The sequence below is a fragment of the Sminthopsis crassicaudata genome, chromosome 1, assembly GCF_048593235.1.
Source record: "Sminthopsis crassicaudata isolate SCR6 chromosome 1, ASM4859323v1, whole genome shotgun sequence".
Lineage (NCBI taxonomy): Eukaryota > Metazoa > Chordata > Mammalia > Dasyuromorphia > Dasyuridae > Sminthopsis > Sminthopsis crassicaudata.
This window is the reverse complement of record NC_133617.1, coordinates 459,388,925-459,461,013: the sequence shown is the minus strand read 5'-3', so window position 1 is coordinate 459,461,013 and position 72,089 is coordinate 459,388,925. Positions and strand designations below refer to the sequence as shown.

General features: G+C 34.7%; 1 pseudogene; it reads left to right on the top strand.

The window, feature by feature from the left end:
• Nucleotides 1-28,275: 28,275 nt before the first annotated feature.
• On the top strand, nucleotides 28,276-28,930 carry LOC141550449 (nuclear transcription factor Y subunit gamma pseudogene; annotated as a pseudogene).
• The last annotated feature ends 43,159 nt before the right edge of the window (nucleotides 28,931-72,089 follow it).

Here is a 72,089-nt window from a genome sequence, read left to right as displayed (position 1 = left end):
GTTAGAAGCCGCTGTCCAGGGGAACTTTTCCAATATTCCCCTGCAAAAAACAAACAAATAAACAAATTAATGAAAAAAAAAACTTTTAAATAACTCCACAAATCCAATCTTCAAACACTAACACCAATAAAAGTTCAGTTTTTTTCCAGTTTAAAACAGCTTAAGAAATCAAAAAGAGATATCTATAATACTAGAGGGGCATTGATTTAGATTAGGACATCAATTAGGTCATAATGATGAGCATCAAATCTGTACAATACAGGCAGCTATGACAGTTATAGTAGAAGCAGCTGCTTCAGAGATGGTTCAGTTTAGAAATGATAATGGGGTTAGAAAACTGAACAGAAACATTTCAGAGATCATTTTACTGCCACTAGGTGCTGTTAATATAGTCTATACTCTCTCTCTCTCTCTCTCTCTCTCTCTCTCTCTCTCTCTCTCTCTCTCTCTCTCTCTCTCTCTCTCTGTATAGAGAGAGTCATATACATATAGTCTATTGACTATACTTAGTTCTGAGGAGGAAAAAAATTCTGTTGTCCATTACCCCACAGTAGGACCATTGGTTGCAGTTCCAAAACACAGAGGAGTATTACTGTTTGTAACTAAAGATAATCAGGACAGTGATCACACACATTTCAAGAGAAGTACTAACACTTTCAGCTTCCAGAAAAAAATTTAGCCTGATCTGGGGGAGCAGGCCAGCATAGGTGGGGAGGCAGAATCAGAGATTATCAAACTGAACAAACTAGGGTGGGGTAGTGTCTGGGGCTGGAAAATTCGCAGGAAAGATTCTACTATAGGTTGGAAGCTTTGCTTTAGTTGCAAAGCAGTATATCAGCAGAGAAATTAAAGCCAAAAGTAGAGTACACTCCAAAAAATGTCAGAATCTAACAGGATCTGGCTACATCCAAGCAACACTGGAAGTGATTCAGCACAGACCATAGCACAGCCATGCAGACCCATTCTGCAACACAGGGCTTTTGCCCAGGGCAGTTACACTTTTGATTATCAGGGGAGCTCTGTCTGGATTAGCCACAAATCTGCACATCAGGAGGACTCTGCCAGGCCAATAGATGTTCCGTAGGTTGGCTGGGCTTCCTAGGGCAGAGACACTTTCAGTGCAGGACTTTTCTCAGGGCACTTCCACAGCTCAACCACTCTTAGCAGTCTGGTTGCAGGATAGCTACTGTCCATACATCAATTCCTGCTCTGCAGAGGAAGCTGGTAATCTGCTTGCCCTGAAAGCAGAACCAAAAAGCTTTTAAAAATGAATAAAAAAGTCAAGTGTATGCTAACCATTGATAGCTTTTATACAGAAAGAGAGGTTTAAACTACAAGAAGAATAGCAGATATTCTCAAGACAAAATCCCAAAGGGGGATGTAACCTGGTCTGCTTCACACAAGGCTCTCCTACAAGAAATTATAAAAGATCTTAAAAGAGAGGTAGAAGAAAAATGGGGAAAGAGAAGTTCTTTAAGAGAGTATGGAAAAGGCTTATAATTCACTGGGAGTAAAAATTTGATAAAGTACAAAAAGAAAAAAACTTCCTGAAATGTGAATTGGAAAAGGTAAGAACAAAACAAAACAAAAAACTCCCAGGAAAGTAGGATTCGTGAATTGGAAAAAGAAAATAGCTCAGTTTAAAAAAATTAGTAAAGTAGAAAATAATTCCATAGAGTGAAGCAACTCATTTAAAATTCAATTGGATATTAAAGAACTTAAAAAAAAAGCTGATGAAGAAAGTAACTCATTAAAAACCAAAACTGATGATAAAGGCCTCATTTCCAAAATATATATAGAACTGACTCTAATTTATAAGAAAATCAAAACCATTCTCCAATTGATAAATGGTCAAAGGATATGAACAGACAATTTTTAGATGATGAAATTGAAACTATATCCATTCATATGAAAGAATGTTCCAAATCACTACTGATCAGAGAAATGCAAATTAAGACAACTCTGAGATACCACTACACTCCCTGTCAGATTGGCTAAGATGACAGGAAAAGATAATGATGAATGTTGGAGGGGATGTGGGAAAACTGGGACACTGATGCATTGTTGGTGGAGTTGTGAAAGAATCCGGCCATTCTGGAAAGCAATTTGGAACTATGCCATTTTGATATGATGTCTCATTATTGTCATTTTCTTGGGTGAAGTTATTAATTATGTCTATGATTTCCTGTTTAACCCAATCATTCTTTAGTGTAAGATTATTTAGTTTCCAATTTTTTTGGTCTGTTTTCCCATGGCTTTTTATTAAATGTAATTTTGATTGCATTGTGGTCTGAAAAGATGCATTTTCTATTTCTGCCTTACTGCATTTGATTTTGAAGTTTTTATGTCCTAGTATTTGATGAATTTTTGTATAGGTTCCATGAACTGCTGAGAAGGAAGTGTACTCCTTTCTGTCTCCATTTAGCTTTCGCCAAAGATCTATCATATCAAACTTTTCAAGAATTGTATTAACCTCTTTTATTTCTTTCTTATTTATTTTGTGGTTTGGTTTATCTAATTCTGACATCTCAAAGTTGAGATCTCCCTCTACTAGAGTTTTGCTGTCTATTTCTTTTTGCAGCTCTCTTAATTTCTCTTTTAAGAATTTAGATGCTTGGATTGCCTATGTCGGCCACACCCACAGTGGCAAGATCTGCTGAGTCACCCCCAGGATCCAGGAAGATCCAATCTGGTTTTAAACTTTTAAAGTGGCTTTGATTTCTCTTCTGAACTGCTGTATTATAAGCAGAGAAGAGCTAACAGCCTGTGCCAGATTCCTCTATCTCAGTGGCTTCCCTGATCCCAGGGCCCTCCCCTGCGCGATTGGAGCAGGATACCAGCACCCAGCCTTCTGTGCTGGCCTTTCTTCTTCCTCCCCTTGGGACTGACCTTTCCTGTTGAAACTCCAGATTCTCTTCAGCTGGTAAGTCATATTTCCAGTCCTTGTGGGTTCTATCAGTCCAGTGCTATTTCTGAGGCTGATTATATCTAGTTGGTGGTGAGGGAAGAAAGGAGCTTAAAGAATCGCGTGTATCTTCTTCGCCATCTTTCACCTGGGGGTAGTTAAGAGATTGAAAAGTGGTCGGGGCGGTAACTCATAGTGCCTGGCTCTGCTTGAGGCTGTGGAACTCAGCCCCTGGAAGTCCCAGAGAAGCGGAACCTTTGAACTAGGGACCGCGGTTTCTGGCAGACACTTCCAGTTTGAGTGCAGGGCTTTTCACAACACCTGCTGCTGACATCCACGCCCCACTGGGACGCATAGGCTGGGCTTTGTGTCACCTTTACTGTTCAGTCTCAAACCTCAGGCAAGCCGCTAGAACACAGAGCCCTCAAAGCACAGCAATGCTGATCACCTGTGAGGCACTTCCAGGGAGGGGTTGGAGAACTCTCTCCCAGAGCTCTCTCTTAGCTCAGGCTCCGGGGCCACTGCATTCATCCAGTGTTAGGATTACTAAGTGAGAACTCAGGTTGTCTGGATGGTGACAAGGTGAGAATTCAGGTTTTCTGGACAATTACAAGGTGAGAAACAGGTTGACTTGATAGAGGGGGCAAGCTCATTGGCTGGGGTGGTTCTTCCCAGAAGCCCTTGCATTATCCCACGCCCATTCTCTGGGAGGATAAAAAGAGACAGCACTGGGCGCAGAGAGCAGATCGGCCTGGAGAAGGATAAGAGCTGGAGGAGATTCAGAGCCAGGATTCAAGAAGGAAGACTCTCTGCATTACATCAGGCCTGATGGGGCTCTCTGCAGGAAGGGAAGTCACTTCTAAGGACAAGAGTTAACAGCAATTGCCTGGAGACAACGGTTCACTACAGGAAGAAGAATCTGTCTTAAAGATTTGAGTAGACAAAGCAGATCTCTTCCCAGAGAGCGATCCGGCAGCTTCTGGAGACGACAGCTCGCTACAATTGGCGCCCAACGTGGGGCAAGGACTTTTGCTTATCCTGACAAGAGGAGCTAGACCAGACCTTCGCAATTCAGTCTCGGAGGAAACTGGTAAAGAAGTAAACAAATAATTTCCAACCCCAGGGACAAAACCCAAAAGATTTGTTAAGTATGAATAAAAAGCCAAGAAAAACTATAGATTCCTTCTACAAAGAGAAAGAGCGGGTATCCAACCCCGAGGAAGTTAACAGCAGAGAGTCAGCAGATAACAACCTAAAGGGGAACGATTCCTACCCCCCATCACATAACTCTCTCCTTGAAGAGACTATTAAAAAGTTAAGAAAGTTTGAAGAAAAATGGGGAAAGGAAAGAGAAGCAATGATAGAGAATAACAATGTCCTGAAATTGGAGTTGGAAAAAATAAAGAATTCACAGGAGATGCAGGGAAACAAAATTAGTGAATTAGAAAAGGTAAAAAAATCACAAGAAAGTAGGATTTCTGAATTGGAGAAGATAAAAAAAGTCTCAAGAAAATAGGATTTCTGAATTGGAGAAGATAAAAATGTCTCAAGAAAATAGGATTTCTGAATTGGAAAAAGAAAATAATTCTCAAAAAAAATTAGGGAAATGGAAAAAAAAATCAATAGAGCAAAAAAACTCATTTAAAACGAAATTGGACATTTACAAAAAAGAAATAAAAACTGTGAATGAAGAAAATAACTCCTTAAAATTCAGGATGGAACAAATAGAAATGAATGATTCATTGAGAACCCAAGAATCAGTCAAACAAAACAAAAAAAAAAAAAAAAGAAAGAAAGAAAAGCTGGAGAATAACGTCAAATACTTACTGGGAAAATCTATAGAACTGGAAAATAGATCTAGGAGAGATAATCTGCGGATCATTGGACTTCCAGAAAACTATGACCAAAAAAAGAGCCTAGATTCTATTTTACAGGAAATTATCAAAGAGAATTGTCCAGAGATAATAGAAACAGAAGGGAAAGTAGATGTCGAAAGAATTCATCGAACTCCTTCTGAAATAGACCCTAAAAAAAGAACACCACGGAATATTGTGGCTAAGCTGCAGAATTACCACACAAAGGAGAAAATCCTGCAAGCAGCTAGAAAAAAAAAATTTAAATACCACGGTGCCACAATAAGGGTCACACAAGATCTGGCTGCCTCCACAATAAAGGATAGAAGGATCTGGAACCTGATATTCCGAAAGGCAAAAGATCCAAGGATTGCAACCAAGAATAAACTACCCAGCTAAGTTTAGCATCTTTTTCCATGGAAGAAGATGGTCATTCAATGAAATAGAGGAATTCCATATGTTTCTAAGAAAAAAACCAGACTTAAAGAAAAAATTTGATCTACATCCACAAGACCGAAGAGAAACAGAAAAAGGTACACATAACCCTTGAGAACTGTATCTCTATTGTGGTTATATAGAAAGTACGCATGGATAATTTGATTTCACTAACATAAAAGAAAAAAAAAAAGGAGGGGTGTAGTAAAGGGAAGGGGGTAGTATCAGAAAAAGGGGAGGGGAGTGATAAAAAGAGGGAAACTACATCCCAGGAAGAGGCATAGAAAATACACCATATCTGAGGGAATTTAGAGAGGGGAGTAAATAATTGACATATTTGTTTTTCAGAGAATTCTCTATCACCTCATTAAAAGGGGGGAGAGGAAAAGGGAAAAGGAAAAGGAGAATAAGGGAAGGGACGTGGAGGGAAGGGGGAAGGATACTAAAAAAAAACAAAAAAAATACGGAGGGCTGTGCGAATTTTAGCAAAGTGGCAGGATACAAAATATATCCACATAAATCCTCAGCATTCTTATATATCACCAACAAAATGCAACAGCAAGAGATACAAAGAGAAATTCCATTCCAAACAAATGTTGAGAGTATAAAGTATTTGGGAATCCATCCACCAAAGAATAGTCAGGAATTATATGAGAAAAATTACAAAACACTTGCCACAAAAATAAAGTCAGATTTAAATAATTGGAAAGACATTCAGTGCTCTTGGATAGGCTGAGTGAATATAATAAAGATGACAATACTCCCCAAACTAATCTATTTATTTAGTGCTATACCAATCAGACTCCCAAGAAACTATTTCAATGACCTAGAAAAAATAACCACAAAATTCATATGGAAGAATAAAAGGTCAAGAATTGCAAGGGAACTAATGAAAAAAAAAGTCAGAGGAAGGTGGTCTATGTGTACCTGATCTAAAGCTGTATTATATAGCAGCAGTCACCAAAACCATTTGGTACTGGCTAAGAAATAGACCGGTAGATCAGTGGAACAGATTAGATACAAAGGACAAAAAAGGATACATCTATAGCAATCTAATCTTTGACAAACCCAAAGATACCAACATTGGGGACAAAAATTCATTATTCGGAATAAACTGTTGGGAAAACTGGAAATTAGTATGGCAGAAATTAGATATGGATCCACACTTAACACCAACACCAAGATAAGATCAAAATGGATCCATAATTTAGGCATAAAGAATGAGATAATAAATAGATTAGAGGAACAGAGAATAGTCTACCTCTCAGACCTGTGGAGGAGGAAGGAATTTATGACCAGAGGAGAACTAGAGATCATTATTGATCACAAAATGGAAGATTTTATTTACATCAAACTAAAAAGTTTCTGTACAAACAATACTAATGCAAACAAGATTAGATGGGAAGTAACAAATTGGGAAAACATTTTTAAAAGTAAAGATTCTGACAAAGGTCTCATTTCCATATAATATAGAGAACTGACCCTAATTTATAAGAAATCAAACCATTCTCCAATTGATAAATGGTCAAAGGATATGAACAGACAATTCTCATATGATGAAATTGAAACTATTTCCACTCATATGAAAGAGTGTTCCAAATCACTAATGATTAGAGAAATGCAAATTAAGACAACTCTGAGATACCACTATACACCTGTCAGTTTGGCTAAGATGAAAGGAACAAATAATGATGAATGTTGGAGGGGATATGGGAAAACTGGGCGACTAATACATTGTTGGTGGCGTTGTGGAAGAATCCAGCCATTCTGGAGAGCAATTTGGAAGTATGCCCAAAAAGTTATCAAACTGTGCATACCCTTTGACCCAGCCGTACTACTACCGGGCTTATATCCCAAAGAATTACTAAAGAAGGAAAAGGGACCTGTATGTGCCAAAATGTTTGTGGCAGCTCTTTTTGTTGTAGCTAGAAACTGGAAGTTGAATGTATGTCCATCAGTTGGAGAATGGTTGGGTAAATTATGGTATATGAAGGTTATGGAATATTATTGCTCTGTAAGAAATGACCAGCAGGAGGAATACAGAGAGGCTTGGAGAGACTTACATCAACTGATGCTGAGTGAAAAGTACAGAACCAGAAGATTGCTGTACACTTCAATGCTGTATGAAGATATATTCTGATGGAAGTGGATATCTTCAACATAAAGAAGATCCAACTCCCAGTTGATCAATGATGGACAGAAATAACTACAGCCAGAGATGGTAGACTGGGAAGTGAATGGAAATTGTTAGCACTACTGTCTATCTACCCAGGTTACTTATACCTATGGATGCTAATACTTAATGTGCAACAAGAAAATGGTATTTACACACATATATTGTATGTAGGTTATATTGTAACACATGTAAAATGTATGGGATTACCTGTCATCGGGGGGCGGGAGTGGAGGGAGGGAGGGGATAATTTGGAAAAATGAAAAAAAAATAAATTATATATAGTGTAAAAAATAATTAAATAAATAAACAAACAAACAAATAAATAAAAAAGAATTTAGATGCTGTACTACTTGGTGAGTATATGTTTAATATTGATACTGCTTAATTATTTATGCTACCCTTTAACAGGATATAATGCCCGCCCTTTTCTCTTTTAATTAGATAATTTTTTGTTTTTGCTTGATCTAAGATAAGGATGGCTACCCCTGCTTTTTTGGCTTCCCCTGAAGCATAGTAGATTCTGCTCCACCTTTTTACTTTTATTTTGAATGTATCACACTGTATCAGGTGTGTTTCCTGTAAACAACATATAGTAGGATTCCGACTTTTAATCCTGTCTGCTAACTGCTTCCTCTTTATGAGGGAGTGTACCCCATTCACATTTATGGTTAGAATCCCTAATTCTATATTACTTGCCATCCTATTAACCCCTGCTTATGCTTTTCCCCTTTCCTTCCCTCTTACCCCCCTACCCAGTATTAAACTTGTGAACACCACTTGCTTTTCACAGCCCTCCCTTTTTAGTATCCCTCCCCCACCTTAAAGTTCCTCCCCTTATTTTACCCCTTTTCCTCACAATTTCTGTATTCCCTTCCCCTTAGCTTACTCCTTCCCTCTCACTTTTCAATGAAGTGGAAGAAGTTTCACCATAAATCAAATATGTCTATTGATACACACTATGTTCATCTCCCTCCTTTCTTTCTCTCAGATATAATAGGTTACCTTTGCCTCTTCATGAGATGTAGTACCACCACTTTACCCTTTTTTTATGATATAATTTCCTTTCCACCTCTAGTTTCTAGGACAAATTATACATATGTTCTTTACATATTTTTTTTGGCAAAAGTATAGTTTTCAAGATTTCTTTTTACCTTTTTAGAAATCTCTTGAGTTGTATTTGAAGATCAAACATTTTATGTAGGTCTGTTTTTTTCATCAAAAATATATGGAATTCATTTATTTCGTTAAATGTCCATCTTCTTCCCTGGAAAACGATGCTCATTTTTGCTGGATAAGTTATTCTTGGCTGCATACCAAGTTCCTTAGCCTTTCGGAGTATCATGTTCCAGGTCCTTTGTTCTTTTAATGTGGATGCTGCTGGATCCTGGGTTATCCTTATTGTGGATCCTCCATATCTGAATTGCTTTTTTCTAGCAGCTTCCAATATCTTTTCCTTTGTCTGATGGTTCTTGAAGTTGACCACTATATTTCTTGGCATTTTGATTTTAAGGGTCCCTTTCAGTAGATGATCGATGAATTTTTTCAATGTCTATTTTACCCTCTGTTTCCAAAATGTATGGGCAGTTCTCTTTCATAATTTCCTCGAAAATAGTGTCCAACCTCTTTTTTTCCTCATATTTTTCAGGGAGTCTGAGTATTCTCAAATTGTCTCTCCTGGATCTGTTTCCCAGGTCTGTTGTCTTTCTAATAAGGTACTTGACATTCTTTTAATTGTTTCATTTCTCTGGTTTTGCTTGACTGCTTCTTGGTTTCTCCTTGAGGCATTCATTTCTACTTGTTCCAGTCTAATTTTCAATGATGTATTTTCTTCACTCACTTTTTTTTATATCTTTTTGTAATTGTCCAATTGTGTTTTTATCTTTGATGGAATTTTTTCCATTTTATTCATTTTATTTTTTAGAGAGCTGATTTCTTTATCCAGCTAAAAATCCTGTTTTCCTTGGAGTTGTTTACCTTTTACAGCTCACTAATCCTGTTTTCCTTGGAGTTGTTTGCCTTTTCTAATTCACTAATTTTGTTTCTCAATGATTTGATCTCTTTATCCACTCTGGATGACTTCTTCATGCTCTCGTTTCAAGCTTCCCTTTCCTTTTCCCATTTCTCTTCTAGCTCTCTTGTGAGAGCCTTTTTGATTTCCTCTATCAGGTTCTTTTGTATTGAGGAGCAGCTCATATCCCCCTTAACGGAGTCCTCTGGGGACAGTCTGTTTTTAGTCTCCTCAGTATTTGAAGTCTGCTCTCTCTCCATACAGAAGCTGTCAATGATTAGAGACCTTTTGAATTTTTTGTTCATTTTTTCAAGAGAGAAATGGAAGAAAACAAATTGACAAGAGAAACAATTGGTCTGTTTTGGGGGGGCTGGGGCTGGATGGTGTTAATGGGCTTCCTCTACAGACTGGGGGTAGGGCTGCAGAGAGCCACTAACAGGACAGTGATGGCTGCACTGCATCTGAGCTCTGAGGCTCTGAGAACAAGCTGAGTCAGTCCAGGTGGGGTTTGGGGGTGGCCGGATTCCGAGAGATGCTAGCTTTCTGGGGTTTTAATCCTCACCTCCGGTGTTTATACCCTCTCTGCTGCTCCTGGCTTGCTGCCAAGAGGGAGTATCCACACTGGGGTAAAAGTCTTTTTGCAGAAACGGCAGAGATCGTACCCTTCGCCCCTCTGGTCTGAGCTGTGTGAGCTGCCTGTCTCTCTCTTGCTGCCTGCCCTCAGTCTGCGCCCAGTCTGATTGACCCTCCCCTGAGCAAACACAGACCTTTTCTGGCGACTTTCAAGGATGTCCTCTCTTGGTGATTATTTGTGGGTTTCTTTTCTGGTCAAGCATTAACTCTGAGGTTTGTCATGAAGTAAGTTCTGAGCGAAAACGCGGAGCTCAAGCCGCTGTCTGCCTCCACGCCGTCATCTTGGCCAGAAATGACTCAATTCTAATTTATAAGCAATCAAGCCATTCTCCAATTGATAAAAAGATATGAACAGACAATTTTTAGGTGATAAAATTGAAACTATTTCTAATCATATGAAGAATTGTTCCAAATCACTATTGATCATAAAAATGCAAATTAATACAACTCTGAGATACCACTAAACACCTGTCAGATTGGCCAAGATGACAGGAAAAAATAATGATGAATGTTGGAGGGGATGTCGGGAAACTGGGACATTCATGCATTGTTGGTGGAGTTGCAAATGAATCCAACCATTCTGGAGAGCAATCTGGGATTACACCCAAAAAGTTATCAAACTGTGCATACCCTTTGATCCAGCAGTGCTACTACTGGGGTTATATCCCAAGGAAATACTAAATAAGGGAAAGGGACGTGTATGTACCAAAATGTTTATGGCAGGCCTTTTTGTAGTGTCTAGAAACTGGAAATTGAATGGGTGCTCATCAATTGGAGAATGGTTGGGTACATTTTGGTATATGAATGTTATGGAAAATTATTATTGTGTAAGAAATGTCCAGCAGGATAAATACAGAGAGGCTTGGAGAGACTTACATGAACTGATGCTAAGTGAAATGAGCAGAACTAGAATATCATTATATACTTCAACAACAATTCTGTATGAGGATATATTCTGATAGCAGTGGATATCTTCGACAAAGATAAGATCTAAATAATTCTAATTGATCAATGATGGATAGAATCAGCTACACCCAGAGAAGGAATACTGGGAAAGGAATATGAACTACTTGCAGGTTTTTTTTTTTCTCCCCAGGTTAGTTTTATCTTCCAAATCCAATTTTCCTTGTGCAACAAGAGAACTATATGGATCTGCTCACATATATTGTATCTAAGATATATTTTAATATGTATAACATGTATGAGACTACTTGCCATCCAGGGGAGGAGGTGGAGTGAGGGAAGGCAAAAGTTGGAATATAAGTGCAAGGGACAATGTTGTAAAATTTACCCATATATAGAATTGACTTAAATTTATAAGATTTCAAGCCATTTGCCAATTGATAAATAGTCAAAGAATATGAATAGACAATTTTCAAATGAAAAAATTGAAACTATTTCTAGTCATATGAAAAGATGCTCTAAATCACTACTGATCAGAGAAATGCAATTTAAGACAACTCTGAGATCCAACTACACACATATCTTTCAGTTTGGCTAAGATGACAGGAAAAGATAATGATATATGTTGAATAGGATGTGGGAAAATTGAGACACAATTACATTGTTGGTGGAATTGCGAACAAGTCCAGCCATTCTGGAGAGCAATTTGTAATTATAGTCAAGAAGTCATGAAATTGTGAATGCCATTTGTTCTAGCAGTGTTTTTACTGGGCTTATATCCCAGATAGATCTTAAAGAAGGGAAAGGTGCATGTGAAAAATGTTTTAACTACCCTTTTTGTAGCCAGAAGAAACTGGAAACTGAATGCATGCCCACCAGTATGATAATGTCTGAATAAGTTATGATATATGAATTTTATGGAATATTACTGTTCTATAAAAACAAGCAGCAGGATGATTTTAGAGAAGCCTGGAGACACTCATATGAATTGATACCAGGTGAAATGAGCCAAAGCAGGTGATCATTGTTCATGGCAAAAACAAGATCAAATGGTGATCAATTCTGATGGATGTAGCTCTTCCCAGCAATGAGATCATTGAGGCTAGTCTCAATGATTTTATAGTGAAGAGAGCCATTTACACCCAGAGAGATAACTGAATATCAACCACCACAATATAATATTTTCAATCTTTATACTGTTTTTTAGCTGCATTTTGTTTTCTTTTTCAGTTTTTTATTTTCTTTTGATCTGATTTTTCTTGTGTAGCAATATATATATATATACATATAATATATATATATATATATATATATATATATATATAAAACATAGATTTTAACATGTTTAACATGTTTTGGATTACCTGCTGTCTAATGGAGAGGTTGGGGGGAAGGAGGGGAAATTTTTGAAACAAAGTTTTGTAAGTGTCAATATTGAAAAATTAACCACCCATACATTTTGTAAATAAAAAGCTTTAATAAAAATAAATAATTATCACTTCCTATTTTATCCTTTCAAAAGAAAAAAAAAAGAAATAAGGTCTTTATCAGAGCCCTAGAATGTAAAAACATATTTCCCAGTTTAATGATTCCTTCTAATCTTGTTTGCATTGGTTTTGTTTGTATAATAACTTTTTAGCAATATAATCAAGATTATCTATTTGATGTTCAGTAATGTATTTCAATTCTTTGGTCACAACTTCCTTTCTTCTCCACAGAGCTGAGAAGTAAACTATCCTCTGTTCTTCTAATTTGTTTATGATATAACTCTTTATGTTTAAAGCATAAACCCATTGCCTCATATCTTGGTATTGAGTTTTAGGTGTGTATAAATGTCTAGTTTCTGCCACTTTAATTTCTGATTTTCCCAGCAATTTTTGTCACATAGTGAGGTTCTTCTCCAAAGCTGGAGGCTTTGTGTTTGTCAATCAGGACATTACTATAGTTAATGACTATTTTGCCCTGTGAACATAACATATTCCACTTATCGGCTACTCTGTTTCCTGGCCAGTAGAAAATGTTTTTGATGACCACTGTTTTATAACAAAATTTTAGGTGTGGTACAGCTAATCTATCTTCATTTTTTAAAGTAATTTCTTGAAAGTCTTGACTTGATCTTCTAGATGAACATTGTTATTATTTTTTTCTAAATGTGTAAAATATTTGCTTGAAGTTTGATTTGTATGGCACTGAACAACTAGATTAATTTACGTAGTATTGTCATTTATATCATGTTAGCTCATTCTACCCATAAGCACTTGATATTTTTACAGTTGATTAGACTGGAGTTTATTTGTGTGGAAAGTATTTTGTACTTGTGTTCCTGACTTTGCTTTGGAGGACCAAGACTCCCAAATGTTTTCTATTAACAACAGTAACTTGAAATGAAATTTCCCTTTGTATCTCTCACTGCTGAACTTTCTTGGTATTATAGAAAAATGCTGATGATTTATGTGGATTCATTTTGTATCCTGCTTAAGTTGTAAATTGTTTCTAGTAATATGGCCAAAGAGTGATAATTTGGTTTCTTCATTATCTATTTCAATTCCTTTAATCTCTTTTTTTTTCTTTTCTTACTGCCAAAGCCGACATTTCTAATACAATATTGACTAGTAATGATGATAGTGAGCAAACTAGTTGGACTCCAGATCTTATTGGGACCATAATAATTCTAGTTATTCCCATTACATATGATGCTAACTGATGGCATTAAAGACATGCTACTAATCATTTTAAGGAAAAGTCCATTCATTCCTATACTCTCTAGTTTTGTTAATATTAATGGGTGTTGGATTTAATAAAATCTGTTTTTTTAATCTATTGAGATAATGATAAGATTTTTATTAGTTTGGTTATTGATATCGTCAATTATGCTAGTTCTTTTCCTAATTTTAAACTAGTTCTTCATTACTGGTAAAATCTTACTTACTCAAGGTGTATTATTCAGGGGATGACTCTGCAAATATTTTATTATTTAAAAGTTTTATGTCATATTAGGAATTTCGTAGAACTCCTTTTCCTATTTTATCAAATAGTTTGCATTTTATTGGATTTAATTGTTCTTTAAATGTTTGGTAAAATTTACATGGAAATCCATCTGGCTCTGGAGATTTTTCCTTAGGGAGATGATTAATAGGTGGTTCCATTTCTTATTCTAAATTAGGACTATTTATGTAATTTATTTCTCTTTCTGTTCATCTGGGTAATCTATATTTACTTAAGTGTACTTCAATTTCATTTAAATTATTATTTTATTGCTTAATATTTGGGCAATATACTACCTAATTATTTCTCTAATTTCCTCTTCATTGCTGGAAATTTTATTTTTGAGAGTAACAATTTGATTTTATTCTTTTCTTTTTCTAATCAAATTAACTAAATTTATTTCATTTGTTCATAATCTATATAGTTAGTTTCATAAAATCAACTCTTATTTTTATTTTAAACACAGTTTGATAACTTTTTGGGCATAATTCCAGATTGCTCTACAGAATGGTTGGATTCATTCACAACACCATCACCAATGCATCAATGTCCCAGTTTTCCTGTATCCCCTCCAACATTCATCATTATTTGTTCCTGTCATCTTAGCCAATCTGACAGGTGTATAGTGGTATCTCAGAGTTGTCTTCATGTGCATTTCTCTGATCAATAGTGATTTGGAACACTTTCATGTGAGTAGAAATATTTTCAATTTCATCATCTGAAAATTATTCATAGCCTTTGACCATTTATCAAGTGCAGAATGGCTTGATTTCTTATAAATTAGAGTCAATTTTCTATATATTTTGGAAATGAAGCCTTTATCAGAACCTTTAACTTTAAAAATGTTTTCCCAGTTGGTTGTTTCCCTTCTAATCTTTTTTGCATTAGTTTTGTTTGAACAAAGGTTTTTTAATTGAATGTAAGCAAAATTTTCTACTTTGTGATCAGTAATGATCTCTAGTTCTTTGGTCACAAATTCTTTCCTCTTCCACAAGTCTGAGAGGTAAAGAATAATTTATTTAAGATCTCATTCTTTATGCATAAATCATAGACCCATTTTGATCTTATCTTGGTATATGGTGTTAAGTGTGTGTCTATACCTAATTTACCACCATACTAATTTCCAGTTTTTCCAATAGTTTTTGTCAAATAAGGAATTTTTTTATTAATTTTATAATTATATATTTTTTGACATTATATATGCATGAGTAATGTTTATAACATTATTCCTTGTATTTATTTTTCCAGATTTTCCCCTCCCTCCCTTTACTCTCTTCCCTAGATGAAAAGCAATCCCATACATTTTACATGTGTTACAGTATAACCTAGATATAATATATGTGTGCAAATCCAATTTTCTTAATGCAAGTATTGGATTCCGAAAATATAACTAACCTGGGTAGATAGACAATAGTGCTAATATTATACATTCAATTCCCAGTGTTCCTTCTCTGGATGTAGTTGTTTCTATCTATCACTGATCAGCTGGAAGTGAGTTGGATCTTCTATATGTTGAGGATATCCACTTCCATCAGAATACATCTTCATACAGTATTGTTGTTGAAGTGTATAGTGATCTTATGGTTCTGCTCATTTAACTCAGCATCAGTTCATGCAAGTCTCTCCAACCTTTCTGAATTCATCCTGCTGGTCATTTCTTACGAACAATAATATTGCATAGCCTTCATATACCACAATTTACCCAACCATTCTCCAATTGATGGGCATCCATTCATTTTCCAGTTAATAGCCAATATGAAAAGAGCTGCCAGAAACATTTTGGCACATACAAGTCCCTTTCCCTTCTTTAGTATTTCTTTGGGATATAAGCCCAGTAGCAGCACTGCTGGATCAAAGGGTATGAACAGTTTGATAAAGTTTTGGCCATAGTTCCAGATTGCTCTCCAAAATGGACGGATTCTTTCACAACTCCACCAACAATGTATTAGTGTCCCAGTTTTCCCAAATCCCCTCCAACAATAATCATTATTTGTTCCTGTCATCTTAGCGAATCTGAATGTGTAGTGATATCACAGAATTGTCTTAATGTGCATTTCTCTGATCAGTAGTGATTTGGAACACTCTTTCATATGAATGGATATAGTTTCAATTTCATCATCTGAGAATTGTCTGTTCATATCCTTTGACCATTTATCAATTGGAGAATGGTTTGATTTCTTATAAATTAGGATCAATTCTCTATATATTTTGGAAAGGAGGCCTTTATCAGAACCTTTAACTGTAAAAATATTTTCCCAATTTGTTACTTCCCTTCTAATCTTGTTTGCATTAGTATTGTTTGTACAGAAACTTTTTAGTTTGATGTAATCAAAATCTTCTATTTTGTGATCAATAAGGATCTCTATTTCTCCTCTGGTCATAAATTTCTTCCTCCCCCACAGGTCTGAGAGGTAGACTATATTCTGTTCCTCTAATCTATTTATGATCTCATTCTTTATGCCTAAATCATGGACCCATTTTAATCTTATCTTGGTATATGGTGTTAATTTCTGCCATACTATTTTCCAGTTTTCCCAACAGTTTTTTTCAAATAATGAATTTTTATCCCTAATGTTGGTATCTTTGGGTTTATCAAACACTAGATTGCTATAGTTGTACCCTTTTTTGTCATTTGTACCTAATCTGTTCTACTGATTAATATTTCTTAGCCAATACCAAATGGTTTTGGTGACTGCTGCTTTATAATATAGCTTTAGATCAGGTATTACTAGACCACCTTCATCTGACTTTTTTTTTTATTAATTCCCTTGAAATTCTTGACCTTTTATTCTTCCATATAAACTTTGTTGTTATTTTTTCTAGGTCACTAAAATAGTTTCTTGGGAGTCTGATTGGTATAGCACTAAATAAATAGATTAGTTTGGGGAGTGTTGTCATCTTTATTTCATTCGCTCAGCCTATCCACAAGCACTGAATGTCTTATCAATTATTTAAATCTGATTTTATTTTTGTGGCAAGTACCTTGTAATTTTGTTCATATAATTCCTGACTTTTCTTTGGTAGATGGATTCCCAAATATTTTATGCTCTCGACATTTGTTTGGAATGGAATTTCTCTTTGTATCTCTTGCAATTTGTTGGTGATGTATAAAATGCTGAGGATTTATGTGGATTTATTTTGTACCCAGCAACTTTGCTAAAGTTCTGAATTATTTCTAATAACTTTTTATTAGAATCTCTGGAGTTCTCTAAGTATACCATCATATTATCTGCAAAGAGTGATAGTTTGATTTCCTCATTAACAACTCTCATTCCTTTAATCTCTTTCTCGACTCTTATTGCCGAAGCTAGCATTTCTAATACAATATTGAATAGTAATGGTGATAGAAGGCTAACTTGTTTCACTCCTGCTCTTACTGGGAAAGGTTCCAGTCTATTTCCATTAAATATTATGTTTAGTGACAGCCGTAAATATATACTCCTGCCTATTTTAAGGAATAGTACATTTATTCTTATACTCTCAAGAGTTTTTAGTAGGAATGGATGTTGGATTTTATCAAATGTTTTTCTATATCTATTGAGATGATCTCATGGTTTTTATTAATTTGATTACTAATATGGTGTATTATACTCATAGTTTTCCTAATATTACACCAGCCCTGCATTCCTGGTATAAATCCTACTTGTTCATAGTGTATTATCCTGGGGATGATTTTCTGAAGTCTTTTTGCTAATATCTTATTTAAGATTCTAGGATCAATATTCATTAAGGAAATTGGTCTATAGTTTTTTGGTCTCAGTTTTCGATCAACCTGGTTTAGGTATCAGTACCATGTCTGTGTCATAAATGGAGTTGGCAGGACTCCTTCATCCCCTATATTTTCAAATAAATTATATAACATTGGGGCTAGTTGTTCTTTAAATGTTTGGTAGAATTCACATGTAAATCTATCTGGTGCTGGTGATTTTTTCATGGGCAGTTGATTAATAGCTTGTTCTATTTCTTTTTCTGAAATGGGACTATTTAAGTAATTTATCTCCTCTTCTGTTAATTTAGGAAGCCTATATTTTTGGAGGAAGTCAACCATTTCACTTAAGTTATCTAATTTATTGGCATAAAGTTGGGCAAAGTAACATTTTATTATTTCTCCAATTTCCTCTTCATTGGTGGAAAGATCCCCCTTTTCATTTGTAAGACTAACAATTTGATTTTCCTCTTTCCTTTTTCTGATCAGATTTACTAAAGGTTTATCTATTTTATTGGCTTTTTCATAAAGCCAACTCTTGGTTTTATTTATTAATTCAATGTTTTTTTTAATTTCAATATTATTGATTTCTCCTTTTAATTTTAGTATTTCAAGTTTGATTTTTGGTTGGGGGTTTTTAATTTGGTCTTTTTCTAGCTTTTTAAGTTGCAGGCCCAATTCATTAATCTTCCCTTTCTCTATTTTGTTCACATAAGCCTCTAAAGATATAAAATTTCCCCTTATTACTGCTTTAGCTGCATCCCACAGATTCTGGTATGATGTCTCATCATTGTCATTATCTTGGGTGAAATTATTAATTGTTTCTATAATTTGCTGTTTCACCCAGTCATTCTTTTTTTTTTTTAAATTTTTTATTATATATATTTTTTTTATAATATTATCCCTTGTATTCATTTTTCCAAATTATCCCCACCTCCCTCTATTCCCTCCCCCCGATGACAGGCAATCCCATACATTTTACATGTGTTACAATATAGTCTAGGTACAATACATGTGTGTGAATATCATTTTCTTGTTGCACAATAAACATTAGATTCCGAAGGTACATGCAACCTGGGCAGACAGATATTAGTGCTAACGATTTACATTCACTTCCCAGTGTTTCTTCTCTGGGTGTAGCTACCTCTGTCCATCATTGATCAACTGGAAGTGAGTTGGCTCTTCTTTATGTTGAACATTTCCACTTCCATCCGAATACATCCTCATACAGTATTGTTGTTGAAGTGTACAGTGATCTTCTGGTGATGCTCATTTCACTCAGCATCAGTTGATTTAAGTCTCTCCAGGCCTCTCTGTATTCCTCCTGCTGGTCATTTCTTACAGAGCAATAATATTCCATAACCTTCATATACCACAATTTACCCAACCATTCTCCAACTGATGGACATCCATTCATCTTCCAGTTTCTAGCTACAACAAAAAGAGCTGCCACAAACATTTTGGCACATATAGGTCTCTTTCCGCTCTTTAGTATTTCTTTGGGATATAATCCCAGTAGTAGCGCTGCTGGGTCAAAGGGTATGCACAGTTTGATAACTTTTTGGGCATAATTCCAGATTGCTCTCCAGAATGGCTGGATTCTTTGGCAACTCCACCAGCAATGTATTAGTGTCCCAGTTTCCCCACATCCCCTCCAACATTCATCATTATTTGTTCCTGTCATCTTAGCCAATCTGACAGGTGTGTAATGGTATCTCAGAGTGGTCTTAATTTGCATTTCTCTGATCAGTAGCGATTTGGAACACTCTTTCATGTGAGTGGATATAGTTTCAATTTCTTCCTCTGAGAATTGTCTGTTCATATCCTTTGACCATTTATCAATTGGAGAATGGTTCGGTTTCTTATAAATTAGGGTCAGTTCTCTATATATTTTGGAAATGAGACCTTTGTCAGAACCTTTGCTTTTAAAAATATTTTCCCAATTTGTTACTTCCCTTCTAATCTTGTTTGCATTAGTATTATTTGTACAGAAACTTTTTTGTTTGATGTAATCAAAATCTTCTATTTTGTGATCGATAATGATCTCTAGTTCTCCTCTGGTCATAAATTCCTTCCTCTTCCACAAGTCTGAGAGGTAGATTATCCTCTGTTCCTCTAATCTATTTATGATCTCATTCTTTATGCCTAAATCATGGACCCATTTTGATCTTATCTTGGTATATGGTGTTAAGTGTGGATCCATATCTAATTTCTGCCATACTAATTTCCAGTTTTCCCAACAGTTTTTTTCCGAATAATGAATTTTTATCCCTAATGTTGGTATCTTTGGGTTTGTCAAAGATAAGGTTGCTATATATGTATCCTTTTTTGTCCTTTGTATCTAATCTGTTCCACTGATCTACCGGCCTATTTCTTAGCCAGTACCAAATGGTTTTGGTGACTGCTGCTATATAATATAGCTTTAGATCAGGTACACTTAGACCACCTTCCTCTGAGTTTTTTTTCATTAGTTCCCTTACAATTCTCGACCTTTTATTCTTCCATATGAATTTTGTTGTTATTTTTTCTAGGTCATTGAAATAGTTTCTTGGGAGTCTGATTGGTATAGCACTAAATAAATAGATTAGTTTGGGGAGTATTGTCATCTTTATTATATTCGCTCGGCCTATCCAAGAGCACTGAATGTCTTTCCAATTATTTAAATCTGATTTTATTTTTGTGGCAAGTGTTTTGTAATTTTTCTCATATAATTCCTGACTTTTCTTTGGTAGATGGATTCCCAAATATTTTATACTCTCAACATTTGTTTGGAATGGAATTTCTCTTTGTATCTCTTGCTGTTGCATTTTGTTAGTGATATATAAAAATGCCGAGGATTTATGTGGATTTATTTTGTATCCTGCCACTTTGCTGAAATTTTGAATTATTTCTAGTAGCTTTTAGCAGAGTCTTTGGGGTTCTCTAAGTATACCATCATGTCATCTACAAAAAGTGATAGTTTAATTTCCTCATTTCCTACTCTAATTCCTTGAATCTCTTTCTCGGCTCTTATTGCCGAGGCTACCATTTCTAGTACTATATTGAATAGTAATGGTGATAGTGGGCAACCTTGTTTCACTCCTGATCTTACTGGCAAAGGTTCCAGTTTATCTCCATTACATTTTATGCTTACTGAAGGTCTTAAATATATGCTCCTGATTATTCTAAGGAATAGTCCATTTATTCCTATACTCTCAAGAGTTTTTAGTAGGAATGGATGTTGGATTTTTGTCAAATGCTTTTTCTGCATCTATTGAGATGATCATATGGTTCTTATTAATTTGATTATTAATATGGTCAATTATATTAATAGTTTTCCTAATATTAAACCAGCCCTGCATTCCTGGAATAAATCCTACTTGATCATAGTGTATTATCCTGGAGATGATTTTTCTGAAGTCTTTTTGCTAATATCTTATTTAAGATTTTAGCATCAATATTCATTAAGGAGATTGGTCTATAATTTTCTTTCTCAGTTTTCGATCTACCTGGTTTAGGTATCAGTACCATGTCTGTGTCATAAAAGGAATTTGGTAGGACTCCTTCATCCCCTATTTTTTCAAATAATTTATATAACATTGGGGCTAATTGTTCTTTAAATGTTTGGTAGAATTCACATGTGAATCCACCTGGCCCTGGGGATTTTTTCCTGGGGAGTTGATTAATAGCTTGTTCTATTTCTTTTTCTGAAATGGGACTATTTAAGCAATTTATCTCCTCCTCTGTTAATCTAGGGAGCCTATATTTTTGGAGGAAGTCATCCATTTCACTTAAGTTATCAAATTTATTGGCATAAAGTTGGGCAAAGTAACTCCTTATTATTTCTCTAATTTCCTCTTCATTGGTGGTAAGATCCCCCTTTTCATTTGTAAGACTATCAATTTGATTTTCCTCTTTCTTTTTTTTTGATCAAATTTACCAAAGGTTTATCTATTTTATTGGCTTTTTCATAAAACCAACTCTTGGTTTTATTTATTAATTCAATAGTTTTTTTACTTTCAATATTATTGATTTCTCCTTTTAATTTTTGTATTTCAAGTTTAATTTTTGGTTTTGGGTTCACCCAGTCATTCTTTAAGGTGATATTATTCAGTTTCCAATTACTTTTTGGTCTATTTACCCCTAACTTTTTACTGAATGTAGTTTTTATTGCATTGTGATCTGAGAAGAAGGCATTTATTATTTCTGCCTTCCTACATTTAATTTTTAGATCTTTATGTCCTACTATATATGGTCAATTTTTGTATAGGTTCCATGAACGGCTTAGAAGAAAGTATATTCCTTTCTATCACCATTCAGTTTTCCCCAAAGTTCTATCATACCTAGTTTTTCTAATGTTCTGTTTACTTTTTTAATTTCTTTCTTATTTGTTTTGTGGTTTGATTTGTCTAAATCTGAAAGTGCAAGGTTGAGATCTTCCACTATTATAGTTTTACTGTCTATTTCTTCTTGCAACTCTCTTAACTTTTCCTTTAGAAAGTTAGATGCTATACCACTTGGTACATATATGTATAGTATTGATATGCCTTCATTGTTTATGCTACATTTTAGCAGGATATAGTTTCCTATCTTATCTCTTTTAATTAGATCAATTTCTGCTTTTGCTTGATCTGAGATAAGGATGGCTACCCCTGCTTTTTTGGCTTTACATGAAGCATAATAGATTCTGCTCCAGCCTTTTACCTTTACTCTGTATGTATCTTCCTGCTTTAAGTGTGTTTCCTGTAAACAACATATTGTAGGGTTCTGAATTATGATCTAGTCTGGTATCTGTCTCCATTTGATGGGAGAGTTGATCCCATGCATATTTACAGTTAAAATTACTAATTCTGTATTTCCTGCCATCATATTATCCCCAGATTATGCTTTTTTCCCTTGAACCCCCTGAACTCCTTCCCCAGTATTTAATATATAGACCCCACTTGTGACACACAGCCCTACCTTTTTAGTATCCCTTCACCTCCTTCCAAGTCCCTTCCCTTTTCTTGTAATTTTCCCTTATTCCCCTTTTCCTTTTCCCTTTTCCTCTCCCCCCCCTTTTAATGAAATGAGAGAGAATTCTATGAAAAACAAATCTATCAATTATTTATTCTTTGAGCTTACTCTGATGAGAGTAAGATTAACACAATGTTTCTCCCACTCTCTAAATTCCCTCAGATGTGGTAGATTTTCTATTCCTTTTCCTCAGATGTAGTTTCCCTCTTTTGATCACTCCTTCCCCTTTTTCTGATACTACCCCCTTCCCTTTACTACAACCCCCACTTTTTTTTTTATTTATCAGTAAAATCAAATTGTCCGTGCGGACTTTCTGTATATTCACAACAGAGATACAGTTCTCAAGAGTTCTTTTTACCTTTTTCTGTTTTTCTTCAGTCTTGTGGATGTAGATCAAATTTTTTTGTTTAAGTCTGGTTTTTTTCTTAGAAACAAATGGAATTCCTCTGTTTCATTAAATGACTATCTTCTTCCATGGAAGAAAATGCTAAACTTAGCTGGGCAGTTTATTTTTGGTTGCAATACTTGATCTTTTGCCTTTTGGAATATCAGCACCTAGCTGGCCTTTTTTCTTCATCCCTTTGGAAGTTACCTTTTCTGTTGAAATTCCAGATTCTCTTCAGCTAGTAAATTGTGCTTTTAATCCTTGTGGTTTCTATCAGTCCAGCATTATTTTTGAGGCTGATTTAACTAATTAGTAATGAGGGAATAAGGGAGCTTACAAATTCACATGTATCTTCTCTGCCATCCTGGCTCCACCCCCCAAATAAGGAATTCTTATCCCAAAAGTTGGAATCTTTGATTTTGTCAAACACTAGATTGCTATAGTTATTGACAATTTTGTTTTTTTTTAACTTAACCTTTTCCACTGATCAAGTAATCTATTTCTTAGCCAATACCAAATGGTTTTGATGACTGCTGCTTTATAATATAATTTTAGATCAGATATAGCTAGGCAACATTCATTTCATTTTTTTCCCATTAATTCTCTTGAAATTCTCGACCTTTTTTTCTTCCATATGAATTTTGTTGTTATTTTTTCTAGGTCATTAAACTAGTTTCTTGGGAGTCTGATTGGTATGGCACTAAATAAATAGATTAGTTTAGGGAGTATTGTCATCTTTATTTCATTTGCTTGGACTATCCATGAGCACATAAAATTTTTCCAATTATTTAAATCTGACTTTATTTTTGTGTCAAGTGTTTTGTAATTTTGCTCATATAATTCCTGACTTTCGTTTGGTAGATAGATTCCCAAGTATTTTATGCTATCGACAGTTATTTGGAATGGGATATCTCTTTGTATCTCTTTCTGTTGGATTTTGTTGGTGATATTATAAAAATACTGTGGATTTATGTTGGTTTATTTTGCATCCTGGAAATTTGTTAAAGGTATGGATTATTTCTAGTAGCTTTTTAGTAGAATTTCTGTGGCTGTCCAAGTATACCATCATATGATCTTCAAAGAGTGATACTATGGTTTCCTCATTACCTACTCTAACTGCTTTAATCTCCTTCTTGACTCTAATTCAATACAATTTCTAATACAATATTGAATAATAATGGTGATAGTGGGCAAACTTGTTTCAGTACTAATCTTACTGGAAAAGGTTCTAGTTTATCCTCATTACATATGTTGCTTACTGATGGTTTTAAATATATGCCCCTGACTATTTAAAGGAAAAGTCAATTTATTCCTATCCTCTCAAGTGTTTTTTATTAGGAATGGATGTTGGATTTTATGAAATTTTTCTTCATCTATATTCTGATCATATGATTTTTTGTTAATTGATTATTAATATAGTCAATTATGCTTATAGTTTTCCTAATATTGAACCAACACTGCATTCCTGTTATAAATCCTACTTGGTCATAGTGTATTATCCTGGGGTTGATTTTCTGTAATCTTTTTGCTAATATTTTATTTGAGATTTTAGCATCAATATCCATTAGGGAGATTGGTCTATAATTTTCTTTCTTTGTTTTCAATCTACCTGGCTTAGATATCAATACCATGTCTGTGTCATAAAAGAAATTTGGTAGGACTCTTTCTATCCCTATTTTTTCAAATAGTTTACATAACATTGGAGTTAATTGTTCTTTAAATGTTTGGTAAAATTCACTTGTAAATCCATCTGGTCTTTGGGATTTTTTCTTAGGGAGTTGGTTAACAGATTGTTCTATTTCTTTTTCTAAAATGGGCCTGTTTAGACTATTTACTACGTCCTCTATTAATCTGGGCAAGCGACATTTTTGAAAGTATTCTTCCATTTCATTTAAGCTATCTAATTTATTGGCATAAAGTTGGACAAAGTAACTTCTAATTATTGATGTAATTTCCTTTTTATTAGTGGTGAATTCTCCCTTTTCATTTTTAAGACTAACAATTTGATTTTCCTCTTTCCTTTTTTTAATCTGATTTACTAAGGTTTTTCATTGAACCAATGGTTAGTTTTATTAATTACTTCAGTATTTTTTTTTTTACTTTCAATTTTATTTATCTGCGCTTTTATTTTTAGAATTTCAAGTTTAGTGTTTGACTGGGAGTTTTTAATTTGTTCTTTTTCTAGCATTTTTAGTTGCAAACCCAATTCATTAACCTTCCCTTTCTCTATTTCATGCAAGTAGGCCTCTAAAGATATGAAATTTTCCCTTATTACTGCTTTGGCTACATATCACACATTTTGGAATGACATCTCATTATTGTCATTTTCTTGGATGAAGTTATTAATTATGTCTATGATTTGCTGTTTCATCAAATCATTCTTTAGTATGAGATTATTTAGTTTCCAATTATTTTTGGTCTACTTTCCCCTGGCTTTTTATTTAATGTAATTTTCATTGCATTGTGATTTGAAAATGATGCATTTGCTATTTCTGCCTTACTACATTTGAATTTGAGGTTTTTATGTTCTAATATATAGGGTCAACTTTTGTATAGGTTCCATCAACTAATGTGAAGAAAGTGTACTCCTTTCTGTCTCCATTTAGTTTTCTCCAAACATCTATCACATCTAGTTTTTCTAGTATTCTATGAACTTCTTTGATTTCTTTTTTATTTATTTTGTGGTTTGATTTATCTAATTCTGAGAGTGCAAGGTTGAGATCTCCCACTATTATAGTTTTGCTGTCTATTTCTTCTTGTAGCTCTCTTAATTTCTCTTTTAAGAATTTAAATGCTACACCACTTGGTGCATATATTTTTAATATTGATATTTTTTCATTATCTATGTTACACTTTAGCAAGATATAATGCCCTTCCTTATTTCTTTTAATTAGATCAATTTTTGTTTTTGCTTGATCTGAGATGAGGACGGCTACCCCTGCTTTTTTTGGTTCACTTGAAGCATAGTAGATTTTTTTACTTTTACTCTGAATGTAACACCCTTCTTTAGGTCTATTTTCTGTAAACAACATATTGTAGGATTATGACTTTTAATCCAGTCTGCTAACCACTTCTTCTTTATGGGGGAGTTTTCCCCATTCACATTTATGGTTAAAATGATCAATTCTGTATTACTTTCTATCTTGTTAACCCGTGCTTATTATTTTCTCCTTTCCCCCTTAAACCTCTCCCCAATATTAAACCTTTGATAATCACTTGCTTCTCACAGCCATCCTTGTTTAGTATCCCTCCCCCAACATTAGAGTTCCTCCCCCATCTTACCCGTTTTTCTCACAATTTCTGTATTCCTTTCTGTTTAGCTTACTCCTTCTCTTTTCACTTTTCCCCTCCCACTCTTCAATGAAGTAGGAGAAGTTTCACTATAAATCTAATATTTCTAATATTTTTCTCTTTAATCCAGTTATGATGGCAGTAAGATACACACTATGTTCATCCCCCTCCATTCTTTTTCTCAAATATAATAGGTTCCCTTTGCTTCTTCTTGAGATGTAGTACCCCCACCTTACCCTTTTCTGGGCACAATTTCCTTTCCACCTCTAGTTTGTAGAAAAAATGTATAATGTGTTCTTTATATATCTTTATGGCTGAAATATAGTTCTCAAGATTTCTTTTTACCCATTTAGGAGTCTCTTTAGTTCTATATTTGGAGATCAAACTTTTTGTTTAGACCATGTTTTTTTTTTCATCAAGAATAGATGAAATTCACTTATTTAATTTAATGTTCTCTTCCCTGGAAAAAGATGCTCCTTTTGGAATATCAATTCCAGGCCCTTTGATCCTTTAATGTGGACGCTGTTATATTCTGGGAAATCCTTATTGTGGCTTCTTCATATTTGGACTGATTTTTTTTAGCAGCTTGCAATATTTTTTTTTTCCATCATCTGATAGTTCTGGAATTTGGCCACTATATTTCTTGGTATTTTGATTTTAGGGTCCCTTTCAGTAGGAGATCAATGAATTCTTTCAATTTCTACTTTACCCTCTTTTTCTATAACTTCTGGCCAGTTCTCTTTGATAATTTCCTGGAAAATAGTGTCCAAGCTCTTTTTTTCATCATATTTTTCAGGGAGTCCAATAATTCTCAAATTGGCTCTCCTAGATCTATTTTCCAGGTCTGTTGTTTTCACAAGGAGGTATTTGACATTTTTTCCATTGTTTCATTTTTTTGGCTTTGCTTGACTGATTCTTGGTGTCTCCTTGAGTCATTAATTTCCATTTGTTTGATTCTGATTTTCAACGAAGTATTTTATATATATAATCTTTTTCTAATTTTCCAATTGAGTTTTTTAATGAGTTTTTTTTCCTCTGGAATTTTTTTTCCATTTCACCAATTTTATTTTTAGAGAGCTGTTTTCTTTTTCCAGCTCACTAATTCTGTTTTTCAAGGTTTTGATTTCTTTATCCACTCTATCTTTAAATGAATGTAATGACTTATCCAGACTCTCTTGCCAAGCTTCCCTTTTCTCTTTCCATTTTTCTCCTAGCTCTCTTGTGAGAGATTTTTTAAATTCTTCTATGAGAGACTTGTGCATTGAGGACCAGATGATATACCTCTTTGGGAATTCATCTGGAGACAGTCTGTTTTTAGTCTCTGCAGAGTTTGAAGTCTGCTCTCAATCCATATAGAAGCTATTACTAGTTATAGTGTGCTTTGATTTTCTGATCATTTTGTCAGAGAAGGGTCAAAGAGAACAAATGAGCAAGAAAAATGAATGGTCTGCTTTTTTGGGGGTGGGGGGTGGGGCTAGATGGTATTACCAAACTTCCTGTACAGACTGCAGGGGACAGCAATGAGGCACTAGCAGGACAGCAATGGCTGTGCTGTGTCTATTCTCTAAGACTCTGAGAGCGTGCTGAGTCACTCTTTTTGGGTGTGGCCAGGCCCTGAGAGACCCTAGTTTTTCGGGTTTATAGTCTTCACCCCCTATGTTTTTAGCTTCTCTTCTTGTCCACTGGCTTGCTGCCCAAGGCAAAGTAGCCAACACTGTGTTAAAGCTCTCTCCACAGAAATGGCTGAGATCACACCCCACCCCCCTCAGGTCTGCTCAGCTGTGAGCTTCCTGCCTTACTCTGTTGTGCTGCAGCTGCCTGTGTTCAGTCTGCACCTGATCCAAAACCACCCCCACCCTTGAGCAAAAACATACCTTTTCTGGCAAATTTTTAATATGTCTTCCCTTGGTAATTATTTGTGTTTTTTTTTTAGTCAAGCACTAATTCTGAGCCTTGTTGTGAAATTAATTATTCTGAGAGAAAATGCAGAACTTAAATAAATGTGTGTGTCTTCTCCACCATCTTGGCTGGAAGTCCAGCTGTGCCAATTTGTGACTCCTGCAGAGTCAGTCCATTATTACTTCACCTTAGCCCAGTAGCCCACAGCAGCCTTCCCATTCTAAGGCCAGCAGACTGCCCAGCAGACCACCACCTCCACCACTACCATTCAGTCAGAACAGATCATCATTGCCCAGCCTCTGCAGGGCCAGACAGCCCCAGTGACAATAGAGGTTGGAGAAGGCCAGCAGGTGCAGATAAACTAGGCCCAACCCCAGGGCCAAACACAGAAGGCACCAAACAATGTAGGGCAGATCATGCAAGTGATGCAACAGATCATCACCATCATGGGAAATCCAACAAATTCTGGTGCAGTTAAACGCTGACCAGCTGCAGTATATTCACATAGCATGGCCTGTCTCAGGTACTGAGGTTGTTCAGGGACAGATCCAGACTCTTGGGGCTACTGCACAGTAGATTATATGGACTGAGATCCAGCAAGCACAGCAGCAATTTGGGCAGTTCATAGATGGCAAGCAGCTGCACCAGATCCAGCATGTCACCATGCCAGCTAGCCAGGACCTCACACAGCCCATGTTCATCTAGTCGGCTAACCAGACCTCTGATGGGCAGACTCCGAAAGTGATGGGTGACTAAACCCAGCTGGGGCCTTGCCCAGCACAGTCAGTTCATGGGGCTGTACAGATTCCATTTCTGCCACTGTGGCCTGCTTGAGTGTCCCACAAATCCAAAGCCTCTTGCAGGCTGACACTAGTGCACATGGCCCTCACTGCCAGCTAGGAAATCACAAACTGAAAGATGCAATATATTTTTTTTCATTTCCTTTTTTTCTTTTTGGTTTTTGTTTTTCAAAGGAATCAATATTTCAGTATGTTGAGCTGTCTGTCCAATGCTATTGAAATGGGAAATATTCAGTGATAAAATATTTATAGTCTTTTTTTTTGAGGTGTGGTTACAAAAGTCTGCCCTTCTCACACCCCTTTCTCTCAAGGGCAGCTCTCTGGGCATGGGTAAAGCTCCTAGAACAGCTGTCTTAACCTTTCTTGCACCCTCTGGCGAATGCACCACTCCTCTAGGTCGCTGAGTAGTCCATTAGTCGCTTCTCCCCTGCCTCTGCCAGAGCAAAGCACCTGCCTCTGAAAGCTGCTTTGTGTTCAAGGATGAACTTGATTCCTGACACAGTGTCTTGTTTCTTCCGGTCCTCCCTTTATTCCAGGAAACTGGGGCTTTCCTCTGCACTTCCTACACTTGCCCACCTCCCATTTTTCCCCCTCAAGAAGCAAATGAATAATTGTTCTTGTCTCCTCTGCTGAATGGTTTTCAAACTACATGAATTAAATGCAAAGAAAAAAAAAAACTATATTATAAAGCTGCATTCATCCAAACCATTTGATACTTGCTAAGAAGAGAGTAGTTGGATAACAGAATAGGTTAGTTACACAGGACAAAATTGTCAAGAACTATAGCAATGTAATATTTGACAAACCCAAAGACCCCAGGTTTTGGGATAATCACTCAATATTTGGCAAAACCTGCTGGGATAATTGGAAACTAGTATGGCAGAAACTAGACATGGATCTACACTTTATACCAAGATAAGGTCAAAATGTTTTTGTTTTTTTTTTAAGACATTACAACCCAATTAGAAGAACATACGATAGTTTACCTCTCCGATCTGTGAAGAAGAAAGGAATTATGACCAAAGAAGAACTGGAACTCATTATTGAACACCAAATAGATAATTTTGATGATATTAAGTTAAAAACATTTTGTACAAACAAAACTAATGCAGACAAGATTAGAAGGGAAGCCATAAACTGGGAAAACTTTTATATTCAAAGGTTCTGATAAGGGTGTCATTTCTAAAATACATAGAGAATTTATTCAAATTTATATTAATTAAAGCCATTTTCCAATTGATAAATAGTCAAAGTATATGAACAGACAATTTTTCAGATGGAGAAATTGAAACCATTTCTAGTCATATGAAAATGTGTTCTAAATCACTTTTGATCAGAGAAATGCAAGTTAGACAACTCTGAGGTACTATTACATACCTGTCAGATTGTCTAAGATGATAGAAAAACATAATGACGATTGTTAAAGGGCATGTGTGGAAACTGGGACACATACATCGTTGGTGGAATTGTGAATGGATCCAATCATTCTGGAGAACAATTTGTAACTATACCCAAAGGGCTATCAAAATGTGCAAATCCTTTGATTCAACAGTGTTTCTACTGGGTTTATATCCCAATGACATCTTAAGGGACAGAAAGGGAGCCACATATGTGGTACCCCTTTTTGTAGTGCAAGAACAGTTTGTTTGGATGCTCAAGTGATTGGAGGCTCATCAATTGCAGAGTGCCTGAACAAGTTATCACATGAATGTTATGGAATATTATTGTTATATAAGAAATGATCAGTAAGATGATTTCAGAGAGGCCTAGAGAGACTTACATGTACTGATGCTAAGTGAAATTGATAGAACAAGGAGACCAATATACATGTCAATAGTGAGATTATACAATAATTAATTGTGATAGACATGACTCTCTTCAACAATGAGGTGATTCAAACCAGTTCCAGTGGTCTTGTGAGGAAATAAGCCATCTGTACTCAGAGAGAGGACAGTGGGAAATGAATGTTGACTTCAGCTTAGTAGTTTCACTCTTTTGTTGTTTATATTTTATTTTCTTTTTCAGTTTTTCCTATTTAATTTGATTTTTCTTGTGCAGCAAGATAATTGTATAATTATGTATGCATATGTTGGAATTAGCATATATTTCATTCATGTTTAACATAAATTGCATTACTTGTCATCTAGTGCAGGGGTGGGGGAAGGAAAGGGGAAATTGAAACACAAAGTTTTGCAAAAGTTAATGTTGAAAACATATCCATGCAGATGTTTTGAAAATAAATAGTTTAAATAAAAAAACAAACTTCATCCAATACAGTATTCATTGTTATCAAACTCTATTAATCATTTTGTCATTAAGGATACAAGAGGATAAGGCAATTCACACTGTTTCTGGGTCCCTTTCCCACTGTGGATCTGCCCATTATTAACAAAAAGATATAAAGGCAGAGACTTAAGAGATCTGAGCTCTCAGTGGCATATGCATTCTACCATAAGTCTGCTATATAAGTTTATCGAAAGGACTGGGGGGGCTTCAGAGTAATATGCTAACATTTTTGTGAGCAATAAACTATTTGACCTCTAATATAATGAGTATTGTTTTCTTTCTTCTACCTTACCTGGTATCTCCTAGATTTTCAAGGTACTTACAAATAGCATTTTATTGTTAATGCAAACCTGGGAGGTAGTTGCTATTATTATCAATAATTTACAGTTAAGGAAATAGAGGTCAAGATAGGTTTCAGAACTTTCACAGGTTCACAGACTGAGTAAAGATCTAAGTTCAGTTTTGAAATTTGAACTTCTAGACCTCATGTCAAATATTCTATCAACTATACTCCTTGCCATTAAAAAAGACATTTCTGGAGAGTAATAAAAAGGACAAAATGACAGAAAACAAATTAGTGAGTCTACATCATAGGAAGTGTTTTCTCCATTTTTGACTCTTGTTACTGAGAGCTACTTCGATTGACTCCAGTGAGCTTTTGCTACTAACTAAAAGGATTACTTCAGATGAATCTGATACACTGAACTCATATGTTTGAGAGTTGTTGGATTAGAAGACTCTCTGTGTCTGTATGTCTGTTGCTTTCTTTCTGTTTGACTGCAGATTCTCCCTAATAAGGCTGACCTTCTGTTGTAATACTTTCTGGTGAAATTCTTTTGAATATTTAAAGATCCTAGTGGCTTTATTAGCTTGTTTGTTCAATAAAATCAGCTATTCCTTTTGTTTTATTTTTTTTTAACTTAATCTGTTTTATTAACATTTTCTTCATGACTTTCCTAAGTGTAGATAATAAACAAAACAATAAACCAAGTCTTGATTTCTATGTTTTGCTGATTGTTTTCTTGAACATTTTTTGCAAAAATATTTTACTTTTTTCCAAATACAAGTAAAGATAGTTTTCAAATGCATTTTTTTGTAAAACTTTACATTAAAAATTTCCCTTCATTCTTTACCTCCCTTTTCTTTAAGATGGCAAGTAATCTGATAGAGGTTAAATATATGCAATTCTTTTAAACATATTTACATATATATTATGTTGTGCAAGAAAAATCAGATAAAAAGAGAGAAAAAAAAACAAAAAGAAAAAAACAATCAAGCAAACAAACAACAACAACAACAACAACAACAACAACAACAACACCAGCAGCCTTCCCAACAACAAAAGGTGGAAATACTATGCTTTGATCCAGAGTCAATCATTACAGTACTCTCTCCAGAGGTAGATGCCATTTTCCATCCCAAATCCTTTGGAATGGCCGTGAATCATCACATTGTTTTAAAAAGGCAAGTTTATCACAGTTGATCATCACATAATCTTTGTGTTACTATGTAAAATGTTCTATTAACTGTGCTTATATGTCTCAGCATCAGTTCATATAAGTTTTGCAGACTTTTCTAAAAGCAGGCTTGTCATCAATTATTTTATAGAACAATAATATTATATTATATTCATATACCATAAAGTATTCCCCCAATTCCCCAACTAATGGGCATCTGCTCATTTTCCAGTTCCTTGCCACTACAAAAAGAACTGCCACAAACAATTTTGCATGTGTGGGTCATTTTCTCTATTTTATAATATATTTGAGATACAAACCTAATAGAAACACTGCTGGATCAAAAGGTATACACATAGTTTTAAAGTTCTTAGAAATATTTATAAATTGCTCTCCAGAATGCTTAGAGCAGTTCACAATTCCACCAAAAATGCATTAGTGTCCCATTTTTTCCACATCCCTTCCAGCATTTATCATTATTTGTTTTTTCATCTTAGCCAATCTAAGAAGTATGAAGTAGTACTCCAGAGTTGTATTAATATGCATTACCCTAGTCAAAGGTGATTCAGAACATTTTTTCATATGACTAGAAATAGTATCTATGACTAGAAATAGTATCTGTAAATTGCTTCTACATATCTTTTAAATTTTATCAATTGGGATATGGCTTGAATTTTTATAAATTTGATTCAGTTCAATTATATATTTTATAAATGAGTCCTTTGTTAGAAACACTGTCTATGGACATAGGCGGAGCCAAGATGGCGGAGAAGATACACATGACTGTGTAAGCTCCTTTCTTCCCTCACAACCAACTAGATTTAATCAGCCTCAGAAATAGCTTTGGACTTATAGAATCCACAAGGACTGGAAGCACGACTTACCAGCTGAAGAGAATCTGGAGTTTCAGCAGGAAAAGTCAAATCCTAGGGGAGGAAGAAGAGAGGCCAGCGCAGACAGTGGGGTAGTGGCACACTGAACCGGTCTTTGGGATCAGAGAATCCACTGAGATAAAAGAATCTGGCACAGGCTGTTAGCTCTTCTCTGCTTATAAAACAGCAGTTCAGAAGAGAAATATAAGCCACTTTAAAATTTAAAACCAGATTGGATCTTCCGTGATCCCGGGGGTGACTCAGCAGATCTCGGCACTGGGGGTGTGGCCGACATAGGCAATCCAGGCTTTTACCTCAGGGTAGTTAAGAGATTGAAGAGTGGGCGGGGCGGTAACTCATAGTGCCTGGCTCCGCTGGCTGAAGGCGGTGGAACAGAAGTCCCAGAGAAGCGGAACCTTTGAACTAGGGACCGTGGTTTCTGGCAGACACTTCCAGTTTGAGCGCAGGGGCTTTTCACGTCACCTGCTGCAGACATCCACGTCCCACCGGGATGCATAGGCTAGACTTTGAGTCGCCTTTACTGTTGGGTAAATTGTGGTATATGAAAGTTATGGAATATTATTGCTCTGTAAGAAATGACCAGCAGGAGGAATACAGAGAGGCTTGGAGAGACTTAAATCAACTGTTGCTGAGTGAAATGAGCAGAACCAGAAGATCACTATACACTTCAACAACAATACTGTATGAGGATGTATTCTGATGGAAGTGGAAATCTTCAACATAAAGAAGATCCAACTCACTTCCAGTTGATCAATGATGGACAGAAATAACTATACCCAGAGAAGGAACACTGGGAAGCGAATGTAAATTGTTAGCACTACTGTCTATCTACCCAGGTTACTTATACCTTCAGAAGCTAATAATTAATGTGCAACAAGAAAATGGTATTTACACACATATATTGTATCTAGGTTATATTGTAACATATGTAAAATATATGGGATTACTTGCCATCGGGGGAGGGAGTGGAGGGACGGAGGGGATAATTTGGAAAAATGAATAAAAAAAAAAAAAAGAAAAGAAACACTGGCTATAAATAGTCCCCCAACTTTCAGCTTTCCTTCTAATCTTGGCTGTAATGATTTGGTTTGTGCAAAATTTTGTTAAGGAAATCTAGTCAAAAGAATTCGTTTTCCCTTTCATAATGTTCTCTAGTTCTTTTTAAACCATCAATGCCTCCTTTCTCCACAGATCTGAGAAGTAGATTATCCCTTGTTCTTGTAATACATGGATTCTTGGAAATGAGATTTCCTGAATATGTAAGAATACATTTTCAGAACTTTAGGATAAGGAAGAGAATCTTTATCATGTAATTGAATTGAAGAGTAGCATATTTGCTTTGATTGCTTTTATTTATTTGATGGGATGTTAGAAAGGAAAGGAAAAGGAAAAAAAAATGTTGAAATTATAATTTCATGATATAAATATGTTTTTCCTCTTCTTTAAATTCACAAATATTAATTCTCTTCTGTATTCATGTTTTTTTTTTTTCATTCTGAGAATGCTCATTCATACAACTGTTTTCTCATGATTAGTTAAAAAAAAAACAGAGGTATTGGATATATTTTATTATAATTAGTGAAGAACTCAGAATCTCTTCTAAATGAAAATGAAAATAATTCAGGAAAATAATATACTTACTTGTGTATATATAACCTAAAGTTGTGCATATTCTGAAGTCTCCTATGCTTTTTCTTAGTTTGAATAAAAAACCAATAGCATATTTCTGGGTAGTTTATTTCTATTGACCATACAAACTGCTTATCCATATGTCTTTCATATGAAAAATTAAAAGAATTCCTTGGAACTGTAACAATAAAAAGGGATTTTTTCCTGTTTTGAATGAATAGGTCATAGAAAAAAGATAGAAATGATTGAACTAAGAAAAGAGATAAGACATTAGGAATAAAAATGGGCAATAATATCATGAAAAAGAGGAAGTTCAGTCATGTGAATTAACAAGGTTGAGATTTATAATGAAACATGGAATGCATTCTATGTATGGTCAAAGACAGCTGTTAGAAAGGTTTGGTTTGAGACAGAAGCCTTAGTGAGTTATTGAATCTATCAATTCTGAAAATGCCAAGTCATCGCACTGTGAAATTACTTTCCTAAACTCATTACAGGCAAGTAGTTCTCTGTCCTACTAAAATTTAAACCAGTCTTTAAAAAATCAATTAAATTCACTATGCATTTATTAAGTGATTAGTATGTGAAAGTCCATGTTTATGGAACTAGTAGATGAGTCAAAGAAGAAAAAAAAAAAACAAATATCCCTTGCTTTAAACAATTTATAGCTTAATGGAGGGAGGAAAGTATGTCATAATCCTAGTCTAAAGTAAAATCTTAGATTTTGTAAGATTAATGACTATTAAAATAAATCTCAACAATTGATATTAAATATTTACTTCAAAGATGTGCTTTACCTCCTTAAGGTTGCAAGTTATGGTTTGAATTCAATTGGTATTATCAATAGAAACTATTTATCTCTGAAAATATTGTAAGTGGGTGAGAAATAAGATTTAATATTTGGGTTTTGTTAGAGACATCGGTGTAACATCGTCACTTTCTTATTTCAAACTTCATTTTGGAATGAAATGAGACATCAAATTTAAGTCCTTGAACATTTTTTCAAAAGAAGGTTTATTTTAGCCTAATAGATAAACAACAAAGATATAATGACACTATTTTTAGCTCTGTTATACAGTTTCCCTTTGTATACTGACAAAAATGAATGTGATCAGCAGGTTGTATGGTAACTCATAGTCTTAAATACCTACAAGTATGAAAGGTACAGACTCCACATCCCTGGGAATGTTTTTGTCTTTAGAGGACTAGGACACTGAGGCAAGGAACTTTGGATTAATTAATTCCTAGAACAAGTTTTCTTTTCTTTTAGGAAAATATTCCCATTTAATTGTATAGGAATGAGATTGATTGATTATTGCATAAGACTTAAAATCCTAATTATAAGTAAAGTTTTTAAAGTCTGTATAGCCTATTTATGGCATTCCCCACCTCTCCTTGTCTTTGTTATTGTTATTTCCTGATTTATTCTCTCAACATTTTTCAGAACTTAGTATTCCATTCATGGTCTTCTATTGCCCTGAATGAGTGTTATAATTCTCAGCGTCTTCAGTACTGGCTTATAAGTATTTTGCTTTGTTTTGTTTTTTAACAAACTTACCAAACAATTCACCCTCTTCCTCAACTCCAAATATTTCCATTTCCACTTTTGCCACACAACAGAGATCTACCTTTTATCAGGAAGCCCTGGATTTCTTAGGTCTAGAGATTTTTTTTCTTTTTGTTTGTTTGTTTGTTTGTTTGTTCTCTGGCAGTATTTTTTAAATTAATTTTTATAATTATAACATTTTCTTTGACAGTACATATGCATAGGTATTTTTTTTCAAACATTATCCCTTGTACTCCCTTCTGTTACGAATTTTTCCCCTCCTTCCCTCCACCCCCTCCCCTAGATGGCAGGCATTCCCATACATATTAAATATCTTATAGTATATCTTAGATACAATATATATGTGCAGAACCGAATTGTTGTTGTTGCAAAGGAAGGATTGTATTTCAGAAGGTAAAAATAATCTGGGAAGAAAAACAAAACAAAACAAGACAAAACAAAACAAAAAAACAAAAACAAAAACAAACAAAAAACAAAAACAAAAACAAAAAACAATGCTCACAGTTTACACTCATTTCCCAGTGTTCCTTTTCTGGATGTAGTTGATTCTGTCCATCATTGATCAATTGGAATTGGATTAACTCTTCTCTATGTTGAAGATATCCACTTCCATCAGAATACATCCTCTTACAGTATCATTGTTGAAGTGTATAATGATCCCCTAGTTCTGCTCATTTCACTCAGCATCAGTTGATGTAAGTCTCTCCAAGTCTCTCTGTATTCCTCCAGTTGGTCATTTCTTAAAGAACAATAATATTCCATAACATTCATATACCATAATTTAACCAACCATTCTTGAATTGATGGACATCCATTCATCTTCCAGCTTCTAGCCACTATGAAAAGGGCTGCCACAACCATTTTGGCACATACAGGTCCCTTTCCCTTCTTTAGTATTTCCTTGGGATATAAGCCCAGTAGGAGCACTGCTGGGTCAAAGGGTATGCACATTTTGATAACTTTTTGGGCATAATTCCAGATTGCTCCCCAGAATGGTTGGATTCTTTCACAACTCCACCAACAATGCATCAGTGTCCCAGTTTTTCCACAGCCCCTCCAACATTCATCGTTATTTGTTCCTGTCATCTTAGCCAATCTGACAGGTGTGTAATGATACCTCAGAGTTGTCTTAATTTGCATTTCTCTGATCAATAGTGATTTGGAACACTCTTTCATATGAGTGGAAATAGTTTTAATTTCATCATCTGAAAATTGTCTGTTCATATCCTTTGCCATTTATCAATTGGAGAATGGCTTGATTTCTTATAAATTAAAGTCAATTCTCTGTATATTTTGGAGATGAGACCTTTATCAGAACCTTTAACTGTAAAAATGTTTTCCCAATTTGTTACTTCCCTTCTAATCTTGTTTGCATTAGTTTTGTTTGTGCAGAAACTTTTTAATTTTGTGTAATCAAAATTTTCTATTTTGTGATCAATAATGCTCTCTAGTTCTCCTTTGGACACAAACTCCTTCCTCCTTCACAAGTCCGAGAGGTAAACCATCTTAGTCTAGAGTTTTGAAATTCTTTTCTGTGTCTTCAAATTACTATTTGAGAGCATTATTCCCTCCATTCTAATGATTCACAAGTTATTGTTTTCCCTTAACTTGATTGACATCTCTTAAAAATATACATATCCTTAAATTCAACTAATTTATTTTATCTTCACTCACCTCCACAAACAGCCGCAACAAAATGTTCCTTAAAAAAAACACATTGCCTCAGATTTAGACAAATCAAACCACAAAACAAACAAGAAAGAAATTAAAAAAGTAAATAGAACATTAGAAAAACTAGGTATGATAGACCTTTGGAGAAAACTGAATGGCAATAGGAAGGAATATACTTTCTTCTCAGCAGTTCATGGATCCTATACAAAAATTGACCATATATTAGGACATAAAGATCTCAAAATTAAATGTAGGAAGGCAGAAATAATAAATGCCTTCTTCTCAGATCACAATGCAATAAAAGCTACATTCAGTAAAAAGTTAGGGGTAAATAGACCAAAAAGTAATTGGAAACTGAATAATCTCATCTTAAAGAATGACTGGGTGAAAGAGCAAATTATAGAAACAATTAACAATTTCACCCAAGATAATGATAATGATGAGACATCATATCAAAATCTTTGGGATGCAGCTAAAGCAGTAATAAGGGGAAATTTTATATCTTTAGAGGCTTATTTGAAGAAAATTGAGAAAGAGAAGATTAACGAATTGGGCTTACAACTTAAAAGTCTAGAAAAAGACCAAATTATAAACCCCCAACCAAAAATTAAACTCGAAATACAAAAATTAAAAGGAGAAATCAATAAAATTGAAAGTAAAAAAACTATTGAATTAATAAATAAAACCAAGAGTTGGTTTTATGAAAAAGCCAATAAAATAGATAAACCTTTGGTAAATTTGATCAAAAAAAAGAAAGAGGAAAATCAAATTGATAGTCTTACAAATGAAAAGGGGGATCTTTCCACCAATGAAGAGGAAATTAGAGAAATAATAAGGAGTTACTTTGCCCAACTTTATGCCAATAAATTTGATAACTTAAGTGAAATGGATGACTTTCTCCAAAAATATAGGCTCCCTAGATTAACAGAGGAGGAGATAAATTGCTTAAATAGTCCCATTTCAGAAAAAGAAATAGAACAAGCTATTAATCAACTCCCCAGGAAAAAATCCCCAGGGCCAGATGGATTCACATGTGAATTCTACCAAACATTTAAAGAACAATTAGCCCCAATGTTATATAAATTATTTGAAAAAATAGGGGATGAAGGAGTCCTACCAAACTCCTTTTATGACACAGACATGGTACTGATACCTAAACCTGGTAGATCGAAAACTGAGAAAGAAAATTATAGACCAATCTCCTTAATGAATATTGATGCTAAAATCTTAAATAAGATATTAGCAAAAAGACTTCAGAAAATCATCTCCAAGATAATACACTATGATCAAGTAGGATTTATTCCAGGAATGCAGGGCTGGTTTAATATTAGGAAAACTATTAATATAATTGACCATATTAATAATCAAATTAATAAGAACCATATGATCATCTCAATAGATGCAGAAAAAGCATTTGACAAAATCCAACATCCATTCCTACTAAAAACTCTTGAGAGTATAGGAATAAATGGATTATTCCTTAGAATAATCAGGAGTATATATTTAAGACCGTCAGTAAGCATAATATGCAATAGAAATAAACTGCAACCTTTCCCAGTAAGATCAGGAGTGAAACAAGGTTGCCCACTATCACCATTACTATTCAATATAGTACTAGAAACGCTAGCCTCGGCAATAAGAGCCGAGAAAGAGATTCAAGGAATTAGAGTAGGAAATGAGGAAATCAAACTATCACTTTTTGCAGATGACATGATGGTATACTTAGAGAACCCCAAAGACTCTGCTAAAAAACTACTAGAAATAATTCAAAATTTCAGCAAAGTGGCAGGATACAAAATAAATCCACATAAATCCTCGGCATTTTTATATATCACTAACAAAATGCAACAGCAAGAGATACAAAGAGAAATTCCATTCCAAACAAATGTTGAGAGTATAAAATATTTGGGAATCCATCTACCAAAGAAAAGTCAGGAATTATATGAGAAAAATTACAAAACACTTGCCACAAAAATAAAATCAGATTTAAATAATTGGAAAGACATTCAGTGCTCTTGGATAGGCCGAGCGAATATAATAAAGATGACAATACTCCCCAAACTAATCTATTTATTTAGTGCTATACCAATCAGACTCCCAAGAAACTATTTTAATGACCTAGAAAAAATAACAACAAAATTCATATGGAAGAATAAAAGGTCAAGAATTGCAAGGGAACTAATGAAAAAAAACTCAGAGGAAGGTGGTCTAAGTGTACCTGATCTAAAGCTATATTATATAGCAGCAGTCACCAAAACCATTTGGTATTGGCTACGAAATAGACCGGTAGATCAGTGGAACAGATTAGATACAAAGGACAAAAAAGGGTACATCTATAGCAATCTAATCTTTGACAAACCCAAAGATTCCAACATTAGGGATAAAAATTCATTATTCGGAAAAAACTGTTGGGAAAACTGGAAATTAGTATGGCAGAAATTAGATATGGATCCACACTTAACACCATATACCAAGATAAGATCAAAATGGGTCCATGATTTAGGCATAAAGAGGGAGATAATAAATAGATTAGAGGAACAGAGGATAATCTACCTCTCAGACTTGTGGAGGAGGAAGGAATTTATGACCAGAGGAGAACTAGAGATCATTATTGATCACAAAATAGAAGATTTTGATTACATCAAACTACAAAGTTTCTGTACAAATAATACTAATGCAAACAAGATTAGAAGGGAAGTAACAAATTGGGAAAATATTTTTAAAAACAAAGGTTCTGACAAAGGTCTCATTTCCAAAATATATAGAGAACTGACCCAAATTTATAAGAAACCGAACCATTCTCCAATTGATAAATGGTCAAGGGATATGAACAGACAATTCTCAGAGGAAGAAATTGAAACTATATCCACTCACATGAAAGAGTGTTCCAAATCACTACTGATCAGAGAAATGCAAATTAAGACCACTCTGAGATACCACTACACACCTGTCAGATTGGCTAAGATGACAGGAACAAATAATGACAAATGTTGGAGGGGATGTGGGGAAACTGGGACACTAATACATTGCTGGTGGAGTTGTGAAGGAATCCAGCCATTCTGGAGAGCAATCTGGAATTATGCCCAAAAAGTTATCAAACTGTGCATACCCTTTGACCCAGCAGCGCTACTACTGGGATTATATCCCAAAGAAATACTAAAGAGCGGAAAGAGACATATATGTGCCAAAATGTTTGTGGCAGCTCTTTTTGTTGTAGCTAGAAACTGGAGGATGAATGGATGTCCATCAGTTGGAGAATGGTTGGGTAAATTGTGGTATATGAAGGTTATGGAATATTATTGCTCGGTAAGAAATGACCAGCAGGAGGAATATAGAGAGGCCTGGAGAGACTTAAATCAACTGATGCTGAGTGAAATGAGCAGAACCAGAAGATCACTGTACACTTCAACAACAATGCTGTATGAGGATGTATTCTGATGGAAGTGGAAATCTTCAACATAAAGAAGATCCAACTCACTTCCAGTTGATCAATGATGGACAGAGGTAGCTGCACCCAGAGAAGAAACACTGGGAGGGGAATGAAAATTGTTAGCACTAATATCTGTCTGCCCAGGTTGCATGTACCTTCGGATTCTAATGTTTATTGTGCAACAAGAAAGTGATATTCGCACACATGTATTGTACCTAGACTATATTGTAACACATGTAAAATGTATGGTATTGCCTGTCGTCGGGGGGAGGGAATAGAGGGAGGGGGGGTAAATTGGAAAAATGAATACAAGGGATAATATTATAAAATATATATATATATATATATATATATATATATATATATATATATATATATATATAATAAAAAAAAAAAAACAAAAAAAAAACACATTGCATTAAAAATTACCCTAGAATACCCTTCCTTTCTGATATTGTTGCTACACTTGATTGCTCCAAACTTAGAATTATCTAACCCATTCTCACTTCTTCTATCTGTACTATGTCTTTCATCCATCAGATTTCCTTTTACCTTCATATATGATTAATCTCTCCTGTCTATTAAGTTATTTTACAGCAGTTTATAATAATGATCAAGTCTCCTTAATCACAAAAATAAGAAATAAAAACTAAAAACAGTTTCTTGTATATGTTGTTGCATTATTTTCCCCTTTCAATGTTAAAAATATTTAAAAACAATAAATTTACAATAATATCAATAAGAATGGCTACCCCTGCTTTTTTGACTTTACCTGAAGCATAATAGGTTCTGCTCCAGCCTTTCACCTTTACTCTGTCAGTATCTTCCTTCTTTAAATGTGTTTCCTATAGACAACATATTGTAGGGTTCCGACTTTTGATCAAGTCTGCTATCTGCCTCTGATTAATGGGAGAGTTCATCCCATTTACATTTACAGTTAAAATCACTAATACTCTATTTCCTGTCATCATATTATCCCCAGATTATGCTTTTTCCCCCCTTGTCCCCCTTTACTGCCTTCGTGTCCCACAGTATCCCTTTTTAGTATCCCTTTTAACTTTTTAGTATCCCTTCCCCCTCCTTTTAAATCCTTTCCCCTTTCTTTTACTGTTCCCTTATTACTCTTTTCCTTTTCCCTTTTCCTCTCACCCCTTTTAATTAGGTGAGAGAGAATTTTCTGAAAAATAAATATATCAATTATTTACTCTTTGAGCCAACTCTGATGAGAGTAAGATTCACACAATGTTCCTCCCTCTCTCTAACTTCCCTCAGATATGATAAATTTTCTTTGCCTCTTTCTGGGATGTAGTTTCCCTCTTTTTATCTCTCCTTTTCCAATTTTCTGATACTACCCCCTTTCTATTTCTACTTCCCTTTTTATGTTATATCAGTAAAATAAAATTATATATGTAGACTTTCTGTATATCCACAACAGCATTTCTCAAGCATTACTTTTACCCTTTTCTGCTTCTCTTGAGTCTTGTGGTTGGAGATCAAATTTTTTGTTTAGTTCTGTGTGTGTGTTTTTTTTTTTTTTTTTTTTTTTTTTTTAAGAAACGAATGGAATTCATCTTTTTCATTAAATGCCCGTCTTCTTCCCTGGAAGAAAATGATCAGCTTAGCTGGGTAGTTTATTCTTGGCTGCATTCCAAGTTCTTTTGCATTTCATAATATCAGATTCCAGGCTCTTCGATCCTTTAATGTGGATGAAGCCAGATCTTGAGTGACCCTTTTTGTGGCACCTCGATATTTGAATTGTTTTTTTTCCTGGCTGCTTGCAATATTTTTTCCTTAGTCTGATAGTTCTGCACCATGGCCACAACATTCCATGGAGGGTTTTTTTTTTTTGGGGGGGGGTCTTTTCAGAAGTTGTTCAATGAATTTTTTCAATGCCTAATTTACCTTCTGTTTCTATTACCTCTAGGCAGTTCTATTTGATGTTTTCTTGTAAAATAAAATCTAGGCTCTTTTTTCATCATAATTTTTGGGAAGTCCAATCATTCTCATATTATCTCTTCTTGATTTATTTTCCAGGTCTGTTGATTTTCCCAGTAAATATTTGAAGTTATTCTCCAGATTTTCATTTTTTTTTTTTTTTGCTTTTGCTTGATTGATTTTTGGTGTCTCAATGAATCATTCATTTGTATTTGTTCAGTCATGATTTTTAATGAGTTATTTTCTTCATTGGCCTTTTTTAAATTTTCTTTTTGTATATGTCCAATTGAATTTTAAATGAGTTATTATGCTCTATAGAATTTTTTTTTCCATTTCACTATTTTTTAAGTGAGTTATTTTCTTTTTCTTTTTTATCTTTTCCTCTTCACAGATCCTACTTTCCTGTGATTTTTTTTAATATTTTCCAATTCACAAATTTTGTTTCCCTGCACATCCTGTGAATTTTTTATCTTTTCCAATTCAAATTTCAGGATGTTGTTATTCTCTAGCATACCTTCTCTTTCCTTTGCCCATTTTTCTTCTAACTCTCTTTTGAGGTCTTTAATAGTCTCTTCTAGGAGAGAGTTAAGTGATGGGGGGGATCCAGGTAACAATCTTGTTTATGGTATTATCTGGGGACTATATGCTGTTTGTCTCCTAAAGGTTAGAAACCCATTCTTTTTCTGTATAGAAGCTGTCAATTTTCTCTTCATTTTTTTACTCATTTTTAAAAACCTATGGGATCTGCCTTCAAAGTAAGGAGGTTACCAGCTATCTCTGCAGAACAGGGATAGTATGGATGGCAGCTGTCTTGTAAAAGGGATGCAAAGGTACAAGGGTGCTCTGGGAGAAAGTTTCAACCCTCCCCCCCCCCCCCCCGACCACGACCAAAAGTGATTCAGAGCTGGTTAGCACGTCTTGGCTGTGGGAGTGCCCAGTGAAGAACTCACACTGTGTGGCCTAGCATCTGCCCTTAAGCTAGAGGATGAACAGTGAAAGTGTCATAACCCCAGGACAAACCCCTCCTCCCACCTCGTGGGAATGTAGATATTAGCAACTGATCAGTGAATAGCCCCGGCACACAGACGAGAAGTGTCTCTGCCCCCGGAAGCACAGTTGCTACTGGAGAAGTTTTGCCGCTGTGGAAGTTCCACTGCCTCAGGCCAAGCCCCCCACTGTGCAGATTAGAGGCTGCGCCGGGCTTTGTCCCACTGCCTTGCAGATTATTAACTGTTCTAGGGAAAAGCCCCAGATAGCAGAAGGCGGCTGCAGCTGTCCATGATCTGTGCTGAATCACTTCTGGTTTGGGGTAGCTATAGGCAGTTCTTTGTTGATCTGCTGTTTTGCAAGTAGAGTAGAGCAATCAGCCTATACCAGAATCCTCTGTCTCTGTAGCTTTTCTAATCCCAGAGGCGTCCCCAGCCCAATCTGCATAATATGCTAGCCTACTTCTATCACTGTCTGCACCAGTCCTTTTCCCCAACCGCTCAGGATTGACCTTTTCTGACAAAATTCCAGATTCTCTTTGGCTGGTAACTTGTGTTTCTAATCTTCATAGTTTTTGCCAGTCCAGCATTTTTGAGGCTGAATTAAATAGTTTTTATTGAGGGAAAGAGAGAGCTTAGAAATTTGCATCCCTGTCTTCTCTACCATCTTAGCTCTGCCCCCTCATTCCATTTGTTTCTCATGAAAAAACAACAGAGCTAAACAAAAAAAAATTGACCTCCAACTATAGGACTCAAAAGAAGCTGACAACTATAGGACTCAAAAGAAGCTGAAGAAGGTAAAAAGAAATCTTGAAAACTGTATTTCTGTTGGGGACATAAACAAAGAGTGTATGTATAATTTGATTTTACTGATAGAGCATTTGAAAAGGGAAGTAGAAGTAGAAAGGGGCTAGTATCAGAAAAATGGAAAAGGAAAAAGAAAAAGAGGGAAATTACATCCCATGAAGAGGCAAAGGAAAACTGTCATATCTGAAGGGATTAGGGAGGGGGAGAAACACTGTGTGAATCTTACTCTCATCAGATTTGGCTGAAAGAGAAAATAATAGACATATTTGGTTTTCAGAGAAAATTCTCAACTCATTAAAAAGTAGGAGAGGAAAAGGAAAAGAGTAATAAGGGAAAGGGACTAAAAAGGGGAAGGGACATAAATAGGAAGAGAGGAATTCTAAAAAGGGAGAGTGGTTAATACTGGGGAGGGAGGTAAAGGGGCAAAGAAAAAGAAAAGCATAATCTAGGTATAATAAAATGGAAAGAAATATATAATTAGCAATTTTAACAGTAAATGTGAATGGGATGAACTCTCCTATATAAAGTGGAGGATGATAGCAGACTGAATCAAAAGCCAGAACCCTACAATATGTTATTTGGAGGAAACAGTGTGATACATACAGAGTAAAGGTAAAAGGCTTGAGCATAATCTATTATGCTTCAGTTGAAGTAAAAAAAAGCAGTGTTAGCTATCCTTATCTCAGATCAAGCAAAAGTAAAAACTGATCTAATCAAAAGAGATAAGGAAGGAAAATGTAGGTAGCAAAAGGGTAGCATAGACAATGAAACAATATCAATACTAAATATATATGCACCAAGTGGTATACCATCTAACTTCCTAAAGGAGAAGTTAAGAAAGTTGCAAGAAGAAATAGACAGAAAAATATAGTAGTGGGAGATCTCAACCTTGCACTCTCAGAATTAGATAAACCAAACCACAAAACAATTAATAAAGAAGTTAAAGAGCTAAACAGAATTTTAGAAAAGTTAGGTATGATAGATCTTTGGAGAAAATTGAATGGAGACAGAAAAGAATACACTTTTGTCTCAGCAGTTCATGGAACCTATACAAAAATTGACCATATATTAGGACATAAAGACCTCAAAATTAAATGCAGAAAGGCAGACATAGTAAATTAATTCTTTTCAGATCACAATACAAGAAAAACTACATTCAACAAAAAGCTAGCAGTAAAAAGAAATAATCTCATCATAAAGAATGAATGAGTGAAACAGCAAATCATAGATACAATTAATAATTTCACCCAAGGGAATGACAACAATGAGACAACTTACAAATATTTATGGGATGCAGCCAAAGCAGTAAGAATGGGAAATTTTATAGCTTTAGAGGTTTCTTTGAATAAAATAGAGAAAAAGAAGATCAATGAATTGGGCTTGCAATTTAATAAGCTAGAAAAAAAGCAAATTAAAAACCCCAAATCAAATACTAAACTTGAAATTCTAAAATAAAAAGGATAAATTGATAAAATTGAAAGTAAAAAATTGAATTAATAAATAAAACTAAGAGTTGGTTTTATGAAAAAAACAATAAAATAGATAAACCTTTGATAAATCTGATTAGAAAAAGGAAAGAGCAAAATCAAATTGTTATTCTTAAAATAAAAAGAACTTTCCACCAATAAAGAGGAAATAAATGGGAGTTACTTTGCCCAACTTTATGCCAACAAATTTGATAACCTAAGTGAAATGGATGACCACCTTCAAAAGTATAGGCTTCTCAGATTAAGAGATTGTTTCAATTGTCCCATTCCAGAAAAAGAAATAGAGCAAACTACTAATCAACTCCCTAAAAAAACTACCAGGACCAGATGGATTTTCATGTGAATTGTATCAAACATTTAAAGAACAATTACCTCCAATGTTATATAAGCTACTTGAAAAAATAGAGATTAAAGGAGTCCTACCAAATTTTTTTTTATGACATACACGTGGTACTGATACCTAAACCTGGTAGGTTGAAAACAGAGAAAGAATACTATAGACCAATCTCCCTAAAAATATTAATGCTAAAATCTTAAATAAAATATTGGCGAAAAAATTACAGAAAATCATCATCAGGATAATACACCATGACCAAGTAAGGTTAATAGTAGTAATGCAGAGCTGGTTCAATATTAGGAAAACTATTAGCATAATTGACTATATCAATAACCAAATTAACAAAAAACACATTTTCATTTCAATAGATGCAGATAAAGCATTTGTTAAAATTCAACATCCATTTCCACCAAAATGACTTGAAAATATAAGAATAAATGGACTTTTCCTTAAAATAATCAGCAGCATCTATTTATAACCATCAGAAGCATCATATGTAATGGGGAAAAATGGATCCATTCTGAATAAGATCAGGAGTGAAACAGGGTTGCCCACTATCGTCATTATTATTCAATATGGTATTAGAAATTCTAGCTTCAGCAATAGGAGTTGAGAAAGAGAATAAAGGAATTAGTGTAGCTAATGAGGAAACCAAATTATCAGTCTTTGCAGATGACATGATGGTATACTTAGAGAACCCCAGAGATTCTACTAAAAAGCTATTACAGATAATCTACATCTTTAGCAAAGTTGCAGGATACAAAATGAACCCACATAAATCATCACCATTCTTATATATTACTACAAAATCCAATAGTTAGAGTTACAGAAAGAAATTCTATTTAAAATACCTGCCAATACTATAAAATATTTGGGAATCCATCTGCCAAGGGAAAGTTAGGAAGTATATGAGCAAAACAACACTTTCCACACAAATAAAATCAGATCTAACCAATTGGAAAAACTATTAAGTGCTCTTGGATAGATTGAGAAAAAGATGAAAATACTACCTAAACTAATCTATTTATTTAGTGCTATACCAATCAGACTCCCAAAAAACTATTTTAATGACCTAGAAAAAATAACAACAAAATTCATTTGGAAGAACAAAAGGTCAGGAATTTCAAGGGAAGTAATGAAAAAAAATAAATGAAGGTGGTCTAGTTGTACCTGATCTAAAACTATATTACAAAGCAAGGTTCACTAAAACCATTTGCAATTGGCTAATAGATAAACTAGTTGATGAGTGATATAGGTTAGTTTCAAAGGACAAAATAGTCAATAATTTTAATACTCTAGTGTTTGACAAACCCAAAGACCCCTGCTTTTGGGATAATGGTTCACTGTTTGACCAAAACTGCTGGGTAAATTGGAAATTGGTATGGCAGAACCTAGGCATTAACCCACACTTAACACCATACACTAAAATAGGGTCCAAATAGGCTCATGATCTAGGCATAAAGAATGAGATTATAAATAAATTAGAAGAACATAGGATTGTTTACCTCTCAGTCCTATGGAGAAGAAAGGAATTTGTGACCAAAGAAGAACTAGAGATCATTGATCACAAAGTTAAAAATGTTGGTTATATCCAATTGAAAAGTTTTTATACAAATGAAACAAATGCAGACAAGTTTAGAAAGGAAACAATAAATTGGGAAAACATGTTGAAAGTCAAAGGTTCTGATCTTTATCAGACTGATAAAGGATAAATTTCTGATAAAGGATATATTTCCACAATATATAGAGAATTGAATCTAATTTATAAGAAATTAAGCCATTTTCCAATTGATAAATCATCAAGGGATATGAACAATTTTTATAAGAAAAAATTGGAAGTATTTCTACCCATATGAAAAGATGCTCTAAGTCATTATTAATAACTGAACTGCAAAATAAGACAAATCTGTGATACCACTACACATCTCTCAGATTGGCTAGAATGACAGTAAAAGATAATGCTGAATGTTGGAGATGATGTTTGAAAAATGAGACACTGACCCATGGTTGGTGAAATTGTTAATACATCCAGCCATTCTTGAGAGCAGTTTGGAAATATGCAGACCTTACAGGCTTAAAAAAGGAGTAAAAATTTTTAAAAGGACGATTGTTAGCTTCTATACAAAAAGAGAGCAGGTTGAAAATCTGAGGAGACTGGACTTCTGGCCAAGATGGCGGCGTGGAGGCAGACAGCTGCTTGAGCTCCTCGTTTTCTCTCAGAACTTACTTCATGACAAGCCTCAGACTTAATGCTTGACCCAGAAAGAAATCCACAAATAATCACCAAGAGAAGACATCCTTGAAAGTCGCCAGAAAAGGTCTGTCTTTGCTTGGGGGAGGGTCAATCAGACTGGGCGCAGACTGAGGGCAGGCAAGCCATAGTGAGACAGGCAGCTCACACAGCTCAGACCGGAGAGGGAGGGGTACTATCTCTGCAGTTTCTGCAAAAAGACTTTTTCCCCAGTGTGGATACTCCGTCTAGGATCAGTGGAGAGGGTGTACACACCGGAGGTGAAGATTAAAACACCGGAAAGCCAGCGTCTCTCAGAACCTGGCCACCCCCAACCCCCACCTGGACTGATTCAGTGCATTCTCAGAGCCTCAGAGCTCAGACTCAGTAAAGTCATTGCTGTTCTGTTAGTGGCTCTCTGCTGCCCTACCCCCAGTCTGTAGAGGAAGCCCATTAATACCATCCAGCCCCATCCCCCACAAAAAAGACCAATTGTTTCTCTTGTCAGTTTGTTTTCTTCGATTCCTACTCTGACAAAATGAACAAAAAATTCAAAAGGGCTCTAACCATTGACAGCTTTTGTATGGAGAGAGAGCAGACTTCAAACACTGAGGAGACTAAAACCAGACTGTCCCCAGATGAATCCCCTAAGAGGGATATGAGCTGCTCCTCAATACAAAAAAATCTCCTAGAGGACATCAAAAAGGCTCTCACAAGAGAGGTGGAAGAGAAATGGGAAAATGAAAGGGAAACTTGGCAAGAGAGCCTGGATAAGTCCTCCCATGCATTCAAAGACAGAGTGGATAAAGAAATCAAATCATTGAGAAACAAGATTAGTGAGTTGGAAAAGGTAAACAACTCCAAGGAAAACAGAATTAGTGAGCTGGAAAAAGAAAACAGCTCTCTAAAAAGTAAAATGGATAAAATGGAAAAAAATTCCATATAACATAAAAACTCAATTGGACAATTACAAAGAGACATAAAAAAAGTGAGTGAAGAAAATACATCATTGAAAATTAGACTGGAACAAGTAGAAATGAATGACTCAAGGAGAAACCAAGAGGTAGTAAAGCAAAACCAGAGAAATGAAACAATTGAAAAGAATATCAAGTACCTTACGAGAAAGACAACAGACCTGGAAAACAGATCCAGGAGAGACAATTTGAGAATAATCGGACTCCCTGAAAAATGTGAGGAAAAAAAGAGCTGGGACACCATTTTCGAGGAAATTATCAAAGAGAACTGCCCATACATTTTGGAAACAGAGGGTAAAATAGACATTGAAAAAATTCATCGATCACCTACTGAAAGGGACCCTAAAATCAAAACACCAAGATATATAGTGGCCAAGTTCAAGAACCAGCAGACAAAGGAAAAGATATTAGAAGCTGCTAGAAAAAAGCAATTCAGATATGGAGGATCCACAATAAGGATAACCCAGGATCTAGCAGCATCCACATTAAAAGAACGCAGGGCCTGGAACATGATATTCTGAAAGGCTAAGGAACTTGGTATGCAGCCAAGAATAACTTACCCAGCAAAAATGAGCATCGTTTTCCAGGGAAGAAGATGGACATTTAATGAAATAAATGAATTCCATCTATTTTTGATGAAAAAACCAGACCTACATAAAAGGTTTGATATTCAAATACAGAACTCAAGAGATTTCTTAAAAGGTAAAAAGAAATCTTGAGAACTATACTTCTACCAAAAAAAATATGTAAAGAACATATGTACAATTTGTCTTAGAAACTAGAGGTGGAAAGGAAATTATATCATAAAAAAGGGTAAAGTGGTGGTACTACATCTCAGGAAGAGGCAAAGGTAACCTATTATATCTGAGAGAAAGAAAGGAGGGAAATGAACATAGTGTGTATCAATAGATATATTTGATTTATGGTGAAACTTCTTCTACTTCATTGAAAAGTGAAAGGGAAGGAGTAAGCTAAGGGGAAGGGAATACAGAAATTTTGAGGAAAAGGGGTAAAATAAGGGGAGGATCCTTAAGGTGAGGGAGGGATCCTAAAAAGGGAGGGCTGTGAAAAGCAAGTGGTGTTCACCAGTTTAATACTGGGTAGGGGGCTAAGAGGGAAGGAAAGGGGAAAAGCATAAGCAGGGGTTAGTAGGATGGCAAGCAATATAGAATTAGTCCTTCTAACCATAAATGTGAAGGGGGCAAACTGCCTCATAAAGAGGAAGCAGTTAGGACACTGGATTAAAAGTCAGAATCCTACTGTATGTTGTCTACAGGAAATATACCTGAAACCGGGTGAGACATTCAAACTAAAAATAAAAGGGTGGAGCAGAATCTACTATGCTTCAGGCAAAACCAAAAAAGCAGGAGTAGCCATCCTCATCTCAGATCAAGCAGAAACAAAAATTGATCTAATTAAAAGAGATAAGGAAGGGCATTATATCCTGCTAAAGGGCAGCATCAATAATGAAGCAGTATCAATATTAAACATATATGCACCAAGTGGTGCAGCATCTAAATTCTTAAAAGAGAACTTAAGTGAGCTGCAAGAGGAAATAGATAGCAAAACAATAATAGTGGGAGATCTCAACCTTGCACTCTCAGAATTAGATAAATAAAACCACAAAATAAATAAGAAAGAAGTCAAAGAAGTAAATAGAATACTAGAAAAGTTTTATATGATAGATCTTTGGCGAAAGCTAAATGGAGACAGAAAGGAATATACTTTCTTCTCAGCAGTTCATGGAACCTATACAAAAATTGATCATATACTAGAGCATAAAACCCTCAAAATCAAATGCAGTAAGGCAGAAATAGTAAATGCATCCTTTTCAGACCATAATGCAATGAAAATTACATTTAATAAAAAGCCAGGGGAAAATAGACCAAAAAATAATTGAAAACTAAATAATCTTATACTGAAGAATGATTGGGTAAAACAGCAAATCATAGACATAATTAATAACTTCACCCAAGAAAATGACAATAATGAGACATCATACCAAAATGTGTGGGATACAGCCAAAGCAGTAATAAGGGGAAGTTTTATATCTCTAAAGGCCTACTTGCATAAAATAGAGAAAGAGAGGGCCAACGAATTGGGCTTACAACTAAAATTGCTACAAAAGGAACAAATTAAAAACCCCCAGACAAACACAAAACTTGAAATTCAAAAAATAAAAGGTGAGATTAATAAAATTGAAAGTAAAAAACTATTGAAATAATTAATAAAACAAAAAGTTGATTCTATGAAAAAACCAACAAAATAGACAAACCCTTAGTAAACCTGATTAAAAAAGCAAAGAGAAAAAGCAAATTGTTAGTCTTGAAAATGAAAAGGGTGAACTCACCACTAATGAAGAGGAAATTAGAACAATATTTAGGAGCCACTTTGCTCAACTTTATGTCAATAAATTCGATAACTTAAATGAAATGGAAGAATACCTTCAAAAATATAGCTTGCCTAGATTAACAGAGGAAGAAGTAAGTAGTCTAAATAGTCCCATCTCAGAAAAAGGAATAGACCAAGCTATTAACCAACTTCCTAAGAAAAAGTCCCCAGGACCAGATGGATTTACATGTGAATTCTACCAAACATTTAAAGAACAACTAACTCCAAAGCTATGTAAACTATTTGAAAAAATAGGGATTGAAGGAGTCCTACCAAATTCCTTCTATGACACAGACATGGTACTGATACCTAAACCAGGTAGATCGAAAACTGAGAAAGAAAAGTATAGACCAATTTCCTTAATGAATATTGATGCTAAAATCTTAAATAAGATATTAGCAAATAAACTTCAGAAAATCATCCCCAGGATAATACACTATGACCAAATGGGATTTACACCAGGAATGCTTAATATTAAACCAGGAAGGTTTAATATTAGGAAAGCTATTAGTATAATTGACCATATTAATAATCAAATTAATAAAAACCATATGATCATCTCAATAGATGCAGAAAAAGCATTTGATAAAATGCAACATCCATTCCTACTAAAAACGCTTGAGAGTATAGGAATAAATGGACTATTCCTTAAAATAATAAGGAGCATATATTTAAAACCTTCAGTAAACATCATATGTAATGGTGATAAACTAGAACCTTTCCCTGTAAGATCAGGAGTGAAACAAGGTTGCCCACTCTCACCATTACTATTCAATATAGTACTAGAAACTCTGACAAGCTCTGACAAAATGAACAAAAAATTTAGAAGGGCTCTAACCATTGACAGATTCTGTGTGGAGAGAGAGCAGACTTCAAATACTGAGGGCACTAAAAACAGACTTTCCGCAAAGAAATCCCCAAAGGGAGATATGATCTGCTCCTCAATACATAAGACTCTCATAGAGGAAATCAAAAAGGCTCTCACAAGAGAGCTAGAAGAGAAATGGGAAAAGGAAAGGGAAGATTGGCAAGAAAGCCTGGAGAAGTCATTCCCCACATTTAAAGACAGAATGGATAAAGAAAACAAATAATTGAGAAATAAGATTAGTGAATTATAAAAGGTAAACAACTCACAGGATTAGTGAGCTAGAAAAAGAAAACAGATCTCTAAAAAAAATGGATAAAATGGGGAAAAAATTCCATAGAAGATAAAAATCCAATTGGACAATTACAAAAAGATATAAAAAAGTGAGGGATGAAAACACATCATTAAAAATTAGACTTGAACAAGTACAAATGAATGACTCAAGGAAAAACCAAGAAGTAGTCAAGCAAAACCAGAAAAATGAAACAATTGAAAATAATGTCAAGTACCTTACTGGAAAGACAACAGACCTGGAAAACAGATCCAGGAGAGACAATTTGAGAATAATCAGACTCCTGAAAAATGTGAGGTAAAAAAGAGCTTAGACACTGTTTTCCAGGAAATTATCAAAGAGAACTGCCCAGATGTTTTGGAAACAGAGGGTAAAATAGACATTCAAAAAATTCATTGAGCACCTACTGAAAGGGACCAAATTCCAGAACCATCAAATGAAGGAAAAAATACTGGGAGCTGCTAGAAAAAAGCAATTCAGATATGGAGGAGCCATAATAAGGATAAACAGTGTCCAAATTAAAAGAATGAAGGGCCTGGAATATGATATTCTGAAAGGCTAAGGAACTTGGTATGCAGCCAAGAATAACTTACCCAGAAAAAATGAGCATTGTTTTCCAGGGAAGAAGATGGACATTTAACGAAATAAACGAATTCCATCTATTCTTTTTTTTTTTTATATAATTTTTTGACAGTATATATATGCATGAGTAACTTCTTTTATAACGCTATCCCTTGTATTCATTTTTCCAAATTATCCCCTCCCTCCCTTACTCCCTCCCCTAGATGACAAGCAATCCCATATATTTTACTTGTGTTACAATATAACCTAAATACAATATATGTGTGTAAATCCCATTTTCTTATTGCACATTAAGTATTAGATTCCGAAGGTGTAAGTAAACTGGGTAGATAGACAGTAGTACTAACAATTTACATTCACTTCCCAATGTTACTTCTCTGGGTGTAGTTGTTTCTGTCCATCATTGATCAACTGGAAGTGAGTTGGATCTTCTTTATGTTGAAGATATCCACTTCCATCAGAGTACATCTTCATACGACACTGAAGTGTGCAGCGATCTTCTGGTTCTATTCAATTCACTCAGCATCAGTTGATGTAAGTCTCTCCAAGCCTCTCTGTATTCTTCCTGTTGGTCATTTCTTACAGAGAAATAATATTCCATAACCTTCATATACCATAATTTACAAAACCATTCTCCAATTGATGTTCATCCATTCATCTTCCAGTTTCTAGCCACTACGAAAAGAGTTGCCACAAATATTTGAATTCCATCTATTCTTGATGAAAAAACCAGATCTACACCAAATGTTTGACCTTCAAATACTTATCTAAAGAGATTTCTAAAAAGGTAAAAAGAAATCTTGAGAACTATATTTCTGCCAGAAATATATGTAAAGAACACATGTATAATTTGTCCTAGAAACTAGAGGTGGAAAGGAAATTATATCATAAAAAAAGGGTAAAGTGGTGGTACTACATCTCATGAAGAGGCAAAGGTAACCTATTATATCTGAGAGAAAGAAAGGAGGGAGATGAACACAGTATGTATCAATATACATATTTGATTTATGGTGAAACTTCTTCCACTTCATTGAAAAGTGAGAGGGAAGGAGTAAATTAAGGGAAAGGGAATACAAAAATTGTGAGGAAAAAAGGGTAAAATAGGGGGAAGAACTTTAAGGTGGGGAAGGGATAATAAAAAGGGAGGGCTGTGAAAAGCAAGTGGTTTTCACAGGTTTAATACTGGGTAGGGGGTCAAGAGTGAAGGAAAGGAGAAAAGCATAAGCATAGGTTAACAAGATGGCAAGCAATATAGAATTAGTCATTCTAACCATAAATGTGAATGGGGTAAATTCCCTCATAAAGAGGAAGCAGTTAGCAGACTGGATTAGAAGTCAGAATCCATGTTGTTTCCAGGAAACACACCTGGAACAGTGTGATACATTCAAAATAAAAGTAAAAAGGTGGAGCAGAATCTACTATGCTTCAGGTGAAGCCAAAAAAGCAGGGGTAGCCATCCTCATCTCAGATCAAGCAAAAACAAAAAATTATCTAATTAAAAGACAAAAGGGCGGGCATTATATCCTGCTAAAGGGTAGCATAAATAATTAAGCAGTATCAATATTAAACATTAAACCAAGTAGTCCAGCATCTAAATTCTTAAAAGAGAAATTAAGAGAGTTGCAAAAAGAAATAGACAGCAAAACTCTAGTAGTGGGAGATCTCAACCTTGAGCTCTCAGAATTAGATAAATCAAACCACACAATAAATAAGAAAGAAGTAAAAGAGTTACCTCTTTTACTTCTTTCTTATTTATTGTGTGGTTTGATTTATTTATTCTGAAAAGTTTGATATGATAGATCTTTGGCGAAAGCTAAATGGAGACAGAAAGGAGTACACTTTCTTCTCAGCAGTTCATGGAACCTATACAAAAATTCATCAAAGAATAGGACATAAAAACCTCAAAACCAAATGCAGTAAGGCAGAAATAGAAAATGCATCCTTTTCAGACCACAATGCAATCAAAATTACATTTAATAAAAAGCCATGGGAAAACAGACCAAAAAAAATTGGAAACTAAATAAAATTATACTAAAGAATGATTGGGTAAAATAGCAAATCATAGACATAATGACATAGACATAATCAAAGAAAATGACAATAATGAGACATCATATCAAAATGTGTGGGATACAGCCAAAGCAGTAATAAGGGGAAGCTTTATATCTCTAGAGGCCTGCTTGCATAAAATAGAGAAAAGAGAGGATCAACGAATTAGGGTTACAACTAAAATTGCTAGAAAAGGAACAAATTAAAATCCCCCAGACAAACACAAAACTTGAAATTCTAAAAATAAAAGGTGAGATTAATAAAATTGAAAATTAAAAAAAAAAACTATTGAATTAATTAATAAAACCAAGAGTTGGTTCTATGAAAAAACTAACAAAATAGACAAACCCTTTGTAAATCTGATTAAAAAAAGGAAAGAGAAAAAGCAAATAGTTAGTCTTGAAAATGAAAAGGGAGAACTCACCATTAATGAAGAGTAAATTAGAACAATAGTTAGGAGCTACTTTGCTCAACTTAATGCTAATAAATTCGATAACTTAAATAAAATGGAAGAATACCTTCAAAATATAGCTTGCCCAGATTAACAGAGGAAGAAGTAAGTATTCTAAATAGTCCCATTTCAGAAAAAGAAATAGAACAAGCTATTAACCAAATCCCTAAGAAAAAATCCCCAGGACCAGATTGATTTGCATGTGAATTGTACCAAACATTTAAAGAACAACTAACCACAATGCTATATAAACTATTTGAAAAAATAGGGATTGAAGGAGTCCTACCAATTCCTTTAATGACATAGACATGGTACTGATACCTAAACCAGGTAGATCGAAAACTGAGAAAGAAAACTATAGACCAATTTCCTTAATGAATATTGATGCTAAAATCTTAAATAAGATATTAGCAAAAAGACTTCAAAAATTATCCCCAGCATAAAACACTATGATCAAGTAGGATTCTTACCAGGAATGCAGGGCTGGTTTAATATTAGGAAAATTATTAGTATAATTGACAACATTAATAATCAAAATAATAAAAAACATATGATCCTCTCAGTAGATGCAGAAAAGTCATTTGATAAAATCCAACACCCATTCCTACTAAAAATGCTTTAGAGTATAGGAATAAATGGACTATTCCTTAAAATAATAAGGAGCATATATTTAAAACCATCAGTAAACATCAAATGTAATGCCGATACACTGGAACCTTTCCCAGTAACATCAGGAGTGAAAAAAGGTTGCCCACTATCACCATTACTATTCAATATAGTACTAGAAATGCTAGCCTCGGCAATAAGAGCCGAGAAAGAGATTCAAGTAATTTGAGTAGATAATGAGGAAATCAAACTATGACTCTTTGCAGATGACATGATAGTATACTTAAAGAACCCCAAAGACTCTGCTAAAAAGCTATCAGAAATAATTCAGAACTTTAGCAAATTTGCAAGATATAAAATAAATCCACATAAATCCTCAGCATTTTTATACATTATCAACACAATCCAAGAGCAAGAGATACAAAGAGAAATTCCATTCAAAATAACTGTCGATAGCATAAAATATTTGGGAATATATCTACCAAAGGAAAGTCAGGCATTATATGAGTAAAATTACGAAATACTTGCCACAAAAAATAAAGTACGATTTAAATAATTGGAAAGACATAGTGCAAATGACAACAGAATTCATGTGGAACAACAAAAGGTCGAGAATTTCAAGGGAAGTAATGGAAAAAAATTAAATGAAGGTGGTTTCACTGTACTTGATTTAGAGCTTTATTATAAAGCAAAAGTAACCAAAACCATTTAGTATTGGCTAAGAAATAGACTAGTTGATCACTGGAACAGGTTAGGTTCACAGGGCAAGACAGTGAAGAAAAATAGCAATCTAGTGTTTGACAAACCCAAAGATCCCAACTTTTGGGATAAGAATTCATTATTTCACGAAAACTGCTGGGAAAACTGGAAATTAGTATGGCAGAAACTAGGCATGGACCCACATTTAACACCACATACTAAGAAATTAGATATGGACCCACACTTAATACCATATATCAAGATAAGATCAAAATGGGTCCAAGATTTAGGCATAAAGAATGAGATCATAAATAAATTAGAGGAACATAGTATTGTTTACCTCTCAGATTTGTGGAAGAGGAAGGAATTTGTGTCCAAAGAAGAAGTAGAGATCATTATTGATCACAAAATAGAAAATTTTGATTACATCAAATTAAAAAGGTTTTGCACAAATAAAACTAATGCAAACAAGATTAGAAGGGAAGTAACAAATTGGGAAAACATTTTTACAGTTAGTTAAAGGTTTTTATAAAGGCCTCATCTCCAAAATATACAAGAACTGACCCTAATGTATAAGAAATCAAGCCATTCTCCAATTGATAAATGGTCAAAGGATATGAACAGATAATTTTCAGATGATGAAATTAAAACTATTTCCACTCATATGAAAGAGTGTTCCAAATCACTACTGATCAAGAAATGTAAATTAAGACAACTCTGAGATACTACTACATACCTGTCAGATTGGCTAAGATGACAGGAACAAATAATGATGAATGTTGGAGGGGCTGTGGGAAAACTGGGACACTGATGCATTATTGGTGGAGTTGTGAAAGGATCCAACCATTCTGGAGAGCAATCTGGAATTATGCCCCAAAAGTTATCAAAATATGCATACCCTTTGACCCAGCAGTGCTTCTAGTGGGCTTAGATCCCAAGGAAATACTAAAGAAGGAAAAGGGACCTGTATGTACCAAAATGTTTGTGGAAGCCCTTTTTGTAGTGGCTAGAAACTGGAAAATGAATGGATGCCCTTCAATTAGAGAATGGTTGAGTAAATTATGGTATATGAATGTTATGGAATATTATTTTTCTGTAAGAAATGTCCAACAGGATGAATATGAAGAGGCTTGGAGAGAATTACATCAACTGATGCTGAGTGAAACGAAAAGAACTAGGAGATCATTACACATTTCAACTATGATACTGTATGAGAATGTATTCTGATGGAAGTGGATATCTTCAACATAGAGAAGAGCTAATCCAATTCCAATTGATCCATGATGGACAGAATCAGCTACACCCAGAAATGGAACACTGGGAAATGAGGGTAAACTGTGAGCATTTGTTTGTTTGTTTGTTTTTCTTCCCACATTATTTTTTCTTCCGAATACAATTCTTTCTTTGCAACAACAATAACAACAAAATCTGTTCTGCACATATATATATATATATATATATATATATATATATATATATATATATATATATATATATATATATATATATATATATATTGTACCAAGCATATACTATAAGATATTTAATATGTATTGGAATGCCTGCCATCTAGGGGAGGGGGTGGAGGGAAGGAGGGGAAAAATTCAAAATAGAAGGGAGTACAAGGGATAATGTTGTAAAAAAATTATCTATGCCTATGTACTGTCAAAAATGTTAAACATTATAAAATTAATAAAAATATAAAATAAAATAAAAAACAAAGAGAAGATGTAATTCAGTTCCAATTGATTAATGATGGACAGCATCAGCTACACTGATTCTGGGAACACTGGGAAATGAGTGCAAACTGTCTGCATTTTCGTTTTTCTTCCCAGGTTATTTTTACCTTCTGAATCCATTTCTCATGTGCAACAAGAAATTTGGTTCTGCACACATATGTTATATCTAGGATATACTATAATATACTTAACAAGTATAAGACTGCCTGCCATGTAAGGGAAGGGATAGAGGGAAGGAAGGGAAAATCAGAATAAAAGTGAGTGCAAGGGATAATGCAAAAAATTACCCATGCATATGCACTGTCAAAAAGTTATAATTATAAAATAAAAAAATATTTAAAAAGAAACTAAGCAAAAGGACTATAAAATTGGAAAAACCTACATGAATTTATGCCAGGTAAGGTGAATAGAATCCAGGTAACATTATGCATAATAATATCAATATTCTACATTGATCAACTGTGAATGACTTAGCTGAGCAACATAATAATTCGAAATAATTCCAAAAGATTTATGATAAAAAATGCTATCCAATTCTAGAAAAAGAACTGAAGGATTCTAAGTACAGATTGAATCATATTATTTTTAAGTTTATTTTTATATGAGTTTTTGGTCTGTTATTTCTTTCATAATAGAACAAATAGAGAAGTATGTTTTGCCTGATTTCACATATATAATATGTCAAATTGCTTTCTGTTTTAGAGAAAAGGAGAAGGGGAGGGTGAGAATTTGGAATTCAAATAATGCTTTAAATGAATGTTAAAAATTGTTTTTATATGTAATTTGGAAAAATAAAATATTTTTCAAAATAAAAAATAAATAAACTGAGAAAAAGAATATTACAAGAAGTAAGTCAACCAACTAGAAAACAAGATCCAAAGTCTTAAGGAAGACAATTATTCTTTAAAAATTATAATTGACGGGCAGCTACTTGTTTACTTAACAGTTTCTGGCAGTATGACCCTGGACAAGTCACTTAGGCCCAATTGCCTTAGCAAAACAATAAAAAAAATTAGAATTGGGCAAAAGAAAGCCAATGAAGCTATGAGAGACCAATAAATAACAAAACAAAATGTAAAGAATGAAAAAAATAGGGGATAATGTGAGACATTTCATAAGAAAAACAACAAATCTCAAGAAGAAGTCAAGAAGAGAAAACATAATTAAAGAGAAAACAATTATACTACCTAAAAAAAATTTAAAATGGGCTATTTGAAAAAAAATACAAAGAAATGAATCTTGATACAATAAAACAAGAAGTAATTAAAGAAAATTGTCCTGTTGGAATAAGGGAAAGGATAAAGAAAAAAATATCTACTGATCAACATTTGAAAGGGGTTATATGAGGATTTATAAAGACATCATTACTAAATTTCAAAACTCCCAGATTCAAGACAATATTTTATAAACAACAATAATAACAACAAAATTCAAATGTGCTAGAGCTATAGTTAGAATAATACAAAACCTGTAAGTTGCTACAAAAAAAATCCTCAGGTCTTCAAATAATAAATTTTGAAGGTCAAAATAATTATGCTTATGGTTGAAAATATTATAAAAATTAAATCAAATTAACCATAATCCTGAAAGAAAACAAAATAATATTGAATGATTTGCCAAAATCTCTATACTTAAAAAAAAACTGAACTTAATAGATTATTTGACATATTAGAGACAAGATATATATATGTATATGTAAATATATAATATAAACATGAAAGATTACTTTCAAGTGACTCAATAAGACCAAGCTGTTTATGTTTATATATGAAAATGTAAACCATAATTCTAAGATTCTCATTAGTAATTGTATAGTTCAGAAAAATATTGAGGAAGAATTAAGTATGATTCAGTTTCAAAAAGGAAAATCTCATAGAACAAAGTAAAAAGAGTAAGTTATAAAAAGAGTAAGAATTGATGATATAGTTGCTGTCTTTCATCATTGAAGAGAACCTAATGTTAGAGTGAAGTTACAGCGTGTCTTACTGTGGCTTTCTAGATCAATATGAGCTCCATCTGAATGATCTGCCCCAGGTCAGGGACAAATAGTCCTTATGAACGTTCTCTAACTTTGTACATCTCATGTTTCTTCTGAGCTAATTCAATTCTGCTTTGTTCAAAGTGCCTTTGAACGAAAGGAGGTGAGCCAAGCACAAGCAGACTGAGCACAGATGCAGAGTGCAGACAGTACATAGATCTGGGATATTGTGGGGGCCAGGTGCCAGAGAATCAATGGGGAAAATTTTACAGGACGAATGGCTACTCTGCCCTGGGTGCAAGTCAGTAGATCAGCAGAAAAGTGATAAAACATCTGACTCAAACACAAAAAGTAAATAATGAAGCCCTAGTTGCCAGAATCCTTCAAGATCTGGCTACACTCACCTAGCACCTGTAGTCAGTCAGCACAGCCACTGCTGCTTGTAGAGAAAACTTGGACATTCTCCCTTGCCCTAAAAGCAGATCACAATTTTTTTAATGAGTTAAAAAAAAAAAAAAAACTCTAAACATAGTTTTTTTTTTTTTTGTTTGTTTTTTTTAAATGATGAAAGAGAACAAATTTAAAACTCTGAGGAGACTAAAAGCAGATAATCTCCAGAAGAAGCTGCCTGGCTGATATGAATTGGACCCCATCACACAAGACTCTCCTAGAATAAATTATAAAAGATCTTTTAAAAAGAGCTGGAAGAAAAATGGGGAAAGAAAATGAGAATTTTGCAAGAGGGGTTGGAAAAGAAAACATAGAAATTATCTGAAGAAAATTCATAACAAAATAGACAGTGAAATGGCAAAAGCATATAACATTAAAAAATAGAAGTATAAAATGAAAAAAGAAAGCTACTCCCTGAAAATAAAGAATTTATGAAATGGACAAAGAAAACACCCCAATGAAAAACAGAATTTGTGAAGTAAAAAAAAGAAAATAATTCCTTAAAAAACAGAATTTGTGAAATGGAAAAAAAATCTAAAGAACAAAAAAGCATTTAAATATTCAATTGGACAAATACAAAAAAAACTAAAACAAGTAAAAGAAGAAAATAATTCACTAAAAATCAGAACTGAACAAAGAGAAATGAATGGTTCATTGAGACACTAAGAATCAGTAAAAAAAATGTCAAATATCTACTTGGAAAAACAGCAGACCTGGAAAATAGATCTAGGGGATATAATTTGAGGATTATTGGACTTCCTGAAAATTATGGTGAAAAAAAAAAGCCAAGATACTATTTTACAATAAATCATCAAAGAGAACTGCCCAGATATAATAGAATCAGAAGGTAAAATAGACATTAAAAGAATTCATTGAACATCTGAAAAAGACCCTAAAGTAAAAGCTGGAAGGAATATTGTGGCTAAGTATCAGAACTATCAGACTAAGATAAAAATATTATAAGCAGCCAGAAAAAAAACCATTAAAATACTGAGAAGCCATAATAAGGGTCACTGAAGATTTAGCTGCTTCCACATTAAAAGATTGAAGTGCCTAGAAGCTGATATTCTGAAAGGCAAAAGAACTTGGCATACAGCCAAGAATAAACTACCCAGCTAAGCTGAGCATTTTTTTCTCAAGGAAGAAGATGGATGTTTAATGAAACAGGTGAATTTCATTTGTTTCTAAGGAAAAAACAAAATTAAACAAAAAAGTTGACCTCCAAACATACAACTTGCAGAAAAGGGTAAAATGAACTCTTGGGAACTATATTTTTGTAATGGATATACATAAAGAGTGCATGTATAATTTGATTTTACTGATATAACATAAAAAGGGAAGTAGAAATGGAAAGAGGATAGTAACAGAAAAAGGGAAAAGGAGAGATAAATAGAGGGAAACTACATCCCACAAAGAGGCAAAAGAAATCTATAATATTTGAAGGGATATTAGAGAGGGAGAGAAACATTGTATGAAACTTACTCTCATCAGAGTTGCTGAAAGAGAAAATAACTGACATATTTGATGTACAGAGAAACTTCTCTCACTTCCTTAAAAAGGGGGAGAGGAAAAGGGAAAAGGAAAACAGTAATAAGGCAAGGGTACAAGAAAGGGAAAGAGATTCAAAGGGGGGAAGAGAGGGATACTAAAGAGGCTGAGCAGCGTGAGACAAGTGGGACCAATAAGTTTAATACTGGGAAAGAGGGTTGGGGGGCAAGAAAAAGAAAAGAATAATCTGGGGATAATAAGATGGCAGGAAATAAAGAATTAGTAATTTTAACCAAAAATGTGAATGGGATGAAATCTACCATAAAAGGGTGTATAGCAGACTGGATCAGAAGTCATAATCTGGGGGCGGAGCCAAGATTGTGGAAAATGTACACACAACTTTCTAAGCTCTGCTCATGCCCTCACAACCAATTGTTGAATTCAGCCTCAAAAATAGCGATTGAATAGTGAAATTCACAAAGATTAAAGGTACAATGACTTAGCAGCTGATAATACTCTGGAGAACCACCACAGTAGATATATCCTGAGGGGCAGGAACAGACCATTGCAGGAAGGGAGATAGGAAAGACTGGTGTCCTGAGTGGACCAAGGGCACCGGTAGCCTCTGTGTCTAGAAAAGTAGTGGAGATGACTCTGCCATAGGCTGACTGCTCTGCCTTGATTGCAAAGCAGTGGGCCAGCAGAGAGATTAGAGCTAGAGGTACAGAGAACTCTAAAAATGCCAGAATCTAACAGGATCTATTTATACCCACTCAAAACCATAAGTGACTCAGCATAGACCAACACAATTATTCAGCTATATTCTGCAGCAGGCCAGGGCAGCTGCAAATCTGCACCACAGAGAGGCACAGCCTGAGGCAGCCACTAATCTGCACAGTAGGGGGGGCTCAACCTAGGGCCATAGAACTTCCCTAGAATGACTGTACTTCCAGGGCAGAGCCACTTCCAGTACCTTGTGGGACTATAAACTGGGCAATTAATACCCACAGCCCCACAGTGAGCTTTGGCTTACTATAGTTACACTTTCACTGCTCACCCTTTGCCTCAGAGCAGTCGTTAATCCACACAGCAGGGTTCTTTGCAGGGTACCTCCACAGATCGGCCATGCAGGCCTGAGTCACTTCTGTTGGGAAACTATTTCCCAGAGCACTCCCATACCTGACCACTCTTTGTAGACAATGGGCAGGATCCATACACGTATCCCTGTTCTGCAGAGGAAGCTGGTAACCTCCTGGCCCTGAAGGCAGACCCTACAGACTTTAAAAAAATCAAAAGGATGATCAATAGCTTCTATACAGAAAGAGAGCAGGTTTTTAACGCTGAGGAGACAAATAGCAGACAGTTTCCAGACAATTGATGGTCCCCAACACAAAAGGCTCTCCTAGAAGAGACTATTAAAAACCTTAAAAGAGAGCTAGAAGAAAAATAGGGAAAGGAAAAAGAAGCTATGAAAGAAAGTAACAACTTCCTGAAATGTGAATAGGAAAAGGTAAAAACCTCCCAGGAAGTGCAGGGAAACAGAATTCGTGAATTGAAAAAGATAAAGAATTTTCAGGAAAGTAAGATTTGGGAAAGGGAAAATATAAAAACTCCCAGGAAAGTAGGATTGGTGAATTGAGAAAAAAAAATACCTCACTAAAAAAAAAAAAAAAAAAAAAAAAAAATTAGTAAAATGGAAAAAAAAATTCCATAGAGCAAAATGACTCATTTAAAAACTCAATTGGACATATGGACATACACCAAAAATCAGTCAAGTAAAACCAAAAAAAAAAAAAAAAGAATAGTTAGGAAAAAACATTATATATCTACTTGGAAAAATAGCAGACCTGGGGTGGAGCCAAGATAGTGGAGAAGATACATGCAATTCTGTGAACTCGCTTCTTCCCTCATTAACAATTACTTAAATCAGCTTCAAAAATAGGGCTGGACTGATAGAAACCACAAGGACTGGAAGCACGACTTACCAGCTGAAGAGAATCTGGAGTTTCAACAGAAAAGGTCACTTCCCGGGGTGGAAAAAAAAAGAGGCCAGCACAGACAGTTGGATGCTGGCACGCTGCGCCGATTGCACTGGGGAGGGCTCTGGGATCAGAGAAGCCACTGATATAGAAGAATCTGACACAGGCTGTTAGCTCTTCTCTGCTTGTAAAACAGCACTTCAGAGGAGAAATCAAGCCATTTTAAAATATGAAGCCAGAAACTAGAACCATCTCAATCCTGAAATGACTCAACAGATCTTGGCACTGTGGGTGTGGCTGACTTAGGCTGTCCAGGCTTTCACCTGGGGGTAGTTAAGAGATTGAAAAGCGGGTGGACACGGCCCAAGGTAACACATAGTGCCTTGCTCGGCTGGAGGCTGTGGAACTCAGCCCCGGAAGTCCGAGGGAAGCAGAACCTTTGAAATAGGGACCGTGGTTTCTGGGCAGACACTTCAAGTTTGAGTGCAGGGGCTTTTCACGTCACCTGCTGCTGACATCCACGCCCCACCGGGACGCATTGGCTGGGCTTTGTGTCGTCTTTACTGTTCTGTCTCAAACCTCAGGAAAGTCACTGGAACACAGCGCCCTCAAAGCACAGCCCCTGCTAATCACCTCCGAAGCACTTCCAGGTGGGGGATGGGAACTATTTCCAGAGCTCTCTCTTACCTCAGGTGCAGGAGCCTCTGTATCCATCCAGTCTGGGAGGAAGCTGGTAAAGAAATAAATAAATAATTTCCTACCCCAGGGACAGACCCCAAAAGATTTTTTAAATATGAGCAAAAAGCCAAGAAAAACGATCAGTTCCTTCTACACAGAGAAAGAGCAGGTATCCAACCCCGAGGAAGTTAACAGCAGAGAGTCAGCAGATAACTGCTTAAAGGGGAACGATTCCTGCCCCCCATCACAGAATTCTCTTCTAAAGAAGACTATTAAAAAATTAAGAGAGTTTGAAGAAAAATGGGGAAAGGAAAGAGAAGCTATGATAGAGAATAACAACATTCTGAAATTGGAGTTGGAAAAAATAAAGAATTCATAGGAGATGCAGGGAAACAAAATTTGTGAATTAGAAAAGGTTACAAAATCACAGGAAAGTAGGATTTCTGAATTGGAAAAGATAAAAAAGTCTCAAGAAAATAGGATTTCTGAATTGGAAAAAGAAAATAATTCTCTAAAAACAAATTAGGGAAATGGAAACAATTCAATAGAGCAAAATAATTCATTTAAAAACAAAATTGGACATTTACAAAAAGAACTAAAACTGTGAATGAAGAAAATAACTCCTTAAAATTCAGGATGGAACAAGTAGAAATGAATGATTCATTGAGAACCCAAGAATCAGTCAAACAAAACAAAACAAAACAAAACAAAAAAAAAAAAAAAACAAAAACAAAAAAAAAAAAAGAAAAAAAAAGAAAAGCTGGAGAAAAACGTCAAATACTTACTGGGAAAACCTAGAGACCTGGAAAATAGATCTAGGAGAGATAATCTGCGGATCATTGGACTTCCAGAAAACTATGACCAAAAAAAGAGCCCAGATTCTATTTTACAGGAAATCATCAAAGAGAACTGTCCATAGATAATAGAAACAGAAGGAAAAGTAGACGCAGAAAGAATTCATCAAACTCCTTCAGAAATAGACTCTAAAAAAAGAACACCACACAATATTGTGGCTAAGCTGCAGAATTACCACACAAAGAAGAAAATCTTGCAAGCAGCTAGAAAAAAACCATTTAAATACCAAGGTGCCACAATAAGGGTCAAACAAGATCTGGCTGCCTCCACATTAAAAGATAGAAGGGCCTGGAACATGATATTCCGAAAGGCATCAAGGATTGCAGCCAAGAATAAGCTACCCAGCTAAGTTTAGCATCTTTTTCCATGGAAGAAGATGGTCATTCAATGAAATAGAGGAATTCCATATGTTTCTAAGAAAAAAACCAGACTTAAACAAAAAAATTGATCTACATCCACAAGACTGAAGAGAAACAGAAAAAGGTACACAGAACCCTTGAGAACTATGTCTCTGTTGTGGGTATATAGAAAGTACGCATGGATAATTTGATTTTACTGATATAAAAGAAAAAAAAGGAGGGGGTGTAGTAAAGGGAAGGGGGTAGTATCAGAAAAAGGGGAGGGAGTGATAAAAAGAGGGAAACTACATCCCAAGAAGAGGCATAGGAAATACACCATATCTGAAGGAATTTAGAGAGGGGGAGAAACATTGTGTGAAACTTACTCTCATCAGAAGAGGCTCAAAGAGTAAATAATTGACATATTTGTTTTTCATAGAATTCTCTCTCATCTCATTAAAAGAGGGGAGAGGAAAAGGGAAAAGGAAAAGGAGAATAAGGGAAGGGACTTGGAGGGAAGGGGGAGGGATACTAAAAAAAAAAAAAGGGAGGGCTGCACGTCACAAGTGGCGTCTATAAAATAAATATCGGGGAAGGGGTCCAGGGGGGTCAAGGGAAAGCATAATCTGGGGCTAATATGATGTCAGGAAATACAGAATTAGTCATTTTAACTGTAAAGGTGAATGGGATGAAAGCTCCCATCAAATGGAGACAGATAGCAGACTGGATAAAAATCAGACCCCTACAATATGTTGTTTACAGGAAACACATTTAAGCAGGGAGATACATACAGAGTAAAGGTAAAAGGTTGGAGCAGAATCTATTATGCTTCAGGTAAAGCCAAAAATGCAGGGGGTAGCAGTCCTTATCTCAGATCAAGCAAAAGCAGAAGTTGATCTAGTTAAAAGAGATAAGGAAGGAAATGATATTCTGCTGAAAGGTACCATAAATAATGAAGCCATATCAATACCAAACATGAATGTACCAAGTGGTATAGCATCTAACTTTCTAAAGGAAAAGTTAAGAGAATTGCAAGAAGAAATAGACAGTAAAACTATAATAGTGGGAGATCTCAAACTTGTACTCTCAGATTTAGACAAATCAAACCACAAAACAACTAAGAAAGAAATTTAAAAAGTAAATAGAACATTAGAAAAACTAGGTATGATAGACCTTTGGAAAAAACTGAATGGTGATAGAAAGGAATATACTTTCTTCTCAGCAGTTCATGGAACCTATACAAAAATTGACCATATATTAGGACATAAAGATCTCAAAATTAAATGTAGGAAAGCAGAAATAATAAATGCCTTCTTCTCAGACCACAATGCAATATAAGCTACACTCAGTAAGAAGTTAGGGGTAAATAGACCAAAAAGTAATTGGAAACTGAATAATCTCATCTTAAAGAATGACAGGGTGAAACAGCAAATTATAGAAACAATTAATAATGTCACCCAAGATAATGACAATGATGAGACATCATACCAAAATCTGTGGGATACAGCTAAAGTGGTAATAAGGGGAAATTTTATATCTTTAGAGGCTTATTTGAAGAAAATAGAAAAAGAGAAGATTAATGAATTGGGCCTGCAACTTAAAAAGCTAGAAAAAGACCAAATTAAAAACCCCCAACCAAAAATTATACTTTAAATACAAAAATTAAAAGGAGAAATCAATAATATTGAAAGTAAAAAACTATTGAATTAATAAATAAAACCAAGAGTTGGTTTTATGAAAAAGCCAATAAAATATATAAACCTTTGGTAAACCTGATCAGAAAAAAGAAAGAGGAAAATCAAATTGTTAGTCTTACAAATGAAAACGGGAATCTTTCCACCAATGAAGAGAAAATTAGAGAAATAATAAGGAGTTACTTTGCCCAACTTTATGCCAATAAATTTGATAACTTAAATGAAATAGATGACGTCTTCCAAAACTATAGGCTTCCTAGATTAACAGAGGAGGAAATAAATTGCTTAAATAGTCCCATTTCAGAAAAAAAAAATAGAACAAGCTATTAATCAACTCCCCAGGAAAAAATCCCCAGGACCACATGGATTTACATGTGAAATCTACCAAACATTTAAAGAACAATTTGCCCCAATGTTATATAAACTATTTGAAAAAACGATCGAAAACTGAGAAAGAAAATTATAGACCAATTTCCTTAATGAATATTGATGCTAAAATCTTAAATAAGATATTAGCAAAATGACTTCAGAAAATCATCCCCAGAAAAATACACTATGATCAAGTAGGATTTATACCAGGAATGCAGGGCTGGTTTAATATTAGGAAAACTATTAGTATAATTGACCATATTAATATTCAAATAAATAAAAACCATATGATCATCTCAATAGATGCAGAAAAAATCAATTGACAAAATCCAACATCCATTCCTACTAAAAACTCTTGAGAGTATAGGAATAAATAGACTACTCCTTAGAATAATCAGGAGCATATATTTAAGACCATCAGTAAGCATAATATGCAATACAAATAAACTGCAACCTTTCCCAGTAAGATCAGGAGTGAAACAAGGTTGCCCACTATCAACATTACTATTCAATATAGTACTAGAAACGCTAGCTTCAGCAATAAGAGCCGAGAAAGAGATTCAAGGTATTAGAGTAGGAAATGAGGAAATCAAACTATCACTCTTTGCAGATGACATGATGGTATACTTAGAGAACCCCAAAGACTCTGCTAAAAAGCTATTAGAAATAATTCAGAATTTTAGCAAAGTGGCAGGATACAAAATAAATCCCCATAAATCCTCAGCATTCTTATATATCACCAACAAAACGCAACAGCAAAAAATACAAAGAGAAATTCCATTCCAAACAAATGTTGAGAGTATAAAGTGTTTGGGAATCCCTCTACCAAAGAATAGTCAGGAATTATATGAGAAAAATTACAAAACACTTGCCAGAAAAAAAAGTCAGATTTAAATAATTGGAAAGACATTCAGTGCTCTTGGATAGGCCGAGCGAATATAATAAAGATGACAATACTCCCCAAACTAATCTATTTATTTAGTGCTATACCAATCAGACTCCCAAGAAACTATTTTAATGATCTAGAAAAAATAACAACAAAATTCATATGGAAGAATAAAAGGTAGAGAATTGCAAGGGAACTAATGAAAAAAAAGTCAGAGGAAGGTGGTCTAAGTGTACCTGATCTAAAGGTATATTATATAGCAGCAGTCACCAAAACCATTTGGTACTGGCTAAGAAATAGAACGGTAGATCAGTGGAACAGATTAGATACAAAGGACAAAAAAGGGTACATCTATAGCAATCTAATCTTTGACAAACCCAAAGATACCAACATTCGGGACAAAAATTCATTATTCGGAAGAAACTGTTGGGAAAACTGGAATTTAGTATGGCAGAAATTAGATATGGATCCACACTTAACACCATAAACCAAGATAAGATCAAAATGGGTCCATGATTTAGGCATAAAGAATAAGATAATAAATAGATTAGAGCAACAGACAATAGTCTACCTCTCAGACTTGTGGAGGAGGAAGGAATTTATGACCAGAGGAGAATTAGAGATCATTATTGATCACAAAATAGAAGATTTTGATTACATCAAACTAAAAAGTTTCTGTACAAACAATACTAATGCAAACAAGATCAGAAGGGAAGTAATTGGGAAAATATTTTTAAAAGTAAAGATTCTGACAAAGGTCTCATTTCCAAAATATAAAGAGAACTGACCCTGATTTATAGGAAACCAAACCATTCTCCAATTGATAAATGGTCAAGGGATATGAACAGACAATTCTCAGATGATGAAATTGAAACTATTTCCACTCATATGAAAGAGTGTTCCAAATCACTACTGATCAGAGAAATGCAAATTAAGACAACTCTGTCAGATTGGCTAAGATGACAGGAAAAAATGATGATGAATGTTGGAGGGGATGTGGGAAAACTGAGATACTGATACATTGTTGGTGGCATTGT